The sequence below is a fragment of the Oncorhynchus nerka genome, linkage group LG4 (genome assembly GCF_034236695.1).
Source record: "Oncorhynchus nerka isolate Pitt River linkage group LG4, Oner_Uvic_2.0, whole genome shotgun sequence".
NCBI classification, from domain to species: domain Eukaryota; kingdom Metazoa; phylum Chordata; class Actinopteri; order Salmoniformes; family Salmonidae; genus Oncorhynchus; species Oncorhynchus nerka.
The window spans coordinates 76939853-77009647 of record NC_088399.1 but is presented as its reverse complement, the minus strand read 5'-3'; the positions used below and the strand labels follow the sequence as shown (position 1 = coordinate 77009647).

The following is a 69795-nucleotide window of genomic DNA, read 5'->3' as shown; positions in this document are numbered from 1 at the left end:
GCCCTGGGGAGTGGAGAGGATAGTGCAGGGTGGTGGTGTGCCCTGGGGAGTGGAGAGGATAGTGCAGGGTGGTGGTGTGCCCTGGGGAGTGGAGAGGATAGTGCAGGGTGGTGGTGTGCCCTGGGGAGTGGAGCGGGTAGTGCAGGGTGGTGGCGTGCCCTGGGGAGTGGAGAGGATAATGCAGGGTGGTGGTGTGCCCTGGGGAGTGGAGAGGATAGTGCAGGGTGGTGGTGTGCCCTGGGGAGTGGAGAGGATAGTGCAGGGTGGTGGCGTGCCCTGGGGAGTGGAGAGGATAGTGCAGGGTGGTGGCGTGCGCTGGGGAGTGGAGGGGTAGTGCAGGGTGGTAGTGGGAAGCTGGGAGTAGTGCAGGGTGGTGGGGGAAGCTGGGGGTAGTGCAGGGTGGTAGTGGGAAGCTGGGGTAGTGCAGGGTGGTGGGGGAAGCTGGGGGTAGTGCAGGGTGGTGGGGGAAGCTGGGGTAGTGCAGGGTGGTGGGGGAAGCTGGGGGTAGTGCAGGGTGTTGGCGTGCGCTGGGGGAAGCTTGGGGTATTGCAGGGCGCTGGGGGAAGCTGGGGGTTGTGTAGTGCACTGGGGGAAGCTGGGGGTAGTGCAGGGCGCTGGGTGTTGGCGTGCGCTGGGAGCGCAGTGCACTGGGGGAAGCTGGGGGTAGTGCAGGGCGCTGGGGGAAGCTGGGGGTAGTGCACGGCGCTGGGGGAAGCTGGGGTAGTGCAGGGTGTTGGCGTGCGCTGGGAGCGCAGTGCACTGGGGGAAGCTGGGGGTAGTGTAGTGCACTGGGGGAAGCACAGTGCACTGGGGGAAGCTGGGGGTAGTGTAGTGCACTGGGGGAAGCTGGGGGTAGTGCAGGGTGTTGGCGTGCGCTGGGGGAAGTGCAGTACACTGGGGGAAGCTGGGGGTAGTGCAGTGCGCTGGGGGAAGCTGGGGTAGTGCAGGGTGGTGGGGGAAGCTGGGGGTAGTGCAGTGTATTGAGGGTAGTGCAGTGTACTGGGGGTAGTGCAGGGTGGTGGGGGAAGCTGGGGGTAGTGCAGTGTATTGAGGGTAGTGCAGTGTATTGAGGGTAGTGCAGGGTGGTGGGGGAAGCTGGGGGTAGTGCAGTGTATTGAGGGTAGTGCAGTGTATTGAGGGTAGTGCAGTGTATTGAGGGTAGTGCAGGGTGGTGGGGGAAGCTGGGGGTAGTGCAGTGTATTGAGGGTAGTGCAGTGTATTGAGGGTAGTGCAGGGTGGTGGGGGAAAGCTGGGGGTAGTGCAGTGTATTGAGGGTAGTGCAGTGTACTGGGGGTGTGCAGGGTGGTGGGGGAATCTGGGGGTAGTGCAGTGTATTGAGGGTAGTGCAGTGTACTGGGGGTAGTGCAGGGTGGTGGGGGAAGCTGGGGGTAGTGCAGTGTATTGAGGGTAGTGCAGTGTACTGGGGGTAGTGCAGGGTGGTGGGGGAAGCTGGGGGTAGTGCAGTGTATTGAGGGTAGTGCAGGGTGGTGGGGGGAGGCTGGGGGTAGTGCAGTGTATTGAGGGTAGTGCAGGGTGGTGGGGGGAAACTGGGGGTAGTGAGGGAAAATATATGCCACTTAGCAGACACTTTCAGTTCATTGAATCCTAAAATATTTTAGTTTGTATGTGATGTGATCCCTGTGGGAGTTGAACCCACAACCTTGGTGTTGCAAGCGCCACGCACTTACCAACTGAGCTAAACAGAAACAGGATGAGATGGGGGGGAAGGAGAGAAGGAGGGAGGATGAGAAGAGTAGCTGTTGGATCAGCCTCCTCCATAAAGCAGGTCACATATGAAATATGAAATATTCAGACATGAATCATAACTGAACAATGGAAGGGTTTATCCCCAAGGCTCACTGTGGGCTGCTAGCTAGATAAGGCTGTGGCCTATTTATGTCACTCTCCTCTTTCATATACACACACAGCCACACAAATACACAGTACACAGCCACACACACAGCAAGTCAATGCATGTGGGTGTTTGTGAGCTGGTTCAGACCCTGCGTTGTGTCCCACCATATCTGAAAGCTCTCAATAATCCTGCCACACAGCTGAAGCTGTCATCTACACATGCTGTACCTCTACATTGACCAGGCTGATGGAGAAAGTGAAACCTAGGACACACACACTCTGTCCGCTTGTACCCCCCAGCCAAACTCTTTCCCGTCAAAGCACAGACAGGTCAGCTACATTTTCAGTTGGCAGACACACACACGCCAGTCATTTGTTGAATGACTGAAACGCTGCCCTCTCATATGCTGTGCCAGGGGTGAGGAACCGAGCCCCCTGGGGGGTCTGAATATCTGCCATGAGCCAATCAGAGTAGCTATAGGAGGTGGGCGCGACAGGAGGGGCAGAGGACCTGTCTCAAAATACCCACAATACCCCTGGCTGGCCTCCTCTCCTGGTCTCCACACATCCCCCCCCATCACCCTAACCCCCCCGCTCACTCACACACCCACACACCCATACACCCACAGACAGACCGACAGACCGACAGACCGACAGACAGACAGACAGACAGACAGACAGACAGACAGACAGACAGACAGACAGACAGACAGATTAGAGAGGATACATAAAGAAAGGATTAAACAGCTCCACCTGAGAGACTCATCTATCCCCCTACTAACCCGATGACAGTGTGTGTGTGTGTGTGTGTGTGTGTGTGTGTGTGTGTGTGTGTGTGTGTGTGTCTGAGTAGCAGTGTGTGATCAGTCTGAGTTAGAGAACGGGAGTGTGACAGAGTTATAAATAGACACAACGTGACTGCTAGTCTGGCTGTGAACTCCTTGAGTGTGTGTGTGTGTGTTCTCATTAAAACGTTCCTATCATGTACACTGTTGGACCCTTGCCTGTCTGGCTACCTGCCCATCTATCTGTCTGAGAATATGTACTTCAGAAGACCACCGGCTCTACTCAAGGTCTAATGTAATGTGTGTGTGTGTGTGTGTGTGTGTGTGTGTGTGTGTGTGTGTGTGTGTGTTAGTGTGTTTGTGTGTGTACCTGTCTAGCCACTCTCCTGGCCTCCCAGTAAGGTTTGGAGTCTTCTACAGCTCTGCCGATTCTCTTCACCTGCTCATCCAGCTTCACTGTGGCTTCTACCAGCACCGCACGGAACCTCTGGCGACAGTCCTACACACACACACATACACACACACACACACACACACACATACAAACACACACAGCAGTTAGTAAAGTACCAATAAATCTTCATATTCAAAGACCTTCCCTCAGGGATCTATACTGAATGTATGACATCTTGTCCTGTTCTATTCTATTGTCACTACTGCATGTTAGCTCCACAGACCGGGGGTGCTCATTTGTACACAGAGAGTGTATATATAACACTGTATCAGTGTCTCTGTGTTGTGTTGTTATGGAAAGTGTTTTCGTTCCCCTCCTCTCCTCCTCACTTCTCCTCCTTTCCTCCTCTTCTCCATCCCAAATCAGAGAACTGAGATAGTCAGGCTTTGTGCTTTCCTCAAAAGAGCTGTGTCAACTAACTCAATACAACACTAACCCACTTAACCTAGCACACACAAACCACCAGCCTGCAGACAGGAACATTACCACTATGCTGTTATATATTGTCTAAAATGGTCTAATGTCTAAAATTAGGGGTTGAGAAATGCGTCTATCTCCCTGTCAAAGAGACGTGTGTGTGTGTGTGTGTGTGTGTGTGTGTGTGTGTGTGTGTGTGTGTGTGTGTGTGTGTGTGTGTGTGTGTTTGGCACCAGCTTTGTGAATCAGATTTAGGTGCTGTAACACTTGCATCCTGTCGTCATATGAGGAAGGTAGGAGGTTACAAAGAGAGGGGTAGAGATGGATGGGGAAGAAGAGAGTGGGGAGGAGGGGGACTAGAGGGGAAACTAGCTTCCTGTGACCTCGTCACACTTCCGTGATTGTTTCTGTGGTGATGGAGGTATGATGCAAAGGTTTCTGGGACATCGACTGAGAGATGTTTAAAATAAACATGTTATTACTTGTGGCTCTGGAAAAGAACATGAACTAAAACAATGGTCCATAAAGTTTCAAGCCTCCTGATACTGTGACGCAACACACCTAACAGCATTACAAATGTATTTCTAATAGCTGATGGCCAGAGAGAGAGAGAGAGAGAGTAGTCCCAGGGTTTAATGGTCAGCGAGAGAGGTCACTCAGGCTTGTCTACCCTACAGGGTCTTTAGACGGGGTCAAGCCAGTCAACCCTACAGGTTCTCTAGAGGGGGTCACCTTTGTTTATAACGTAAACAACTTGACATACCTAGCATACCTCGCCTTCAGACATTCTCTTTCGATGGACTAGATTCCTAGAGATATACAATACACTGTGTGTATAACACATGCCTTACATGCGGATGTGTATAATATATGTGTACTCTTCCTGAAACACAAGGAATATAGTGACATTTCCACTAAGTACTCAACGTTTTTAGTAAACTCGCTCTCTTCTTCTCCCTCTCTCACTCACTCTCTCTCCCATTCTCACTCCTGTTCTCTCTCTCCCTCTCCCTCTTCCCCCCTCCCCTCTCTCTCTCTTTCTCTCTCTGTCTCTCCCCCTATCTCTCTCTCTGCCTCTCTTTCTCTCTGTGTCTGTTGTTGTTTTAACCTCTCTGGGCTCAAAGGGAAGAGTTTGGAAGAGAGCTTATTTCTAATGAAAACCAGAAAAGAAAAGGAGGTTTAGGACGAAATGAAGAAGTCAGTCTTGGAACATACTGCTAAAGGCTCAAAAACAGGACAGAGTTGTGTCCCTCCAAACCAGGAACAAGCTCCTCTTCTATCCAAAAACAACCTCGATTTAGCATTATAGAAACTTTAAATAGTGTGTTTATATCCGGAGTAGGGGGTAGGGCATAGGGAGTAGAGAATAGGGATGAATAGGGAGTAGGGAGGGGCAGTAGGAAATGTGCTGTGTGAGATTTTTTCTGACCAGAAATTCCATCCAGGAAAACTGTGACACGCATCACACAGGGACCGTGTCCCCTACAGATGTAGGATCTTAATCTGAGCCAGTTTGCTACAACAGGAAAATAATCCTGCAGCAATAGGAAATGTGAATGATTATCTGGATTATAATTGATGGACATTTTTGTAGGGGTTGATTCAGTTTTCGTAAGGGGAAAATCAAGTCTGAAATTTCAAAGTGGAAATTACAAACTTCAGAAGCCTTTTAAAATCCCAAATACACTACAAGTTTACAATTTCCTGCATTCCTGGCCTACCTCCAGCTCTGTCTCCCAGCAGTTGATGTCATCTGTAGACTGGTTCAACTTCTCCAACTCCCCCTGTTTACACACAACACACAGGAGACAGGGAGGAGGGAAGGAGGAGAGAGGAGGATATAGGGTGGAAAGAGAATGCAGAGATTGGTAAGAGAAAGGATGGAGTGTGTAAATAGAGAGAAGAAGGAGAATGGAATGAGGAGAATAGAATTGGAGGGAAAGCGAAAAAGATGGAGGTATGAAAAGAAAAGCAGGGGAGTGTTGATTCAAATATGTCATGATCTCAGCCAGGCCCTAACACATCTGGAGATGGTTAAACGTTGAACGTGTGTGTGTGTGTGTATGTGTGTGCTTGCGTGTCAAAACCACTGGAATTTACAAAAAAAAAGCAGTTAAACCTCCCCTCTGTTCTTGATCAGCATCCCTCTTCCCAAAGAACCAATGAGGAACACATTGTTTTGTGTGAGTATGACTGTCAGTGCTATTCATTAACACAGCTTCCACTATATTGGGTCACAGACCGAGTCAACTCGCTATGGACCTGTGGTGTTAATAAATTGTGTGTGTGTGTGTTGCCTCTAGATAACCTTCACTTCTCTTTACCACCTCATGTCCCATTGTCATTCCGACATGCATAATAACGTAATAACATCATCATATCTATCTTGCTACAATAATAACAGCTAGGCTAATCACTGTACCTGGATCCTGGGGTCCAACTCTTCCTCCTCGTGAGATTCACACTTTTCCTCTGATCTGTTTCCATTTTCCAACTTCTCCATATTTCTTTGTTTTTTGGGGGGTTCTTTGAACCAGGGTGCTATACAAAATGCGACCCCCGCCGAGATGAGACTTCAGCGGCTAGTTTAGTTCAGGCGGTCCGTTGCCTCTGACTACACCCGTAGAAGACTCAACAGTATGATAGAATCCACAGCAAGCTTGCAAATACACGAATATACTGCAGTTAGATAGAGAATGGGAGATGCAGGAAAGCGTGTCTGTCTGTAGCTCATCATTGAATGAAATGAATCCCACAGACACAACAGTCGGTTCTGCTGAAAGCGACTCTCCCCGACAGATACTGGCCGTGTGAGTGAGTTAGAGGGATTCCACTAGTTACCAAAGCCAAAAAGTCATAATTGGCTATATCGTAAAAATTCGTGAAACAAAAATGTGATTTTTGGTCTTAATTTAAGGTTAGTGTTGGGCATAACGTTAGCAGTGTGGTTAAGGTTAGGGTTAGATTTAAAATCACATTTTAAGAAGATACATTTCAGAAATAGGCGGGGTTTATGACTTTGTGGTTGTGGTAACTAGTGACGACCGCGTTAGAGAGAGGCACGAGGGAGAGACAGAGAGATGAAGAATGCAAAAGAAAGAAAGAAAGAAATCGAGAGACAGAGAGACCCAGAAAACCTGAGCCTACGCCTTCCATATGTTGAATCACTAAAACAATACAGAAATACAGAAAAAGAAGGAGCAGCACGTCAGAAAACAGCTCAATGTAATTGAAGAACCCATAGACTCTCACCACTTCTGAGAAAATTGGAACACGCTAAACAAACAACAACAAGAATAGTTATCTATCCAAAATGGAGATGTATGGGTAAACCACTTCTCCGATCTTTTTGGCTCTATAACAAAGAACAAACAGCAAAAAAATATACATGATCAAATACAAATCATAGAATCAACTATTAAAGACTACCAGAACCCACTGGATTCTCCAATTACTTTGAATGAACTACAGATACAAACCCTCCAACCCATAAAGGCCTGTGGTGTTGATGGTTTCCTCAATGACATTATAAAATATACAGGCCACAAATTCAAATTGGCTATACTTAAACTCTTTAACATCATCCTTAGCTCTGGCATCTTCCCAAATATTTGGAACCAAGGACTGATAACCCAATCCACAAAAGTGGAGACAAATTTGACCAATAACTACCGTAGGATATGCGTCAACAGCAACCTTGGGAAAATCCTCTGCATTATCATTAACAGCAGACTAGTTTATTTCCTCAGTGAAAACAATGTACTGAGCAAAAGTTAAATTGTCTTTTTACCAAATTACCATACGACAGACCACGTATTCATCCTGTACTTTACAAACAAAACAAAGGCAAAGTCTTCTCATGCATTGTTGAATTCAAAAAAGCTTTTGACTAAATTTGGCATGAGGGTCTGCTATACAAATTGATGAAAAATGGTGTTGAGGGAAAAACATACAACATTATTAAAATCCATGTACACAAACAACAAGAGTGGCAAAAAACACACATTTCTTTCCACAGGGCCATGGGGTGAGACAAGGATGCAGCTTAAGCCCCACCCTCTTCAACATATATATCAATGAATTTGCTAGGGCAATAGAACTGTCTGCAGCACCCGACCTCACCCTACTAGAAAACTGAAGTCAACTGTCTACTGTTTGCAGATGATCTGGTGCTTCTGTCCCCAACCAAGGAGGGCCTACAGCTGCACCTAGACTTTCTGCACAGATTCTGTCTGACTTGGGCCCTGATAGTGAATCTCAGTAAGACAAAAATAATAGTGTTCCAAAAAAAGTCCATTCGCTAGGACCACAAATACAAATTCCATCTAGACACCGTTGCCTTAGAGCACACAAAAAACTATACATACCTCGGCCTAAACCTCAGCGCCACAGGTCACTTCCACAAAGCTGTGAATGAGCTGAGAGACAAGGCAAGAAGGATCTTCCATGCCATCAAAAGGAACACAAAATTAGACATACCAATTAGGATCTGGCTAAAAATACTTGCATCAGTTATAGAACCCATTGCACTTTATGATTGTGAGTTCTGGGGTCCGCTTACCAACCAAGAATTCACAAAATGGGACAAACACCAAATTGAGACTGTGCATGCAGAATTCTGCAAAAATATCCCCCGTGTACAATGTAAAACACCAAATATTGCATGCAGAACAGAATTAGGCCGATACTCACTAATGATCAAAATCCAGAAAATATATGTTAAATTCTACAACCACCTAAAAGGAAGCGATTCCCAAACTTCCCATAACAAAGCCATCACCTACATAACCTGGAGAAGAGTCCCCTAAGAAAGCTGGTCCTGGGACTCTGTTCACAAACAGAAACAGACCCCAAAGAGCCCCAGGACAGCAACACAATTAGACCCAACCAAATCATGAGAAAACAAAAAGATAATTATTTGGCACATTGGAAAGAATTAACAAAAACACAGAGCAAACTAGAATGCAATTTGGCCCTAAACAGAGAGTACACAGTGGCAGAATACTTGACCACTGTGACTGAACCAAACTTAAGGAAAGCTTTGACTATGTACAGACTCAGTGAGCATAGCCTTGCAACTGAAAAAGTCTGCCATAGGCAGACCTGGCTCTCAAGAGAAGACAGGCTACATGCACACTGCCCACAAAATGAGGTGGAAACTAAGAATGTTAATAAACTCCCATATTTAATGGGTGAAATACCACAGTGTGACATCACAGCAGCAAGATTTGTGACATGTTGCCACAAGAAAAGGGCAACCAGTGAAGAACAAACACACCTGTAAATACAACCCAAATATATTTGTATTTATTTGCCCTTTTGTACTTTAACTATTTTCACATCGTTACAACACTGTATATAGACAAAGTATGACATTTAAAATGTCTTTATTCTTTTGGAACTTCTGTGAGTGTGATGTTTACTGTTAATTTTTATTGTTTATTTCAATTTTCTTTATTATCTACTTCACTTGCTTTGGCAATGTTAACATATGTTTCCCATGCCAATAAAGCCCTTAAATTGAAATTGATATTGAGAGAGAGGGAGCTGTGGCGAGAGATTAGATCAAATGGGAATTGGGGATAGTGTGCCCGTTTCTGACCATTACGTTGAATGTAGAAGCAGGTGCGAGAGGATAAAAGAGAGCACAGAGAAGGTGAAAGGACTGCATTCACTGTATTGTCATAGTCATACTGACGTGGTGTGTTATCATGTAGAAGTCGTAGAATAACCTCATACTGAATAAGAAAGGTATGTTCAGTACAAGTTCAGGGTGCACTAGTTTTGTGATCAGGTTTATAAGCAGCTGTGAGAGAGAGAAGGTGAGAGAGAAGAGAGAGAGAGGGAGAGAACTTTGTATAAAGCTCCTGCCCTCCAAACACACTCACTGGAATGGCACAGTGTGGTCAAGGGGTGGGAAGGACCGCCTCGCTCAAGTAGTACTTTACTGGGTGACTTTCACTTCTACTGGAGTCATTTTATATTAAGGTATCTTTACTTTTACTCAAGTATGACAATTGGGTACATTTTCCACCACTGAAAAATGTACCACACACACACACAAACATGAGGGATCACAATGTTCTCTCAATGTTCTGTCTACGGTGTGTATAGCATATATAGAGTATAGGTTTCAGGCTGCCATGTATATGTGATCATTGTATGAAAGGGGTCCAGTGGTTCATTTCACCAGAGGGACAATCTAGATAGGGTGCTGCTACCACCTAGCGGGACCTCTGGACCTCCGTCAGCTAGCCTACACACGGTATAGTTTGTATTTATTGTAGCCTAGACAGTACACGCCCACATGATCTTTACTTAAGGTGTGTGAACTGAAAAGCCTGCCTCATTCATTCATGTTGGAATGAAGACAGTTGTAGAAATAAACTTCAGTATAAATCATTGGTAAATGGAGTTAGCCTAGTGTCATTGCAATAAGTAGGCTAGGCCTAGGCTGCAGCTTTAAGCCCACGTGTGATTACGCTTACTATTATATAACATTTCTAGACAGTGCCTATATAATAAGATTAGGCATATAGGCCTACTGCTCTATGTAGAATAACATTAATTTAAATAGGGAATACATGTGAAATGACACCCTATTCCCATTTATAGTCTTGAACGTTAGTCTCTGGCTGCTTGTTGAGAACGAAACAATAATTTCGTATGGAGGCACGGAATTTATCGATGACAGCAGTGTGCCGCGTCTCAGCCTGTCGTCATCGCGTTGAATCGTTAATGGGCGTAACGTTCCACAACGCGTGCGTAACGTATGTATGCGACCCCAGAACGGACTGCTCCCTGCTGATCTCATCGGTTAATGGACTAATGAAAGGATGAGGGTTTGAGAAAACACCTTATTGTTACCGAATACCGTGAAGCCAGTGTAATGCGATAGTGAAAAGATATTGTCTCTCTCACCACGCGCATGGCGCGTTAGGGGAAACTGCAGGCTACAGCTGTCTGTCCGGTCAGCTGTTTTTATTTACCGAGAGACAGCAGCATCAATAGGAGGGCACGAGACCACAGACTAGTCTATACCGGCGCCCCGGACCCCCACAGACCAGACCACCAGGACTAAGAGAGAGAGAGAGAGAGAGAGGATGGAGTTTAAGCAGCTGGTGGAGGTGGCGGAGAAATGGTGTTCGTCTGTTCCGTTCGATCTGATCTTTGCGGAGGAGGATGATGAGAGGAGACTGGACTTCTACGCAGAACCGGGAATCTCCTTCTATGTCCTTTGTCCCGATAACATGACGGGAGGGACCGAGAATTTCGTAAGTGTGTGTGTGTTCGTGTATGCGTTTGTGTGGTTGCAGTGTTTTGGGGTTTGCTTCTCGGGTCCCCCGGCGCAGTGTGTGTGTGCGCAACGGGAATGATGTCACTGCAGTTTGATTTGGTGCACCGGACTATAGCACGCCTGGCGCGCATGTTGTTTTGGCCGCATAATATGCCGCGACCTCTTTTATCTGCAAACAGTTGGGATAAACCGCATTGAGCTGCTATGGGCATGCCGCTTGTCCTGCGCATATAGACACAGGCCTGCAATAACAGTGCTGTTGTTGTTTTGTCCGCTGAGTGACTCTGTATGTGCATTACATATTTACATAGCAAATGTATACAACATGAGGTATTACTGCAAGTTGCCTATGGAGGGATGCACGGCCCTGAGTCCCTATTGGCCTCACAATCGCTGCGACTGCTGACATAATCTATTTACTGCCGGGCGCCGCGCCAGGAGAACTGTGGTGTCCGCGCCCTCTGGCCAGCTGATGTAGAGTGGGGACTAGAGAGCTCCTGTATGATGCAGATGTGTTTTCTCATGTAGGCCTGTTTGGTCTCTAGTCTGTTTACTGCACTAGGTCCTATCCCCACCATCTCTGCCACTTTCTCTCCCTCCTGTCTCTGCCTCTCTGATTCACTCTCTCACACACACACAAACTGTTTTGTTCCTCTATCCTCCTGGGGACCTAAAATGTATTTCCATTCCAAATCCTATTTTCCCTATCCATAAACCTAAATGTAACCCCTTACCCTAACCCTAATTCTAACATTAACCCTAATTGTAACTCTAAACCTAACCCCTAAATTTAAAATATCCTACTTTGGGAAATGTCCCCACAAAGGCGAATTTACCTTGTTTTCCTGTCCTTGTGGGAACATTTGGGGATTTTAGGTCCCCACAAGGATAGAAGAACCAACCCACACACAGGCACAGTGCTGGGTAGTCCCAAGGGCAGACACTGGCAGTACCAGTCTGCAGTGAAATACGGTACCTCTCTCTCTCTCTCTGGCTGGCAGATTAGATCCTGTTACCATGCCAATCAATACTGCTATCAGCAGGGGGAGACACACACACATAGTGAATGCACCGCTCCCTCTCGGTCACAGGGGGACACTGTTTAGGGTTGGCCAATCCCTGGAGAGCTCATGGGAGTGCCAAGGCATTAAGTTCAGGAGGCTAACACAGTCTTGTGGCACACAGATTCAAACCCCAGTCAGTTATACCTGTGTGATTCACTCACGTCCATGTCCAGTATCTTAAGGTTCTGTGTGTGTGTGTGTGTGTGCGTGCGTGTGTGTGTGTGTGTGCTTAACTACAGCAGTAGTTGTTCTAGAAACACTCCTACATGATCTCCTGTCCTTGAATGTCTGTGTTATCTCACTCTCTAATCTCTAGGTTCTACTTCTACTAGCTGTACTCTGACCTCAAATAAAACTCAGTGTATCTACCCAACATCTACCATGTGTACAGTGGGGCAAAAAAGTATTTAGTCAGCCACCAATTGTGCAAGTTCTCCCACTTAAAAAGATGAGAGAGGCCTGTAATTTTCATCATAGGTACACTTCAACTATGACAGACAAAATTAGAAAAATGTAGGATTTTTAATGCATTTATTTGTAGGATTTTTAATTCATTAATTTGCAAATTATGGTGGAAAATAAGTATTTGGTCACCTACAAACAAGCAACATTTCTGGCTGTCACAGACCTGTAACTTCTTTAAGAGGCTCCTCTGTTCTCTACTCGTTACCTGTATTAATGGCACCTGTTTGAACTTGTTATCAGTATAAAAGACACCTGTCCACAACCTCAAACAGTCACACTCCAAACTCCACTATGGCCAAGACCAAAGAGCTGTCAAAGGACACTAGAAACAAAATTGTATACCTGCACCAGGCTGGGAAGACTGAATCTGCAATAGGTAAGCAGCTTGGTTTGAAGAAATCAACTGTGGGAGCAATTATTAGGAAATGGAAGACATACAAGACCACTGATAATCTCCCTCGATCTGGGGATCCACGCAAGATCTCACCCCGTGGGGTCAAAATGATCACAAGAACGGTGAGCAAAAATCCCAGAACCACACGGGGGGACCTAGTGAATGACCTGCAGAGAGCTGGGACCAAAGTAACAAAGCCTACCATCAGTAACACACTACGCAGCCAGGCACTCAAATCCTGCAGTGCCAGACGTGTCCCCCTGCTTCAGCCAGTACATGTCCAGGCCCATCTGAAGTTTGCTAGAGAGCATTTGGATGATTCAGAAGAAGATTGGGAGAATGTCATATAGTCAGATGAAACCAAAATATAACTTTTTGGTAAAAACTCAACTCGTCGTGTTTGGAGGACAAAGAATGCTGAGTTGCATCCAAAGAACACCATACCTACTGTGAAGCATGGGGGGGGGAACATCATGCTTTGGGGCTGTTTTCCTGCAAAGGGACCAGGACAACTGATCCGTGTAAAGGAAAAAATGAATGGGGCCATGTATCGTGAGATTTTGAGTGAAAACCTCCTGCCATCAGCAAGGGCGTTGAAGATGAAATGTGGCTGGGTCTTTCAGCATGACAATGATCCCGAACACACCGCCCGGGCAACGAAGGAGTGGCTTCGTAAGAAGCATTTCAAGGTCCTGGAGTGGCCTAGCCAGTCTCCAGATCTCAACCCCATAGAAAATCTTTGGAGGGAGTTGAAAGTCCGTGTTGCCCAGCAACAGCCCCAAAACATCACTACTCAAGAGGAGATCTGCATGGAGGAATGGGCCAAAATACCAGCAACAGTGTGTGAAAACCTTGTGAAGACTTACAGAAAACGTTTGACCTCTGTCATTGCCAACAAAGGGTATATAACAAAGTATTGAGATAAACTTTTGTTATTGGCCAAATACTTATTTTCCACCATAATTTGCAAATAAATTCATTAAAAATCCTACAATGTGATTTTCTGGATTTTTTCTTCTCATTTTGTCTGTCATAGTTGAAGTGTACCTATGATGAAAATTACAGGCCTCTCTCATCTTTTTAAGTGGAAGAACTTGCATAATTGGTGGCTGACTAAATACTTTTTTGCCCCACTGTGTATATATACACTGCTCAAAAAAATAAAGGGAACACTAAAATAACACATCCTAGATCTGAATGAATGAAATATTCTTATTAAATACTTTTTTCTTTACATAGTTGAATGTGCTGACAACAAAATCACACAAAAATTATCAATGGAAATCAAATGTATCAACCCATGGGGGTCTGGATTTGGAGTCACACTCAAAATTAAAGTTGAAAACCACACTACAGGCTGATCCAACTTTGATGTAATGTCCTTAAAACAAGTCAAAATGAGGCTCAGTAGTGTGTGTGGCCTCCACATGCCTGTATGACCTCCCTACAACGCCTGGGCATGCTCCTGATGAGGTGGCGGATGGTCTCCTGAGGGATCTCCTCCCAGACCTGGACTAAAGCATCCACCAACTCCTGGACAGTCTGTGGTGCAACGGTGGCGTTGGTGGATGGAGCGAGACAAGATGTCCCAGATGTGCTCAATTGGATTCAGGTCTGGGGAACGGGCGGGCCAGTCCATAGCATCAATGCCTTCCTCTTGCAGGAACTGCTGACACACCCCAGCCACATGAGGTCTAGCATTGTCTTGCATTAGGAGGAACCCAGGGCCAACCGCACCAGCATATGGTCTCACAAGGGGTCTGAGGATCTCATCTCGGTACCTAATGGCAGTCAGGCTACCTCTGGCGAGCACATGGAGGGCTGTGCGGCCCCCCAAAGAAATGCCACCCCACACCATGACTGACTCACCGCCAAACCGGTCATGCTGGAGGATGTTGCAGGCAGCAGAACGTCCTCCACGGCATCTCCAGACTGTCACGTCTGTCACATGTGCTCAGTGTGAACCTGCTTTCATCTGTGAAGAGCACAGGGCGCCAGTGGCGAATTTGCCAATCTTGGTGTTCTCTGGCAAATGCCAAACGTCCTGCACGGTGTTGGGCTGCAAGCACAACCCCCACCTGTGGACGTCGGGCCCTCATACCACTCTCATGGAGTCTGTTTCTGACCGTTTGAGCAGACACATGCACATTTGTGGCCTGCTGGAGGTCATTTTGCAGGGCTCTGGCAGTGCTCCTCCTGCTCCTCCTTGCACAAAGGCGGAGGTAGCGGTCCTGCTGCTGGGTTGTTGCCCTCCTACGGCCTCCTCCACGTCTCCTGATGTACTGGCCTGTCTCCAGGTAGCGCCTCCATTCTCTGGACACTACGCTGACAGACACAGCAAACCTTCTTGCCACAGCTCGCATTGATGTGCCATCCTGGATGAGCTGCACTACCTGAGCCACTTGTGTGGGTTGTAGACTCCGCCTCATGCTACCACTAGAGTGAAAGCACCGCCAGCATTCAAAAGTGACCAAAACATCAGCCAGGAAGCATAGGAACTGTGAAGTGGTCTGTGGTCCCCACCTGCAGAATCACTCCTTTATTGGGGGTGTCTTGCTAATTGCCTATAATTTCCACCTGTTGTCTATTCCATTTGCACAACAGCATGTGAAATGTATTGTCAATCAGTGTTGCTTCCTAAGTGGACAGTTTGATTTCACAGAAGTGTGATTGACTTGGATTTACATTGTGTTGTTTAAGTGTTCCCTTTTATTTTTTTGAGCAGTGTATATACACCTTTGACATTAGCACAGTATTACAGTGATAATGTGCAATGTGGCTACATGGGTTAGGTTAATAACGTGTGTGTGTGTGTGTACGTGTACAGCATGTATGGAGTGAGAGTGAGGACTGCCTGCCGTTCCTACAGCTAGCCCAGGACTACATCTCCTCCTGCGGGAAGAAAACACTGCTAGAGGTCCTGGACAAAGTCTTCACTTCCTTTAGACCTGTAAGTAGCCTAACGCTATTTAATAAAACAACTAGACTACGCCTAAAGAAAAGAACATAACAACTGTTAAATGTCATCCTCTCCCTCATCTCGGTCTACTTCTCCTCTCTCTCTCCCCTTTTCTCCCCCTCTCTCTTTCTTTCTCACTCTCCCTCTCTCTCTAGTTGCTGGGTCTACCAGACATAGATGATGAGACGTTTGAGCAGTACCATGCAGGCGTGGAGGAGGAACCAGAGCCAGACCACCAGCAGATGGGAGTCAGCCAGCAGTGATGCCTACGGAAGAGGTGTCCGACCGGGCCACAATAATTACCCACACCTCTGGTTTCATCCCCTGCATCAATACACAGGCCCAACGACCCTGTAGCGACTATACAAAGTCGGATTCATAATGTACACATACACACACACACACACACACAGAGGACAGCCGGACAGCCAGCCTGCTGAAATGTACCATTGCGTTCTTTAACTTATCAAAAGCTTTTCTCTCCAGATATTGCACTCCTTCTCGTGTCACACGCACACACACACACACACATACACACACAGCTGTGTCATACAACATTATTATTAATGTCATTCATACAGCAGGCTACAACATTACTATAGTTTATATTACTAACCACTACCATGCTGGTTCTAGCATGATAAGCATGACGCTCTCCAACCTTGCTCAGCATATCCACCTAAAGACAAACAATCAACTAGTCTAGCAGCAACAACATACTCCCTCCCCAGCCTGGCCACCCAGACATAGCAGAGCACTGTCACTGTCAACCATGTAACACCTGACTGGAACCATCCACTGTACCACACAATGCTAGCCAAACCAGCACATTGTTGTGACCTTGTAAAAATGTTAGCGGTGAAAATAGAGGGAGGAATAGAGCAGAAATGTAATCCTATGTTAGAAACTGTCCCTTATGTACTGCTGTGAAGTTGGCCAAGAGCTGCTGTATCTGTGTGTTTATTTCATTGTGTGTGTGTGTGTGTGTGTGTGTGTGTGTCACCACCATCAGTGCACTGCTACGCTTTTACTATCCCCACGGACCTGAAGGAGTAGGATGAAGTTGTGTTTAGACACTGATCCGAGGTCATTTTCCCCCGTTATTGGGATTGGGGAAAGGAAACTGTTCCTAGATCTGTGTCTACAGGCAACGTCTACCTGCAAGCAGCCTTCTTCCACCTTACTAAACTAGGCCTACACTTGTTACTCTCTCTGAACATGGCAACTACGATAGATGTAAGTCTCTCTCCGAATGCTTTTAAGTCTTTACTTATGAACATCATTTTTAGTTACATTATTTAGCTGAATGTTTGTCATGCTAATGTGAGTTTTTATGTTCTGTCTTCCAGTGTGTGTGAATGTATTCAATAAAACAAATGTGTGGAGGAGCAGTGAGTCTGACTGGCTTTTTATAAACATCTGCTATGTCTATAGCCTCATCTGTGTCCATGCAACTTTTGCTGTTGTTCCTGGGCTTGATGTCACTTGACCACACACACACACAGAGAAGGAGGAAGGCATTAGGGCAAACCTTTTGCATGGCCCGGTGTCCTGGTTGGGCGGAGTTTGTACATGTTAGACCATTCAATTGGTCTTTAAGCTAAATCTCCACTCATCTAGGAGACCGGGCCATTCAAAACGAAGTCGACCATTGTTTAGCTCCTGTCGACAATCGCAGTCAGCAGACGAAACTACAGCATTTACATTTACATTTAAGTCATTTAGCAGACGCTCTTATCCAGAGCGACTTACAAATTGGTGCGTTCACCTTAAGACATCCAGTGGAACAGCCACTTTACAATAGTGCATCTAAATCTTTTAAGGGGGGGGTGAGAAGGATTACTTTATCCTATCCTAGGTATTCCTGAAAGAGGTGGGGTTTCAGGTGTCTCCGGAAGGTGGTGATTGACTCCGCTGTCCTGGCGTCGTGAGGGAGTTTGTTCCACCATTGGGGGGCCAGAGCAGCGAACAGTTTTGACTGGGCTGCGCGGGAACTGTACTTCCTCAGTGGTAGGGAGGCGAGCAGGCCAGAGGTGGATGAACGCAGTGCCCTTGTTTGGGTGTAGGGCCTGATCAGAGCCTGGAGGTACTGAGGTGCCGTTCCCCTCACAGCTCCGTAGGCAAGCACCATGGTCTTGTAGCGGATGCGAGCTTCAACTGGAAGCCAGTGGAGAGAGCGGAGGAGCGGGGTGACGTGAGAGAACTTGGGAAGGTTGAACACCAGACGGGCTGCGGCGTTCTGGATGAGTTGTAGGGGTTTAATGGCACAGGCAGGGAGCCCAGCCAACTGCGAGTTGCAGTAATCCAGACGGGAGATGACAAGTGCCTGGATTAGGACCTGCGCCGCTTCCTGTGTGAGGCAGGGTCGTACTCTGCGGATGTTGTAGAGCATGAACCTACAGGAACGGGCCACCGCCTTGATGTTAGTTGAGAACGACAGGGTGTTGTCCAGGATCACGCCAAGGTTCTTAGCGCTCTGGGAGGAGGACACGATGGAGTTGTCAACCGTGATGGCGAGATCATGGAACGGGCAGTCCTTCCCCGGGAGGAAGAGCAGCTCCGTCTTGCCGAGGTTCAGCTTGAGGTGATGATTTTACTTTGGACTTTTCAAGCCACTTTTATTTCTTTGGCTGTTTTGGCACAACTACTGGACTGGACACTGTCATGCCTCTGTCTCTCTTGTGACATCGAGTTTCAGCGTTTTTTCTAGGCTATTTATGGTTTATTTGAATAGTGACATGATATAAACACTGATATATAGATGAAACATCAATCTGAAGCTTTGCACATTGTGTAGGACCATTTTCAACACCTGTCCCTGATGGGCTTCATGAGAGAAGAGAACTTTCTAGGACTGTTCTGTTGTATAGACCTTATAGGACTTGATATCTTGGGGAAGTTAGAATAGGACAGGAGCCACCATGGTTGTCAGGCAGAGTAGCCCCGTGGCTGAGAGTCGAACCCGGGTGTGTTCTAGCCCTGTTGAACCCTCTGGAAGCAGCACTACCCCAGGGTTCAGATACACAGCCAGTCCTGGCGGCCCCAGAATTCGCTACACCGGAGGGACCCAACCCAGCTCCTACCACCAGGTGTGTGTAATGAAAGTGGTTTGGAAACATACTTCCATGATGAGTAACTGCCTGAGACCTGAAGATTTGTGTTAGCTCCCCAACTAATGCCAAGGCTTCAGTTCAGGATGCTAACACAGTGTTGTGGCACACAGGTTCAAACCCCGGGCAGTTATACCTGTGTGGTTCACTCACGTCCATGTCCAGTATCATGACGTTGTGTCTGTCTACCAGACAGGGATGAGTATACCACATGGAGGCCGGGGCAGCAGTCTGGACCAGGAGGAGACAGATGGGGAGAGAGGAGGAGAACACCAGATGATGATTGGCTCTCTACCACTTCACCTGTCCCCTCACCTACTGGGAGGAAGGCTAAAGTGTGTACGTGTTTTTCAGGTCCTGACTGTCTACATCAAGGTTTCCCTCTGGGTGCACATTTATTTTTTTGCCCCAGCACTACAAAGCTGATTCAAATAATCAAAGCTTGATGATGAGTTGATTATTTGAATCAGCTGTGTAGTGCTGGGGCAAAAACCAACATGTGTACCCAGAGGGGTTCCCAGGACCACGTTTGGGAAACACTGGTCTACATGATATCTTATTCCACAACAAGAAAACTGTGTGTTGTTCTAAAGCCTCTCACTTGGCAGATAAGAAGAGGATATATAACAAATGTGCTTTCTCCCTGTGAAATACACATACCGGTACACCCTCTTCTGTTGTGGGGCGTGAGGAGCACATTAGGCCACAGATGAGCATGTACTTCCTCCATGGCACATGTCTCACACACCTACACACAAACTTACACACACACAAACACACAAATATAGGTTTTGTACTGGAGAGTGAGTGTCTCAGTCTGTAACTTATTAAACTTTTATTAAGGAACCATGAATGTCATCGTGATCATGAATTGACCTTTGGTCATTATGCAGACATGACCACATGGTTGACCTATTTTTACTCACTCACTCACTCACTCACACACTCACTTTGTGATGAGACCGAGAAAAAGGTCTGGTTGGATGGATTGTGTGCTGACATGTCCTGCTCCATTTTTCCTAGGCTTTCTCTGTCCTGTGTGCAGTAAGTTTGTGGCGTCAGATGTGATGGAGATCCATCTGATCATGTGTCTCACCAAATCACGACTCCGCTACAACGGTGAGTGTGTGATTGTTTATCTCTCTGTGTACGCCCAATAATCTTGTTAGTCTGCCTGTTTGGCCTGCTTGTTCAGGATGCCTTCTGATTGGCTAGCATGGTATGTCAGGATGATGATTGATTTGTGTGTGTTGTGTCCCAGAGGATGTTCTGGTGAAAGATAGTGGGGAGTGTGCCATCTGTCTAGACGAGATGGAGCAGGGACACACCATCTCTAGACTCCCCTGTCTCTGTACATACCACAAAGGGTAACTACACACAAACACACACCTACCTGACTACAGTAAGATGCTGTTACTTTACTCGTGTCCCCCTCGCGCTCTCTCTCTCGTTCTCTTTCTCTCAGGTGTATAGACGAGTGGTTTGAGGTGAATCGTTCGTGTCCAGAGCACCCCTTGGACTAAGGGCTCAGATTCCCACAGAATATCTGCTTCATCCCCATCGTCATGACATGCTGGCCTACGAATCTACTTCATCTAGATCTGTGTCTGACCTGCTGGTCTGTGAATCTACTTTACCTATCAACGTCTGACCAGTGACACGAGCCTGTGAAGTTTAGCAGAGCTAGGAATTGCCAGGAACCTCATGATACGATATTATCACGATACTTACGTTTCTTTTTTTATACTTTTAGTCATTTAGCACAGTGGTTCCCAGGGTGGGTGCGGGGGTCTCAGTCCAGCTTTAAACCTACTCTTGAAAGTTGTAATAGTAGAATGCACAAGGTGCAATTTAGAAATTGGGCAGTGCATCATCAGTCCTCTTGTCACGTTAGTCATTGCATACCTTAGAGAGCTATTTATAACTTGTCAGAAATGTCCAGAAGAACTAGCCCATGTCAGCTAACAATTGTATTTGCACCATGACAAAATGTGTAGAATTGCATGAAATAAGCTTTAAACCTGCAAAATTCTCTCCACCAACAAGAGGGGTGTGAATCACCAAAAGTGATTGTGCCCATAGAAATAGACGTAGCATATGTGCGCACAGGGGAGGCTTGGGATATTCCCCACTGCTGGAAGTGGGGCCCTGAGTGAAAAGGTTTGGGAACCCCTGATTTAGCAGACATTCTTATCCAGAGTGACTTACAGTTACTGCATTCATCTTAAAATAGCTAGGTGGGACAATCACATATCACAGGCATAGTGGGTACACGTGGAGGTTGGTGGGAGGAGCTATAGGAGGAGGATGGGCTCATTGTAATGGCTGAAATGGAACAGTATCAAACACGTCAAAAATATGGAAACCATGTGTTTGACTCATTTCCATGAATTCCATTCCAGCCATTACAATGAGCCCATCCACCTATAGCTCCTCCCACCAGCCTCCACCGATAAGTACATTTTTCCCAAAGTCAAAGCTAGATGGGGGTGGGGGAGGGAGTCGAGTGCAAGTGTTGGTTCATAAACTACGTAGGTGCCAATACGATATGTATTGCGATTCTATATGTATTGTGATTTTAATTGCGATTTGATGTTCCAAACATATTGCTCACCATATGTCTGCTGCAGAGAGACGAGAGAGAGCATGAAAACGAGTTTTGATGTTCCAAACATATTCCTCACCATATGTCTGCTGCAGAGAGACGAGAGAGAGCATGACAACGAGTTTTGATGTTCCAAACATATTGCTCACCATATGTCTGCTGCAGAGAGACAAGAGAGAGCATGAAAATGAGTTTTGATGTTCCAAACATATTGCTCACCATATGTCTGCTGCAGAGAGACGAGAGAGAGCATGAAAACGAGTTTTGATCATTCGGTGAAATAAGAGCTGAAAACATGTTGGCTCAGTATTTAAAAAGAAGACCGAGAACAAGCTATAGGATGAAAAATGTGAGTTCTGGTGCAGGTACAGCTGACTAGTACTAGCAATTAGTATTATTATTTGTAAATCTTTTATTTTTTACAAATCAAAGCTTGGAGTCAAATATTGATAATATCGTCCAAAATATCACAATGTGTAACTGTATACATTTTCCCCACACCACTACTGGTTTGCCTCACTCACTTGCTAAAAGACTAAACGGGATAACCTGAATATACACTTAAACGCACATTTAGAGACCATTATGGGTTATGGGTCTTCTGAGAGTGTTGGTGGACTGCTAAAAGAGCAGAGTTCTGGTGCCCGACTGCAGTCGATGACGTGGCACGCAACCATTGGTTGAAGAATGCAATGTCTGAGCAGGGTAGCACGACCATCACCTCCAGTGATCTAATCCTCTCAGATTTCAGTGAGTAGGGTGGAATTTGGGATGGGGGGGGGCATACATTCATTGATTCATATTACTGTATGACAATGTAATGAGTTTGTTGATCATCAGCTGTACTGCTGCGGAGTGAGGGAATTTAGACAATTGTAAGCGCTGTGACTGAAACATGCTGCTAATTTTGAGTCTCAATTACACACATTTATGTCAATTATGAAATCACATCTTCTGTTGGTTCATTGCTTTATTTCTGTCGTTGTGTAAAATCTAGGTAGCATATAGCAAATCCAGCAGAAATGTTAACATTTGATTTAAAACACACCTTTAATTTACTCAAGCATCTTTGTTTTATATATATATATTTATATATATCACACTATGGTGATAATTCTGTATATACATAGTTGTATGTGTTAATGACTACAAAATTATGTTTTGTGGAAAAGACAATTGGACCAGATACAGTTTGGGGAGCAGAGATCCTTCAGACGTTTCTTAAGAAACAAAGAATAACAATTGACATTAAATCAATTGATTTCTGAAGTAACTGATTTCGTTCAGTATACATCTATTAAATACATTACAACATCTCCCATTTCTCTCAAAGGCCCCATTCCATTTCAATTGAACCATTCGTCATCAAATCTCTCCAAAGCCACATCACATGCATTAGTCTTTATGGTGCCTGTCTGTGTGTTTGTCCAAATTGGCACCCTATATAGTGCACTACTTTTGACCAGAGCTCAATTGGTTGTCATTTCAGATAGATTCTGGTTACGTTTACACAGGCAGCCCAATTCTGATATTTTTTCCACTAATCATATCAGATCTTTTCAGAGCTGATCCGATTGGTCAAAACACCAAATCAAAAGACCAATTAGTGGAAAAAAATATCAGAATTACTTAATGACCTGTGAGATCTTGTCCAGGATAGAAGGGCCGCTGTAGTTGTTGGTCTGAACCTCCTCTAGTCTCCTCATGTACTGCACTGGTAGACCGTTCTGCTGGGCTCCTAAACACACCACCTACACACACCCACACACATTATTTCCTTTCACTTGCTTGTACTGCGGGGAGGGGGGCAGGCTTGTGTGTATGTGTGTGTACCTGTTTGCATTGTGGTGAGGGAAAACAGGCGTGTGTGCGTCCAATGTGTGTTTACCTGTTTGTATTGTGGCGAGGGGGGACAGGCGTGGAAGCGGTTCATCTGGTACGTTCTACAGAGCAGCGCCCCGTTGTCTGTCTCCACTGTCACCTCTAAGGGGAAGTACATACCCATGTCCACCCCCTCCTGCCTACACACACACACACACACAACATGGAGGGATGAGGTGAAGTACAGGATGAAGACCATTGAATGTATGTTGCCATCAGATGAGACTCACTGGTGTGTGTGTGTGTGAGAGAGTGACTCACTGGTCCAGGCTGGCTAGGTGGTCGTTGCTCATCCTCCAGACCACCCCCCACACCTCTCCCCCCTCTTTCTGCTCGATGGTTGCTACTCCTCCATGCCAACGGTTATCAATGTGCTCCCCCCACAGACCAAAGTTCAATGTGTAGTTCTGCTGGGGAGGTTTAGGGTAGGAGGGGGAGATGAGAAAGAGAGACCCTGTTAGAATACTATGACAATGCATTTTTGGATGTGTCACATAGCCTACTCTCTAACACCTTTTCACTGTGTGAGTGAAGACAATAGTATTCATTTTCTATTCGAGGTCATTCTATTCTTTATATAGACTGGGGGGAATTAATTTACTCCATGTAATTGAACTACTCGGGACGAGAACCCTAGGGCGTAGAATTATAGCGTCATCTTCCGGCCGGTTGGGCTATTGAACGCCATGAAAGAACGCCATGTTGCTTGTTGGTTAATCTCCTACTAGCTACACCAGAAGTCCGAAATATCCAAACTAAAAGTTTGCGCTGCGGACCTGATTACCTTCAGTCGGCCGGTGCAATGAAATATAGCTGAGGGGTTCGCCAGCTGAAGTCTCTCCTTCAACAAGTTGCTTCCAAAAGCAAAATACATGAAGTGATCTGCTGTTGCTGCCATGTTTCCTAAGCAAAACCTTGCGATATGAGCCAAGTTACCAATCATACGAGAATGTCAGCCTTTGAATTATATAAAAATATCACCGGTTAAAATAAAAGTGAAATAAATAGCGATCTACTTAATCATTTACATATCAGCTACAGCCCATTATTACTCATGCAATCGGTTTTTTTCCGGGTAGTGTGTCCGGCTCATCTCATTGGCTGGAAGGGGCTCAACCTGTTAAAGACACCGTGCATGATTTTTGAATGTTCAAGACATTCTTAAATATAGCGTGCTTAAATAGCTGAGTCTAAATCGGTTGGTTTTGAGCAGTGCAGAAAAAGAACGTCAAACGGAACAAACCAGTTTAAATGCATATTTTTTTAATTATCACTTCGCTAGTCATATCATATGACATCCCTTTCTAGTCTCAATACACCATTCATATTACACCCATTTTACACCAAATATACCTGTGATTTTTCCCGAACAGTACGGTTCCACATACAGTCGATCATCATGTGATAAAGATAATCATGTCATCACTGTTGTGTCATTCCCGAAAACTCAGCCTGTGTTGAATTCAATCCCAAAGTGATCCTTTAACATTTTACAGCTTTTTTGTTTAAAATCATTTTCACATTTTACAATCATATTAGGCTAGTTCATATAAATACAATTCAGCTTTCACTTCAATACATGGGTTCATTTTTATATAACATGGTTTACAGATTTAAGTTTCCATGGAAGTTTTTGTAGGCCTGTTTTTTTAAGAGTCCAGTTTTTATAGTTCAATGTTTAATTAAACATTGTGTTTGTGGGTACAAAAAGTTGTTTTATAGTCCTAATACATCTTGTCTTACAAATCGCATTGTTCATTATGCATATTATTGTCCATAATTCTTTAACTGATTTGACATTTTACCATGCTGGGGAATTATTCACCTGTGGTACTACTGCTGGGTTACCATTGGTGGTTATTTTGTAAATGTGTTGAACAACCAACCAACTGTACATGTAATGTAGCTAAAACATTTATTTATAGGGTAAAGAAATCATCAGAAAACCAATAAATCAAGACAAAGGAGATGATTGTGGACTACAGGAAAAGGAGGACCGAGCACGCCCCCCGTTCTCATCGACAGGGCTGTAGTGGAGCAGGTTGAGAGCGTCAAGTTCCTTGGCATCCACATCACCAACAAACTAACATGGTCCAAGCACACAAAGACAGTCGTGAAGAGGGCACGACCACACGTTTCCCCCTCAGGAGACTGAGAAGACTTAGCATGGGTCCCCAGATCCTCAAAGTTATACACCTGCACCAGAGAGCATCCTGACCGGTTTCATCACTACCTGGTATGGCAACTGCTCAGCCTCTGACCACAAGGTACTATAGAGTGTAGTGCGTACAGCCCAGTACATCACTGGGGCCAAGCCTCCTGCCATCCAGGACCTCTATACCAGGCAGTGTCAGAGGAAGGCCCTAAAAATTTTCAGACTCCAGCCATCCTAGTCATAGACTCTTCTCTCTGCTACCGCACGGCAAGCAGTACCGGAGCACCAAGTCTAGGTCCAAGAGGCTTCTAAACAGCTTCTACCCCCAAGCCATGACACCTGAACATCTAATCAAATGACTACCGACTATTTGCATTACCCCCCTACAATGTTATCTATGCATAGTCACTTTAATAATAATTAATAATAATGTACATATTACCTCGACACCGGTACTCCGTATAGAGCCACGCTATTGTTATTTTAATGCTGCGTTTTGTCATTTCTTTCTTTTTATTTTGGGGGGTATTTTCTTCAAACTGCATGGTTGGTTCAGGGCTTGTAATGAAGCATTTCACTGTAAGGTCTACACGCGTTGTATTTGGCACATGTGACAAATACAATTTGTTCAGTTAACTAGCGATGAGCATTCAGAGTTCAGTGAGCTGGATCATGTGGCTCCAGTCAGAAAAAAGTAACTGTTAATTTTGTTCTGAACCAGCTCTTCATTCAGTAGTGCCTCAAGTTGTCTGCCAGATCGTAATAGGCGTTCAAACACTAACAGACTTGCCACCAATGCTCCTTATAGGACACATCACAGCACTCTATACTAACTAAAAAATATATATAAACATCCCCACTGCAAAAATGAATGCGGACCAGAATTAGGCTCTCTCCTCACCGCCGACTGTTCCTGCAGTGAGGAATTACCATCTTCAGAGAATGGTTAGTACTTATCTACAGATAAATCGTTATCTGGAGATCCAAAAGCAGTAGTAACAGTACACAAATCAGGGAGTCAAATGAATGGCTCTTTCATATGTTCAAAAAGACATCCGTTAAAAAAGAAAGCAGTTAGTTTGCAAACGACCCATCACTGCTAACAACTGGACCAACTACACAACAGCCAAAACAAGTATGATAATAAAGTACTCAAAACACTTCTGTTCATGTGGAACATCTTTAATATACAAAATAAGAAACAAGTCGGGCTCGGGATTCACAAGTTTCCTCAGAAAAATGACAAAACAAAAATGTTGTTGTACAAACAATAGGATATGACTGATAGCCGCGTAGTCATGGCGATCATCTCCTGGGCCCTCCCCTGCCTCGGCCTCTCCCCCTGCCACGCCCTCTTCCTCTGCCCCTTCCACGCCCAGCCACTGGAGAGAGAAATGGAGGGAGATTAAGGAAGAGGAGATGATTAGAGATAAGTTATGCACCACAAATACTTGGACTCCCCCATCCTCGTCCTCAGGACTTGTTGTCAAGCTCATTGTTGGGAGCCGTTTCTTACGGAACAGCGTTTGCCTAATATTAATGTGGCTGATTTGCTAGTTTTAATTTGGGTCTGATGAAGCACATGTTCAAAGGTGAGACCACAGTCATCAGAAGCTAGGCATTATAAATGCTATGCAACTCACCCAACCCTAACTCAGACAGAACCACTGTGGATTTATGAAACCTCTAACCAGTGTGGCTACGAAACAGTTCAACCTCCAACTTTCAATATGGCGGCTGTGGCAGGCTCAAAACACCCAAATACCCAGTAGCACTCCAGAAGGAAGGTCGGCCACATTACGTCACCCCACATTCTAGTACACAATTACTCTCAACCTAGTTACAACTTTACAAAACGAATAGTTCAACAGACTGCTGGTCTTTGCTCATGGTCCTGAACAGCTGTAGTGTGTTTAAGTTCCAGCTAAGCAATAGAACACCTCACTGAATTAATCAAAAAGGCGTTGGCAAGCTAACTCTACTGTGTCGTTTCTGGGCTGGCTCGAAAGCCTACAGACCCTGTAGTTCTCCAGGATCAGGAGTGAACACTGATCTAGGCAGACTTAGGTTGAATGTGGAAAGTATTGCTGGCATCCTCTCCCATTGCCTCCTCAAAACGTCAAAGGGAAGAGGATTGGAGAAGAACCTCTGATATTCTACCGATATGCCGACAAGCACCACCGCCTCCTATCTTCCTAGTGTACTCACCAGCCACTCTATTCTTGGACTTGACCTTGGGTTTTATGTCCAGCTCCCTCCCCACCATCTCTCTACGTCCATCCCTGTGTACTCACCAGCCTCTCTCTTCTTGCTCTTGACCTTGGGTTCTATGTCGACCAGCAGAGTGTCCAGCGGCAGGCTGTCCGGCAGGATGAAGTATCTGATGTTGTTCCCACGGATACTGAGGCTCTCCAGCTGGGTGGGCTCACGGTTCTTCAGAGTCATCTTTACCGCCTTCAGATGAGTGTTCATACTCACATCCACACCTGGGACACACAGTTAATGACCATTGTTAATCATCAATGCAACATTGACATTATCCCACCCCTGGTTAGCCACTATTGGCTTAAAAAGCCAAACCGAACAATATCTGCCAATTAATTTCCAGCAATATTGCCCGTCTGTGTGGTATGATACCAGTCTTGTGGGTTGACAGAAATAGTCTCCCCAAAACCTTCTCAATTAAATGTTAACTGCAAAGTAGGCTTACCTGGCAGAAGTATATCATTATTTGCAAACTTTGCCATGAAATGAGCAGCAGCAGAAACATCACTAGATGGCACATTCCTCACTTGCTAGATGTGCAATAAAATAAAATAAATAAATGAGCCAGATGCACAATTAAAGGGGAATTACACAAAATTTAAACGTCTTAGTTTTCTTCAAAACCAAAAATAATAAAGGTGATTTAAGTATTGGCATAACTCAAAACATCCAATTGAATTGTTTCTCTTCAAACAATTGTAATTATGAGTGGAAACCAGGAAAAATAAAACATAGAACATAATTTTTGGGGGAATCAGATTTTATAGGGCCCCCTTAGTTGTTTATTAACCATTATTTTACCAGGTATATTGGCAGAAAACAGTACACTACTTCCTCTTTCACACTGGGGATCCTGAGTGGCGCAGCGGTCTAAGGCAAAGCATCACCACAAACCCAGGTTCGAGCACAGGCTGTATCACAACTGGCCATGATCGGTCCCATAGGGCGGCTCACAATTGGCCCAGCGTTGTTCGGGTTAGGGGAGGGTTTGGCCAGGGTAGGCAATCATTGTACAGAAGAATGTGTTCTTAACCAACTTGCCCAGTTAAATTAAAAAACACATTTAAAAAAGGACCTGGAGAAGAATGTGCCAATTTAATGGCTAGGGGAAAAATGAGTAGCTCTTAACATGCTAGAAAAGGTTGAAGATCACAGGTTTAGACTGTACCTGATACAACACCCTATACTTTGTTTATATTCAGAGGCATCTCAATAATCCTACTCAGACAGACAGAGGGGGCAGGGTCTATACCTGTGATTGTTCCATGGACCTGGGTGCCATTCTTCAGCTCAATGGTCACAGTCTCGTGGCTGAGTTTCATCAAAAAGCTACAGGAGGAGAAAAGTCATGGATATTAGAGGCAATGTTATAATGAATGCAGTTTATCAAGTCTGTGAATACATACTAGCTTGCTAGTCATCAAAGCCCTATAAACAATATCGACACAGACAACTTCAATAGACAATGGGGCGGTACCTAGTAAGAACTACCTAGTTTGCAATGACTACAATGTCCAACACAAACGAAAATGACAAACACAAACCGGATGACTTGTCATGGAAACTGAATTTAAACAAGAACACATTGTTTTTGAACCATTGGTTGTTGTGGGTAATCTGTCAGGGCCCTGCCTACACACTGCAGTGGTTAATTAACTAAAAGCAAGTTAGCATATCGGTGGCTAGCAAACAACAGTTGTGCATACAAAGTAACTAGTTAGTTCTCAGCGGCAGATACGTCAATAATCGATGTTTATGGCGTATTCCGCGGCTAGAGGTCCATTCGTTAACGTTATAGAAAGTTGGCTATCTAGTCACTTCTGCACGTCGCTCATTCATTCATTCAATTCAGTTAGCTGCTTCCCGCCTCAGAATTTAGCGAACAGCTCGCACTCCAAATCTAAATCCATCCAGCGACACAAAACCCGTACTTTTCACCTTTCATCTAAGCATAAGACTAAAGATAATTTTGTTGAATATTCTTACCGTACGAGTTTCATGTTGGTGATGATTTGCAGAGACAAAATCTCCACCAAAGACAAAAAAATTACAGCGTAGAACTGAACGCACAGGCCGCTGTGTATAAAATACGTTTCGTCGCAGGAACGTCGGCGTCATAAAAACGCTCCAGAACCAGGAAATGCATAAAGAAAACAGATTCTTCTTTAATGCGGTTTAACAGCTGTTGGCATCCAATAAATGTTGCATTACCGCCACGTACTAGACTGGAGTATGACTCCCTTATACGTTGCTTGAATTGTTTTGTTGTCAAATACCCTACCATCTAACACTAAACTCACAAATAATAAATCATAATAATAATAACTAAATACCATACTCCACTATTTAAATCAATGTAGTCCTACTTTAGGCCAACAGCCTGAAAGGATGGGACACCAGCACTTAACACACCCTGTAACTATTCAACTATCAATTCTTGCACAACCAAATACCACTCTGCAGCTGCCACCACAACCTCTATTTTCTGTGACTTTACATTCCATCAGTGCAGTACAGTTGAGAACCATTGCTATAAATCCCCCTCCCCTTAACCCATATTCCTCTACTTTCTTCAATGCCTCAGCATATGACAACTTCTGCATTACTCTAACCCTGGAAACCTCAACCTGCCTCTCTCGCACGAGACATTTCTGATTCCCAGCCCCATGGGTACCCTTACAATTAACACATACCATTACTTTCCCCAATACTACACACTCCTTTGTCTCATTCCCTTCTGCACACCTAGGAACCTCCCTCCTACACACTGATGCCACATGCCCATAAGCTTGACACCTGTAACAACATAATGTATTTGGCACAAAAGTTCATACAGGATAACTTATATTTCCTATCACTTTTTCTGGCAAGACTCGACATCAAAACTCAAAAGAACAGACAATGACTCTTCTGTTTCACCACTTTCACCCTGTCTGCATCGCACCAAACAATGAGCAGCACAAACACTGGGAATCTCCCACTGTATATATATATTAACCTTTATTTAACTAGGCAAGTCAGTTAAGAACAAATTATTATTTACAATGATGGCCTACCAAAAGGCAAAATGCCTTCTGCGGGATAGGGGCTGGAATTAAAAATAAAAATATAAGACAAAACACACATTACGACAAGAGAGACACCACAACAAAACATAAAGAGAGACCTAAGTCAACAACATAGCATGGCAGCAACATATGACAACACACCATGGCAGCAGCACAACATGCTAGCAGCAAAAAACAAGGTACAAATCAAATCAAATCAAATCAAATTTATTTATATAGCCCTTCGTACATCAGCTGATATCTCAAAGTGCTGTACAGAAACCCAGCCTAAAACCCCAAACAGCAAACAATGCAGGTGTAAAAGCACGGTGGCTAGGAAAAACTCCCTAGAAAGGCCAAAACCTAGGAAGAAACCTAGAGAGGAACCAGGCTATGTGGGGTGGCCAGTCCTCTTCTGGCTGTGCCGGGTAGAGATTATAACAGAACATGTTCAAATGTTCATAAATGACCAGCATGGTCGAATAATAATAAGGCAGAACAGTTGAAACTGGAGCAGCAGCACAGCCAGGTGGACTGGGGACAGCAAGGAGTCATCATGTCAGGTAGTCCTGGGGCACGGTCCTAGGGCTCAGGTCCTCCGAGAGAGAGAAAGAAAGAGAGAATTAGAGAGAGCATATGTGGGGTGGCCAGTCCTCTTCTGGCTGTGCCGGGTGGAGATTATAACAGAACGTGGCCAAAGATGTTCAAATGTTCATAAATGACCAGCATGGTTGAATAATAGTAAGGCAGAACAGTTGAAACTGGAGCAGCAGCATGGCCAGGTGGACTGGGGACAGCAAGGAGTCATCATGTCAGGTAGTCCTGGGACATGGTCCTAGGGCCCAGGCCAGTTGAAACTGGAGCAGCAGCATGGCCAGGTGGACTGGGGACAGCAAGGAGTCATCATGTCAGGTAGTCCTGGGGCATGGTCCTAGGGCTCAGGTCCTCCGAGAGAGAGAAAGAAAGAGAGAAGGAGAGAATTAGAGAACGCACACTTAGATACAAACATTATTGGGCACAGACAACAACACAAAGGGCAAGAAGGTAAAGACAACAATACATCACACAAAGCAGCTGTCAGTAAGTGTCCATGATTGAGTCTTTGAATTAATAGATAAAACAGTTTGAGTGTTTTTTTGCAGCTTGTTCCAGTTGCTAGCTGCAGCGAACTGAAAAGAGGAGCGACCCAGGGATGTGTGTGCTTTGGGGACCTTTAACAGAATGTGACTGCCATAGCAGGTGTTGAATGTGGATGACGAGGGCTACAGTAGATATCTCAGATAGGGGGGAGTGAGGCCTAAGAGCGTTTTATAAATAAGTATCAACCAGTGTGTTTTGCGATGGGTATACAGAGATGACCAGTTTACAGAGGAGTATAGAGTGCTGTGATGTGTCCTATAAGGAGCATTGGTGGCAAGTCTGATGGCCGAATGGTAAAGAACATCTAGCCGCTCGAGAGCACCCTTACCTGCTGATCTATAAATTACATCTCCATAAATCTAGCATGGGTAGGATGGTCATCTGAATCAGGGTTAGTTTGGCAGCTGGTGTGAAAGACGAGCGATTATGATAGAGGAAACTAAGTCTAGATTTAACTTTAGCCTGCAGATTTGATATGTGCTAAGAGAAGGACAGTGCACCGTCTAGCCATACTCCCAAGTACTTTTATGAGGTGACTACCTCAAGATCTAAACCCTCAAAGGCAGTAATCACACCTGTGGGGAGAGGGACATTCTTCTTACCAAACCACATGACCTTTGTTTTGGAGGTGTTCAGAACAAGATTAAGGGGAGAGAAAGCTTGCTGGACAGTAAGAAAGCTTTGTTGTAGAGCGTTTAACACAAAATCCCGGGAGGGGCCAGCTGAGTGTAAGACTGTATCATCTGCATATAAATGGATGAGAGAGCTTCCTACTGCCTGTGCTATGTTGTTGTAAATTGAGAAGAGCGTGGGGCCTAGGATCTAGCCTTGGGGTACTCCCTTGGTGACAGGCAGTGTCTGAAGCAGCAGATATTCTGACTTTATACACTGCACTCGTTGAGAGAGGTAGTTAGCAAACCAGGCCAAAGACCCTTCAGAGACACAAATACTCCTTAGCCGGCCCACAAGAATGGAATGATCTACCATATAAAGATCTTTGGCCAAGTCAATAGAAATAGCAGCACAACATTGCTTAGAATCAAGGGAAATGGTGACATAATTTAGGACAGTTAGGGTTGCAGTGACAAATTCATAACCTGAGCGGAAACCAGATTGCACACCAGAGAGAATACTATAGACGTCAAGAAAGCCAGTCAGTTAATTCTTGACAAGTTTTTCCAACACTTTTGATAAACAAGGCAAAATAGAAATTGGCCTATAACAGTTAGGATCAGCTTGATCTCCCCTTTAAATAAAGTACGCCCAATGGATGCCTTCCAAGTATTGGGAACCTCCCCAGAAAGGAGAGACATGTTAAAAAGGTCAGAGATAGGCTTGGTGATGATAGGGGCTGCAACCTTAAAGAAGAATTAACCTTCTGACCCAGAAGGTTATTTGGGGTCAAGTTTAAGGAGCTCCTTTAGCACCTTGGACTCAGTGACTGCCTGCAGGGAAAAACTTTGTAGCGGGGCAGAGGAAAAAGAGGGAGGAGCATCGGGGCAAGGAGGCATGGCTGAGTCAAATAGGAATCCTGACTTAATGAAGTGGTGATTAAAGAGCCCAGCCATGTGCTCCTTGTTAGTAACAACCACATCATCAACATTAAGGGACATGGGCAGCTGTGAGGAGGAGGGTTTATTCTCCAGGTGTTTTCCAGAACTCCTTGGGGTTAAACCCACAGAGAACAGCTCTTTAAAGTAACTAACCTTGCTTGGCCTTATGGATAGCCTGAGTGCACTTATTTCCCTTCAGTTGGTCAACTTTCTAATTTACCACTACCCCAGGAATCACTCCATTCAATGGCACCCTTTTCTTGAGAGCAAAACAATTCACATCTCTTGCCCCCATTCGTTTAACACGGAGCGCCTGCTGTCTCTGACCAGCAGAAACACAAACAGTTATCACAAAACCACTTCTGGTTACCCTCACCGATTCCACAACACCCAACTGTGTTTTCACCCACCCTGAAACCAGAAATGGATCAGCCAAAAGGCAAGGGTCCACTTTTTCCACTCCTACTATCACTGACTCATCTTTATCCGGACCCTCGGTGCAAGCTCCTGGCTTCGAGAACTTCACCTTTGACCTCCGATACGTCGCCATCATTCACATCAATTTCTCCTCCTGTCTTCAACTAACTTCAATTTACAGCTTACACTTTCTACCATTCTTCTTTATCAAACATCTCCCCTTTTCCCGCCATTTTTAACCAACTCAAACTCACCCTCTTCCACCCTCTCTCTTAGTCCTCCGCTGCCTCTTTTTCCCTCCATTCTTCCTCCGTGTTCCAAGTATACGTCTCCTTATGATAATACTACACTTCTCCTGACATACATCTTGTTCTTGCCTTCTCAAGGGACCCCATTTAACCGGCTGTCACAATCTCCGTACAATCAGCACGAACCCCTCGGTATGTAGCGCTCAACAGTGCATCCCACTTATAAAGCAGCTGCTTCGTCTTGATGTTCTTCTTTATAAAAAGCTACCGCAACACTTTTCCATTTCAAACAAGCACAATCTCTTTCTCCCGGATTCCTCGATTCATTCCTCAAACAACCACAGATAAAACAAGTTATACAAATCTTTGGAACATCTAGTGTTTGATAGAAAATCACAGAAATGCGTGACAGGAAAGATTCAGTCGATGTATGTTGAAACCCTTTGACAGAAGTACTAGCATTCCATTGTTAATGAGCAATTGTGTTGGTGCACCTTCCTTCATCGATAATGTTGTTTAATGAGGTTGTCCAACTCCCTTGTTGAAAGCCTTTTTACTGTATCATGACGCAAGAATTCTATAGTGACAAAATATGTAGTTAATATCATTGAAAGAAAAGTAAATTGAAAGAAATGTGTTTTTTTTTTTATCTTTTTTTTTATTGAGAGTAAACGTTTTACTAATACTTTCACTCCTTGGCCACACATCGAACGTCACTGTCTTTCATATGGACTGGGAATGTATCAAGTATCACCTATGAAAGTGCAAATAACAACAAGGTTTATGGTTGCCAGGGTACAGTAATATAAAAATCAGATGCCTGGGTTACAAACTATGACACACAGCCACTGGCCTTGAAACTTTCAATTAAGTACCAAGAAAATACAAAACAAAGAAAACAAAAAGAAATCTAATAAAAACCTTAGTGTGAATAAAATTGGACTAAATAAACAATTATCTTAACTTAAAACAGTGGTGTTGTACAAAAAAATACACTCCAAATCCAGACTTCAGTGTTCCATTTCATGTTTTGTATGATCAGCGCACGTCACATCGCACCCTACTATAAACTAGTGCACTACTCCAGATGGTTGCACACTACACCCAACAGTTAAGTTAAACCATGGTTGCATTTCTAAATGTTATTCTATATCCAATGACTACTTTGTTTAAGCAGCTTATTACAATTAAATAAGATAAATATGATTTTAGAAATTATATTATAAACTCTTGTAGACTGCAGATTCATCTCTATAAAGTTGACTATATTATAATCATCCTACCAGTGCTAACCATCTCTATAACACCAACACAAGAAAAATAACAGCTTCCTGTCCTGTACCTAGTCAAAGACCTGGGAGAGTAGAAGTGCTGATCTAGGATCAATTGAGCCTTTTTAGATCATAATGAATAAGATTAAATAGACAGGGAGGACCTGGTCCTAGATCAGCTACTCTGAGAGGCTTGATACATATGACCACAGACCACAGCTGCTTCCAAAAACACATCTTATATCAAGAGGAAAGGAAACCTTGTCAAAAACAAAACAACCCTATAGTAGTAATAATAGTCATACTATTCTTTGCATGTTGCTTGAGGTTCCATATGAAAAAAAGGAGATTCTCAATAAAAATGAGGCACACTGATCAACTCAGGCGTGGACTGTTTCTAAAGAGTAGCCATGTCACGGTCCCTCTCTCTCTCTCTCTGTCATGGAGTTTTGATCTGGATAAATAAAGGTTGAATAAACAGTAAAACAACTCGCCCTGGTCTTAGGCTGAGGAGACCACATAGTCAGTCCATCAGTAGTGGAATGGATATGGACGATAAAATCACTAAAGTCACTCATATTTGATTGTATTTAAACACATCTCATCTGCTCTGATCAACTCTGGTCACTGCATGACCTGGTCAGATCTGGGTCACATGACCTGACCAGATCTGGGTCACATGACCTGACCAGAACTTGGTCAAATATACTAATTAGCTTTCGGTGCCCAGCAAGCTAAATCGGGTGGACACCCCATGTTTAATGTCAGACTTTTATCCTGTTCTTTCCTCTAAGTGCTTTTCATCCCCAAATCTTTCCTAAGCTCTTTCTCTGATAATGCTATTAATCACACTCTCTTCCTCTCTTTTCTCTCTCAGCTTTTCTCTCCCTCCTCTCTGTCACTGCTGCTTATCGTTACCTCGCTCCCACTCTCCTCCTCTCTTCCTCCTGCTCTCTGTCATCTGTCTGTCTGTTGTCACACCAGGTGAACTTGCTCTTCCCACTCCGCGCGTGATTGGTCCTCCACTACCCAGGCGGTGGGGCTTGAGTCTGTCTTGGTAGGAGTGAGGTTGTCATCTCCACAGTGTGTGTGTGAGTGTATGTGTGTGTCCATTGCGTCCTGCGACAGTTCCGACACAAACCCTGTGACTACACACTCCACACACTCCTCACAACACTCCAGATCCAGAGTGCTGGGTCTTTTAACCTCCAGGCTGTCTCCAGGGCCGGGGGAGCCAGCCTGTCCCCTACCCGCCTCTCCCTCCTGGGCCTGCCGTAGCTCGGCTAGGGCCTCCCCGCTGAAACTGGCCTGGGCGTCAGGAGGGGAATCACTCTTTGGGTCCCCACCATCTTGGGGTGAAACAGTGGGTGAGTCTGTCTCTGTGTCCGGAGGTGAGTATTTCTCCGTGGGTGAGCCAGTCTCGGAGCTAGCTGAGGGGATGAGGTCGATGTTCTGGGGGCTGTCCTGGGGGTGTGTGTGTTGGATCCAGGCCATGATGTTGTCCAGGAGCAGGGCTTCAGCTGAGGGGTCCAGGCGCTCCAGGCAGCCCGGGTCACTGGGGGTGAAGGGACCACCTGGAGGGACCACTGGGGAGAGGAGTTCTGGGTCTGGGGAGGGGAGCAGGCCGTGGGGGTCTGAGGAAGTGCGGCATGAGTCAGGATTCGAGGTGTAGTCTGGGTTAGGGGCGTAAGGGTCCAGGTTAGGGTTGTAAGGGTCTGGGTTAGGGTTGTAATGGTCTGGGTTAGGGTTGTAAGGGTCTGGGTTAGGGGTGTAATGGTCTAGGTTAGGGGTGTAAGGGTCTGGATTAGGGGTGTAATGGTCTGGGTTAGGGGTGTAAGGGTCTGGGTTAGGGGTGTAAGGGTCTGGGTTAGGGGTGTAAGGGTCTGGATTAGGGGTGTAATGGTCTGTGTTAGGGGTGTAAGGGTCTGGGTTAGGGGTGTAAGGGTCTGGGTTAGGGGTGTAAGGGTCTGTGTTAGGGGTGTAAGGGTCTGGGTTAGGGGTGTAAGGGTCTGGGTTAGGGGTGTAAGGGTCTGTGTTAGGGGTGTAGTGGCTGGAGTGGCAGCAATGGTGGTGGTTCTGGTCAGGATGTGTGTCCTGGGTGCAAGAGATGGTTTGGTCTGGTTCAGGGTTATGGGGAAGGCTGAACATAGCATATGGCTCTGGGTCTGAGGGGTAAAGGCTTGTGTGTTTAGGGCTAGAAGATGCTGTAAGGTCTGTGTGAGAAGGAGATGTTTCAGTGTAGAGGCTGGGTTGGCAGTGAACAGAACTGTAGAAGGCATTGATAGTGGGATGGCCACGGTTTTGGTTTTGACCACAATTATGGTCGTGTTCTGGAGTGAAGGGAATGTTGATAGTGGTGTGGTCCTGGTTATGATCACAGGTGTGACCGTAGCCGTGTGTATAAGGTGTGCTGAGGTCAGGTTCCAGAACAGCATAGCTGTGGTCAGTTGTATAAGATGTGTAGCTAAGGTCCTGACTCTGACTGTACCTGGGGGAAGGGTTGTAGTGGTCGTAGGTGTGATCTAAGCTATATGGCGTAGGGATATTAGTGTTGTCTAGGGTATATGGAGTAGTTATTTGTCCCAGTCTCATCAGACTTTCTCCTAGCTCTAACAGCTCAGCATTTAGCGACTGGTTAGGGTCTGGTCTAGGGAGGTTAGAGGAGCCACTGGCCCCCAAAGAACCACCCACGCTGGAGGGGTCCTGAGTCTCACTGAGGCTCCCCACCACTGGACCCATTACTGGCCCTATATCCAGACCCTGTCCAGACCCAAGCCCTGGGCCCTCAATCACACCAGAGCCTCTTTCCAATCCTCCTCCCATCCCTCTCTCCATTTCTCTCTCCCTCCGTGAGTCCTGTAGTGACAGTTGGATGGCCAGTAGAATGTTGGGGTCATCTTCATCCAGTGACCTCAGAGGCTGTCTCCGCCCCTCAACTCTCTCCTGGAGGACCTCTGTCACACGTAACAATAACAACACAAGAAAACGTCAAAGAAACACAGGCCCTACTGATAAATGACTGTGTGTGTGTGTGTGTACCTGTATTCTCAGGGTTCTGGTTGGGCTCAGGAGTACTGCTGTTGCTCCTCAGACTGTGTAAACTCGGCATGTCTCCTCTACGACGCGGCCGGTGTCTCCGCCGGTACTGGAAATCAGCATACTCCTACAGGTAGTACATTATACAGGTAGTACATTATACAGGTAGTATATTATACAGGTAGTATATTATACAGGTAGTACATTATACAGGTAGTACATTATACAGGTAGTATATTATACAGGTAGTATATTATACAGGTAGTATATTATACAGGTAGTACATTATACAGGTAGTACATTATACAGGTAGTACATTATACAGGTAGTACATTATACAGGTAGTATATTATACAGGTAGTATATTATACAGGTAGTACATTATACAGGTAGTACATTATACAGGTAGTATATTATACAGGTAGTACATTATACAGGTAGTACATTATACAGGTAGTACATTATACAGGTAGTATATTATACAGGTAGTATATTATACAGGTAGTACATTATACAGGTTAGTTATTTTTTATTTTACCTTTATTTAACTAGGCCAGTCAGTTAAGAACAAATTCTTATTTTCAATGACGGCTTAGGAACAGTGGGTTAACTGCCTTGTTCAGGGGCAGAATGACAGCTAGGGATTCAATCTTGCAACCTTCTGGTTACTAGTCCAACACTATAACCATTAGGCTACCTGCCGTGTGGTAACATGGATGTTTGTGCTAAGATGGAGGATGTGGCTACAAATATGGACCTGTTGCTCAAATTCTCATAGAGAAACAGTATAAAAGCTTGACCATAGTGTTATGTGTAGTTACCTCAGGAGAGGTGAATCCCAGGTACTCCCAGTCCCATGATCCAGCAGGGAAACTGAAACACATTCAATATAGAGCTTTGTAAAGAAAGGCCAACCCTGTTCTGTCTACTGCCTGTTGGGAAAAAGATCTCTTTCTCTCTCTCTCTTTCTGTCGGTCTCCCTCTCTCCCTCACCTCCTCCTAGGTACTTCAGGTGAGTCGTTAGGGGCCACCCCTCTAGCCACCGAGGCCAGGAACTCCTCTCTCTTCTGCTGTACCAGACAGGCAGCGCTGACTATCTTATGACACGGCGTACGCAGGTAGGGACGGTTCACCTTCTGAGCCAAGTCCTCCACCGCCATCTCCAGATCAGTCTGGGGAACAGAAAGATGAGTAGAAGGGTAGAGAAATAGGGAGAGAGTGGAGGGTGAGGAATTCATCTTTCTCTCACACACACACGCACACGCACGCACGCACGCACACACACACACACACACACACACACACACACACACACACACACACACACACCTGCATGAGTTCAAATATCTCCTTCTGTGTGCTGTGCGGCTGGAGGAAGAATCCGTAGGGGTAGGAACACTTCAACACACGACGTGTCTTCAACAACTCACACACACCGTCCTCTATAAATCTGGTGTCTGGGGGGGAGCCCTCACCTAGAGGAGAGACACACACTGCTGTTAGAAACACACACCGTCCTCTATAAATCTGGTGTCTGGGGGGGAGCCCTCACCTAGAGGAGAGACACACACTGCTGTTAGAAACACACACCGTCCTCTATAAATCTGGTGTCTGGGGGGGAGCCCTCACCTAGAGGAGAGACACACACTGCTGTTAGAAACACACACCGTCCTCTATAAACCTGGTGTCTGGGGGGGAGCCCTCACCTAGAGGAGAGACACACACTGCTGTTAGAAACACACACCGTCCTCTATAAACCTGGTGTCTGGGGGGGAGCCCTCACCTAGAGGAGAGACACACACTGCTGTTAGAAACACACAAACACTGCTGTTAGAGACACACAAATACACACACACTGCTGTTAGACACAGAAACACACAAATACACACACACTGCTGTTAGACACACACGCACACACACTGCTGTTAGAAACAGAAACACACAAATACACACACACTTCTGTTAGAAACACACAAATACACACACACTCACACACACCATCCTCTCCCTCCATCATTATACAAGAGGAGAGGCAGGGACAGCCTCTGAGGTAGAAAGTAGAGTCAGGTAGGTCAGAGACTCACATCCAATGAAGGCTCTACTCAGCTGTTCCATCTTCTCTTTGGCTGTTTTCAATAGTCTCTGTTCTAACTAGAAAGAGAAAGAGAGAAGATACAGGGGGGTAGAGAAAGAGAGAGAGCGAGAGGGATAGGGAGAGACATCACATTTTAGAAAACAACATTGGTAGATATCATAAATACAATATCATGCTGTGTGTGTGTTACCTTATAGCTGTGTTCATGGTTCTTATAGCGGCTGTAATAGTGCATGAAGCGGTCCAACTCCTGAAAACTCTTGTGCTTCTTTTCCGCCTGAAAAACACACACTCCTGTCAAATACTTAACGTAAAATGTCAGAGTGTGTGCAGTTCTAGTGTGTGTGGTATGTTGTTCTTCTATCCTTGTGGGGACCTGAAATCCACAAATATCCCCATTTTAAGCTTAGGGTTAGGTTTAGGGTTAGAATTAGGGTTAGGCGTTAGGGAAAATAGGATTTTTAATGTAAATCTATTTTAGGTCACAACGGGGATAGAAAAACAAGTATGTGTGTGTGTGTGTGTGTACCTCTCCAGTCATCTCTTTGGACTGCTCCTCTAGCTGTGTGATGACCTCATAGCGTGTACAGCGGTAGTATCCTCCAGTTGAAGAGCTGTGTTTCTTCCACTCCTCCAGACAGATCCAGCAGAAATCATATTTACACTGCAGACAGAGAAAGAGGTGTTGTAAATACATGGTAATAACCCTGTCTTATTGCTTTAATATGGTGTCCCACAAGGCTCTATGTTGGGACTGCTTCAATATCTTCCTCAACGCCATTAAAATGTAGCAAAGCTGGTGTGTGTGTGTGTGTGAGGTGTGTGTATGTACCTTGGCACACTGCATGTGGTTGCAGCCCTCATTCTTCTGTATGGGAGACTTGCAGTTGGCACAGGGTTTAGAGTTGGTTAACAACCACAGACAGTTAGCTGCATCCTCATACGACTCCGATACACCTGCCACTGGATACACACACACACATACAAACACATTCGCACATGTACACAAACATCACCAACATGCACGCACACACATACCAAGATCAAATGCACACACACATACCAAGATCAGCATATACAATCATGCGTTTATTATAACATACTGTATATCTGTGTGTGTGTGTGTGTGTGTGTGTGTGTCTGTGCTCACACTCTTCTGGCTTCATCTCTGAGACTTTCTGCAGCCACATCCTCCATGTCTGACAGTCGCATGGCTCATGGGCCTCACCTAGACACTCCCTGGAGAGAGAGACAGATAGAGGAGAGGAGAGAGAGAGAGAGAGAGAGAGGAGAGAGAGGGGAGGGACAGAGGAGAGACAGAGGGAGAGAGAGAGAAGAAGAGGGGGAGAGAGAGAGGGGAGAGACAGAGGAAGAGAGAGAGAAGAAGAGGGGGAGAGAGAGATAGAGAGTAGAGAGACAGATGGAGGAAGAGAGAGAGGAATAGAGGGAGAGAGAGACAGATGGAAGACAGAGGGGAGAGAGAGGAGGGAGACAGATGGAGGAAGAGAGTAAGAGAGGGGGACGAATATAAATATACAGTGCATTCGGAAAGTATTCAGACCCCTTCACTTTTTCCACATTTTGTTATGTTACAGCCTTATTCTAAAATTGATTACATTTTTTTATCCTCATCAATCTGCACAAAGCAAAAACAGATTTCTAGAAATGTTTCCAAATTATTTATTTTTAAACCCAGAAACATCACATTTACATAAGTATTCAGACCCTTTACTCAGAACTTTGTTAAAGCACCTTTGGCAGTGAGCCTTGAGTCTTCTTGGCACACCTGTGTTTGGGGAGTTTCTCCCATTCTTCTCTGCAGATCCTCTTAAGCTCTGTCAGGTTGGATGGGGAGCGTCACTGCACAGCTATTTTCAGGTTTCTCCAGAGATGTTTGATCGGGTTCAAGTCCGGGCTCTGGCTGGGCCACGCAAGGACATTCAGAGACTTGTCCCAAAGCCACTCCTGCGTTGTCTTGGCAGTGTAATTAGGGTTGTTGTCCTGTTGGAAGGTGAACCTTCGCCCCAGTCTGAGGTCCTGAGCGCTCTGGAGCAGGTTTTCATCAACGATCTCTCTGTACTTTGCTCCATTCCTCTTTCCCTCGATCCTGACTAGTCTCCCAGTCCCTGCTGCTGAAAACCATCCCCACAGCATGATGCTGTCACCACCATGCTTCACCGTAGGGATGGTGCCAGGTTTCCTCCAGACGTGATGCTTGGCATTCAGGCCAAGAGTTCAATCTTGGATTGATCATGGTCTGAGTCCTTTAGGTGCCTTTTGGAAAACTCCAAGTGGGCTGTCATGTGCCTTTTACAGAGGAGTGGCTTCTGTCTGGCCACTCTACCATAAAGGCCTGATTCGTGGAGTGATGATTGTCCTTCTGGAAGGTTCTCCCATCTCCACAGAGGAATTCTGGAACTATGTCAGAGTAACCATCGGGTTCTTGGTCACCTCCTTGACCTTAATATAGACAGGTGTGTGCCTTTCCAAATCTTGTCCAGTCAATTGAATTTACTACAGGTGGACTCCAATCAAGTTGTAGAAACATCTCAAGGATGATCAATGGAAACAGGATTCACCTGAGCTCAATATCCAGTCTCACAGCAAAGGGTCTGAATACTTATGTAAATGTCATATTTCTGTTTTTTACTTCTAAAAACCTGTTTTTGCTTAGTCATTATGGGGTGTTGTGTGTAGATTGATGAGGAAAAACATTAATTTAATCCATTTTAGAATAAGGTTGTAACGTTACAAAATGTGGAAAAAGTGAACGGGTCTGAATACTTTCTGAATGCACTGTATCATTCTCTACGTTTGAGACTTTTCCCCATGAGACGGTCTGATGTGTGTGTACCAGCAGAAGAGGTGACCCTTGCCACAGTCGACTGCAGGGGAGGGCAGCAGGGGGAACCCCAGGTGGTTGACCCCCGGACCAGGTCTGGTCAGCCTGACCGCTCTCTCACACCGCACTGCCGGGCACCACCGGATAGATGGGTTGTTCTCCACGAACGCCTAGAGAAGATACACGCACACACACACACACACACATACACACACATGCAGACAGGGAGGAGAGATAAGATGCTTTGAGAGCGACATAGTGTGTGTGAGTGTGCATGTGTGTGCGTGCGTGCGCGTGTGTGTATGTGTATGTGTGTGTGCGTGCCTTGATGTCGAACTGCAGGTATCGTTTGTCCATCTCTCTGGAGACAACACTCTCTATAACCTGAACAGGCACCAGCTGGTAACAGTCACAGGCAGGACAGAAGATGTTATGAGCCTCACCCTCCTGGATCTTCACATTCAGAAACCTGAAACAAATCACATCCAATTCAATCATTATTGGATGTACAGTCAATATTTAAATTGATATGGCTTGCTCTTGCCATTTATACTGTGCATTACTTCCTTCCAGATTGTGTGTATTTTTCTATTCAGTTTATACGTCTGTATTGTAATATGTGTCGTATAGGCCTGTGACAATTGAATTTCCCATGAGGATCCATCGTGTTTAATTCAATTCAAACAGTGTAAGTGACGTACCCTTCCCAGCAGCCTCGGCAGAACTCATGACCACAGGACATGTCTATTGGGTCTTCAAACACTGAGATGGAACACAGGCAGATCCCACACTGGAGGGAAAGAGACACCCCACACAGTCAGAGGTATACACTACATCACACAAAACACGCACATGTATTACGGATGTCACGTTGCTTAGCAAGTACCACTCTCAAGCTCATTTCGGTTCATACCTGGCTGGAACTCGAGACCTCTACTTTGCTAACACACGTGACCGCCCTCCTTAACAATGTTCCAATGGTTGGAGACACCCAAAAGCTACTAATTGGATGGCTCCATTCTCAACATTTCAAGCTAGCTGTGGAGTGAGCTTACGGTACGTTCTTAACTCTGTTACACACTCACACAGGCAGCCAGGGCTTGATGATTGGTTGGTTAGTAGGATCAGGTGTGCTCGTGCTGGGGTAGAACAAAAATGTGCAACCTGTCCTGGACCAAAATGTCATGTGACTCACCGTAGTCCCTCCCTCCTCCCCTGGGGTGAGGCAGCTGTCAGTGAGGGAGGTGAGGGTTAGGGTGAGGGGGGAGCGAGGGGTGCGCGGGGAAGGCAGGGTGTCCCAGGCATTGCACCCGCTGGGCGGGGGTGTGGGCATCAAGACCCCAGACCGCTGGCAGCACTCCTCAGAATCACTCATCCAAGCTTCCAAAAGCTTCTCCCTGTCCCAGTCTGTTACACACAGAGACAGAGAGGTTAGAGCGACACACACACACACCTTCATCAGCTCCTACGTGTCCCAATTAGATACACAGAGACAGAGAGGTTAGAGCGACACACACACCTTCATCAGCTCCTACGTGTCCCAATTAGATACACAGAGACAGAGAGGTTAGAGCGACACACACACCTTCAACAGCTCCTACGTGTCCCAATTAGATACACAGAGACAGAGAGGTTAGAGCGACACACACACCTTCATCAGCTCCTACGTGTCCCAATTAGATACACAGAGACAGAGAGGTTAGAGCGACACACACACCTTCAACAGCTCCTACGTGTCCCAATTAGATACACAGAGACAGAGAGGTTAGAGCGACACACACACCTTCAACAGCTCCTACGTGTCCCAATTAGATACACAGAGACAGAGAGGTTAGAGCGACACACACACCTTCAACAGCTCCTACGTGTCCCAATTAGATACACAGAGACAGAGAGGTTAGAGCGACACACACACCTTCAACAGCTCCTACGTGTCCCAATTAGATACACAGAGACAGAGAGGTTAGAGCGACACACACACCTTCAACAGCTCCTACGTGTCCCAATTAGATACACAGAGACAGAGAGGTTCGAGCGACACACACACCTTCAACAGCTCCTATGTGTCCCAATTAGATACACACACACACACAAACACACACACACCTTCAACAGCTCCTACGTGTCCCAATTAGATACAGAGACAGTTTACACACACACACACACATGAAACACACACACATGAAACACACACACCGTGTGCTCTGAGCAGTGCCTCAGCGGTGAAGAGAGGAGCCTGCAGCATGTCAGCTGTCTCCACTATCAACATGTCCTTCAGTCTCCTCAAGTCCTGTAGCTTCAAACCCTCATAGGGCTGGGGATGAGAGGGGAGGGAGAGAGGGAGAGAGAGATTAAGAATTGAAAAAGCTAGGAAAACATTTTTTATCTAAAACCATAATAGTATGCTTGTCCCTCTGTGGCTACTTTTCACAGCAAATGCATCTCTGATTTAAAGTGTGTTTGTGTGACTTGATTTATTTCATTATTATAGTGTCTTGCATCTTCAAGATGACCAGCCCATGTTGGCTTACAAGACACTGTATCTGCAGTAGCAAAGACTTTTTCCACATTTTATTGTGTTAATAAAAAATGGATGAAATTGAGATTTTGTGTCACTGCCCTCCACACAATATCCCATAATGTCAAAGATGATGCAATCTCAATCGCACTCCACACTGCCCTTTCCCACCTGGACAAAAGGAACACCTATGTGAGAATGCTGTTCATTGACTTCAGCTCAGCATTTAACACCATACTGCCCACGAAGCTCATCAATAAGCTAAGGACCCTGGGACTAAACACCTCCCTCTGCAACTGGATCCTGGACATCCTGACGGGCCGCCCCCAGGTGGTAAGGGTAGACAACAACACGTCTGCCACGCTGATCCTCAACACTGGGGCCCCTCAGGGGTGTGTACTTAGTCCCCTCCTGTACTCCCTATTCACTCATGACTGCATGGCCAGGCACGACTCCAACACCATCATTAAGTTTGCTGACGACACAATAGTGGTAGGCCTGATCACCGACAATGATGAGAAAGCCTATAGGAAGGAGGTCAGAGAACTGGCAGTGTGGTGCCAGGACAACAACCTCTCCCTCAATGTGAGCAAGATGAAGGAGCTGATCGTGGACTACAGGAAAAGAAAGGCTGAACAGGCCCCCATTAACACAGACAGGGCTGTAGTGGAGCAGGTTGAGAGTTTCAAGATCCTTGGTGTCCACAACACCAACAAACTATCATGGTCCAAACACACCAAGACAGTCGTGAAGAGGGCACGACAACACGTTTTCCCCTTCAGGAGACTGAAAAGATTTTGCATGCGTCCCCAGATCCTGAAAAAGTTATACAGCTGCATCATCGAGAGCATCCTGACCGGTTGCATCACCGCCTGGTATGGAAACTGCTCGACATCTGACCGTAAGGCACTACAGAGGGTAGTTTGTACAGCCCAGTACATCACTGGGGCCAAGCTTCCTGTCATCCAGGACCTCTATACTAGGCGGTGTCAAAGGAAGGCACAAAAAGTTGTCAAAGACTCCAGTCACCCAAGTCATAAACTGTTTTCTCTGCTACCGCACGGCAAGCGGTACCAGAGCGCCAAGTCTCGGATCAAAAGGCTCCTTAACAGCTTCTACCCCCAAGCCATAATACAGCTGAACAATTAATCAAACGGCCCCCAGACTATTTACATTGACCCCCCCACCTCTCTATTTGTTTTGTACACTGCTGCTACTCGCTGTTTACTATCTGTGCAGTCACTTCACCCCTACCTACATGTACAAATGACCTCAACTAACCTGTACCCCCTCACACTGACTCGGTACCGGTACACCCGGTACACCCTGTATATAGTCTCGTTATTGATATTTTATTGTGTTACTTTATATTATTTTTTACTTTAGTTTATTTGATAAATATTTTCTTAACTCTTTCTTGTTGGTTAAGGGCTTGTAAGTAAGCATTTCACTATAAGGTCTACACATGTTGTATTCGGCGCAGATGACAAACAAAGTCACCTGCACCAAATATGATATGAAATATGTTTTTAGAAATCTTTACAAATTAATTAAAAATGAAAAGTTGAAATGTCTTGAGTCAAAAACTACTCAACCCCTTTACTATGGCAAGCCTAAATAGGTTAATGAGTAAAAATGTGCTTAACAAGTCACATAAGAAGTTGCATGGACTCACTCTGTGTGTAATAATAGTGTTTAACATGATTTCTGAATGACTACCTCATCTCTGTACCCCACACATACAATTATCTGTAGGTCCCTCAGTGCATTTCAACCACAAAGACCAGGGAGGTTTTCCTATGCCTTCCAAAGAAGGGCACCTATTGGTAGACATTGAATATCTCTTTGAGCATGGTGAAATTATGAATTACACTTTGGAAGGAAACCGCTCAAGGATTTCACCATATGAATACTTTCTGAAGGCACTGTATATACTGTATGTTGATTGTGTAAATTCTGTATCTATATATATTGTATATATATATATATACTGGTTCTGTATATGATTTATTTTGGCAGCACCATTTCACAGAGTCAATACCTGTTAATGACAAAGCGAAAACAGGTTTTTAGACATTTTTGCAAATGTACAGAAACAGCAAATTTACATAAATATTCAGACCCTTTGCTCTGAGACTTGAAATTGAGCTCGGGTGCATCCTGTTTCCATTGATCATCCTTGAGCTGTTTCTACAACTTTAGAGGACTTTGGAGTCCACCTGGGGTAAATTCAATTGATTGGACATGATTTGGAAAGGAACACACTTGTCTATATTAAGGTCCCACAGTTGACATTGCATGTCGGAGCAAAAACTGAGGTGGAAGGAATTTTCCATAGAGCTCCGAGACAGGATTGTGTTTGAGGCACAGATCTGGGGAAGGGTACCAAAAAAGTTCTGCAGCATTGAAGGTTCCCAAGAACACAGTGGCCTCCATCATTCTTAAATGGAAGAAGTTTGGAATCACCAAGAATCTTCCTAGAGCTGGGCGCCCAGCCAAACTGAGCCATCGGGAGAGAAGGGCCTTGTTCAGGGAGGTGACCAAGAACCCGATGGTCACTCTGACAGAGCTCCAGAGTCACTCTGTGGAGATTGGAGAACCTTCCAGAAGGCCAACCATCTCTGCAGCACTCCACCAATCAGGCCTTTATGGTAAAGTGGCCAGACGGAGAGTGGCCCAGCCAGAACCCGGACTTGAACCTGATCAAACATCTTTTGAGAGACTTGAAAATAGCTGTACAGCGACACTTCCCATCCAACCTGACAGAGCTTTTTAGGATCTGCAGAGAAGAATGAGAAAAACTCCCCAAATACAGGTGTGCCAAGCTTGTAGCGTCATACCCACGAAGACTCGAGGCTGTAATCTCTGCCAAAGGTGCTTCAACAAAGTACTGAGTAAAGGATCTGAATACTACTGAAAAAAAAACTATTAATACATTTTAGAATAAGGCTGTAACGTAACAACAATTGGAAAAGGTCAAGGGGTCTGAATACTTTCCGAATGCACTGTAGGTTCATACGAAAAAAATCTAAAATTGATAAACAAAACAAAAACCTACTTTAATGATAAAGCTTATCTTGACGTATAGTCCATGCTTTGCAAAATAAAATTTCACCCTGAAACACTTATTTTCTAAATAACCATTCCAGCTTCTCTTAGTCTCTAACCCAAAATAGTTCTGGTTTCAGTTGTTGCATTTTATCAAACAAGCTTACCGTCAAATCATCATATAAAGTACAGTACAATAAAAAGCGCAGTTCATTCTCAATCTCCCCTGAATCGCAAACAGTACATAGCTGCTCTTCTTCCATTATTGCATTAAACCTATCTTAATTGCCAGAGGAAGTATCCTGGTTCTCAACTGGGCACACAGTGACCTTTGGTTTCTTGTTAGGTGAGAGGTGACATAGGGTTCCAGATCATAGTTGTTTTTGATTTGGTTGTTCTGAGTTTTGGTTTAAGTCATATATCAGTTGGCCATTTTTCTTTGTAGCTTTCACTTGTGTTTGATCATATTGTCACACCCTGACCATAGTTTGCTTTGTATGTTTCTATGTTTTGGTTGGTCAGGGTGTGATCTGAGTGGGCATTCTATGTTGGATGTCTTGTTTGTCTATTTCTATGTCTGGCCTGATATGGTTCTCAATCAGAGGCAGGTGTTAGTCACTGTCTCTGATTGGGAACCATATTTAGGTAGCCTGGGTTTCACTGTGTGTTTGTGGGTGATTGTTCCTGTCTCTGTGTTTTGCACCAGATAGGTCTGTGTTTGGTTTTCCACGTTTATTGTTTTTGTTAGTTTATTCATGTCTAGTGTCTTTATTAAAAAACATGAATAACCACCACGCTGCGATTTGGTCCGCCTCTACTTCACCTAAGGAAAACCCTTACACATGTTGACATCGTAACTTCTTTCTAAATATGTGCTGTAGATTCGCTTCCTTAAAAACGGAATTGAGTTCTTTTGTCCATGGGTAATTAACTTATTTTGTCCATGGGTAATTAATTTCCTTTGTCCATGGGTAATTAACTTATTTTGTCCATGGGTAATTAATTTCCTTTGTCCATGGGTAATTAATTTCCTTTGTCCATGGGTAATTTAATTTCCTTTGTCCATGGGTAATTAATTTCCTTTGTCCATGGGTAATTAATTTCCTTTGTCCATGGGTAATTAATTTCCTTTGTCCATGGGTAATTAATTTCCTTTGTCCATGGGTAATTAACTTATTTAGTCCATGGGTAATTAATTTCCTTTGTCCATGGGTAATTGAGTTCCTTTGTCCATGGGTAATTGTGTTCCTTTGTCCATGGGTAATTGTGTTCCTTTGTCCATGGGTAATTGTGTTCCTTTGTCCATGGGTAATTGTGTTCCTTTGTCCATGGGTAATTGAGTTCCTTTGTCCATGGGTAATTGAGTTCCTTTGTCCATGGGTAATTGAGTTCCTATGTCCATGGGTAATTGTGTTCCTTTGTCCATGGGTAATTGTGTTCCTTTGTCCATGGGTAATTGAGTTCCTTTGTCCATGGGTAATTGAGTTCCTTTGTCCATGGGTAATTGAGTTCCTTTGTCCATGGGTAATTGAGTTCCTTTGTCCATGGGTAATTGAGTTCCTTTGTCCATGGGTAATTGAGTTCCTTTGTCCATGGGTAATTGTGTTCCTTTGTCCATGGGTAATTGAGTTCCTTTGTCTATGGGTATTGAGTTCCTTTGAAGACCTTTTTTCTTATCCTGTCCTCTGGCATGTCGATAAGGCACCCAGCCCATGTCCTATTTCACAGTGCACCCAGCCCATGTCCTATTTCACAGGGCACCTAACACATGTCCTATTTCACAGGGCACCCAGCCCATGTCCTATTTCACAGGGCACCTAACCCATGTCCTATTTCACAGGGCACCTAACACATGTCCTATTTCACAGGGCACCCAGCCCATGTCCTATTTCACAGGGCACCCAGCCCATGTCCTATTTCACAGGGCACCTAACACATGTCCTATTTCACAGGGCACCCAGCCCATGTCCTATTTCACAGGGCACCCAGCCCATGTCCTATTTCACAGGGCACCTAACACATGTCCTATTTCACAGGGCACCCAGCCCATGTCCTATTTCACAGGGCACCCAGCCCATGTCCTAGTTCACAGGGCACCTAACCCATGTCCTATTTCACAGGGCACCCAGCCCATGTCCAATTTCACAGGGCACCCAGCCCATGTCTCCTTGAATAGCCAGGCTTGGAACAAACTTATGCACTCCAAGGAAATGTTGTATGGCTCTATTTTGAATAAAGTTGTTTAGGATTATTTTGTGTGTGTGGTGCAGCATTCTGCATTCAGTGACGAAGTGCAGTTTCGCGGCAGCGGCTGCTCTGTGTCGGTGGTGTGTAACTCACCTCTTTATGGCGCAGCGTGCTGCTGGGTGTCTGTGTCTCGGTGTGTGTGTGTTGTGAGAACACCATCATGGCTTCGAGGCGCAGGGCCAGGTGTGTGTGCTGCTGTCTCTCTGCGTGGTCACACGGGGTTAACTTCTCCTCGTCCTCCACAAACAGGTCTGACCCAGCCTGGACCAGGAGCTAACACACACACACACACACACACACACACACACACACACACACACACACACACACACACACACACACACACACACACACACACACACACACACACACACACACACAGGAGAAGTGGGAGGCAAAAGGGAAAGAGAGAGGAATAGTTAAAAGATGAGAGAAGACAGTCTCTCTCTCTCTCTCTTACCTCTACACAGTCTCTCTCTTTTTCTTACCTATACAGTCTCTCTCTCCTTCTCTTACCTCTACACATTCTCTCTCTGTCTCTTACCTCTACACAGTCTCTCTCTCTCTCTCTCTTTCTCTTACCTCTACAGTCTCTCTCTCTTTCTCTTACCTCTACAGTCTCTCTCTCTCTCTTACCTCTACACAGTCTCTCTCTCTCTCTCACCTCTACAGTCTCTCTCTTTCTCTTACCTCTAAAGTCTCTCTCTCTCTCTTACCTCTACACAGTCTCTCTCTCTCTCTCACCTCTACAGTCTCTCTCTCTCTCTCACCTCTACACAGTCTCTCTCTTTCTCTTACCTCTACACAGTCTCTCTCTCACCTCTACAGTCTCTCTCTCTCTCTCTCACCTCTACACAGTCTCTCTCTTTCTCTTACCTCTACACAGTCTCTCTCTTTCTCTTACCTCTACACAGTCTCTCTCTTTCTCTTACCTCTACACAGTCTCTCCCTCTTTCTCTTACCTCTACACATTCTCTCTTTCTCTTACCTCTACACTCTCTCTCTCTCTCTCTCTCTTACCTCTACACAGTCTCTCTCTCTCTCTTACCTCTACACAGTCTCTCTCTTTCTCTTACCTCTACACAGTCTCTCTCGCTCTCTCAACTCTACAGTCTCTCTCTCTCGCTTACCTCTACAGAGTCTCTCTATTTCTCTTACCTCTACACAGTCTCTCTCTCTCTCTCTTACCTCTACACAGTCTCTCTCTCTCTCTTACCTCTACACAGTCTCTCTCTTTCTCTTACCTCTACACAGTCTCTCTCTCTCTCTCACCTCTACAGTCTCTCTCTCTCGCTTACCTCTACAGAGTCTCTCTATTTCTCTTACCTCTACACAGTCTCTCTCTCTCTCTCTCTCTCTTACCTCTACACAGTCTCTCTCTCTCTCTTACCTCTACACAGTCTCTCTCTTTCTCTTACCTCTACACAGTCTCTCTCTCTCTCTCACCTCTACAGTCTCTCTCTCTCGCTTACCTCTACAGAGTCTCTCTATTTCTCTTACCTCTACACAGTCTCTCTCTCTCTTACCTCTACACAGTCTCTCTCTCTCTCTTACCTCTACAGTCTCTCTCTTTCTCTTACCTCTACACAGTCTCTCTCTCACCTCTACAGTCTCTCTCTCTCGCTTACCTCTACAGAGTCTCTCTATTTCTCTTACCTCTACACACTCTCTCTCTCTCTCTCTCTCTCTCTCTTACCTCTACACATTATCTCTCTCTCTCTCTTACCTCTACAGAGTCTCTCTGTCTCTTACCTCTACACAGTCTCTCTCTCTCTTTCTTTACCTCTACAGTCTCTCTCTGTCTCTTACCTCTACACAGTATCTCTCTCTCTCTATTTATCTTACCTCTACAGTCTCTCTCTCTCTCTCTCTTACCTCTACACAGTCTCTCTCCTCTCTTACCTCTACAGTCTCTCTCTCTCTCTCTCTCTCTCTTACCTCTACACAGTCTCTCTCTCTCTCTACCTCTACAGTCTCTCTCTCTTACCTCTACAGTCTCTCTCTCTCTTACCTCTAGACAGTCTCTCTCTCTTTCTCTTACCCCTACACAGTCTCTCTCTCTCTCTCTCTTACCTCTACAGTCTCTCTCTCTCTCTCTCTCTCTTACCTCTACACAGTCTCTCTCTCTCTCTCTCTCTTACCTCTAGACAGTCCCTCTCTCTCTCTCTCTCTCTTACCTCTAGACAGTCCCTCTCTCTCCTACCTCTACAGTCTCTCTCTCTCTTACCTCTGCACAGTCTCTCTCTCTCTCTCCTACCTCTACACAGTCTCTCTCTCTCTCTCACCTCTACAGTCTCTCTCTTTCTCTTACCTCTAAAGTCTCTCTCTCTCTCTTACCTCTACACAGTCTCTCTCTCTCTCTCACCTCTACAGTCTCTCTCTCTCTCACCCTCTACACAGTCTCTCTCTTCTCTTACCTCTACACAGTCTCTCTCTCACCTCTACAGTCTCTCTCTCTCTCTCTCTCACCTCTACACAGTCTCTCTCTTTCTCTTACCTCTACACAGTCTCTCTCTTTCTCTTACCTCTACACAGTCTCTCTCTTTCTCTTACCTCTACACAGTCTCTCCCTCTTTCTCTTACCTCTACACATTCTCTCTTTCTCTTACCTCTACACTCTCTCTCTCTCTCTCTACCTCTACACAGTCTCTCTCTCTCTTACCTCTACACAGTCTCTCTCTTTCTCTTACCTCTACACATTCTCTCTTTCTCTTACCTCTACACTGTCTCTCTCTCTCTCTCTCTTACCTCTACACAGTCTCTCTCTCTCTCTTACCTCTACACAGTCTCTCTCTTTCTCTTACCTCTACACATTCTCTCTTTCTCTTACCTCTACACTGTCTCTCTCTCTCTCTCTTACCTCTACACAGTCTCTCTCTCTCTCTTACCTCTACACAGTCTCTCTCTTTCTCTTACCTCTACACAGTCTCTCTCGCTCTCTCAACTCTACAGTCTCTCTCTCTCGCTTACCTCTACAGAGTCTCGCTATTTCTCTTACCTCTACACAGTCTCTCTCTCTCTCTCTTACCTCTACACAGTCTCTCTCTCTCTCTTACCTCTACACAGTCTCTCTCTTTCTCTTACCTCTACACAGTCTCTCTCTCTCTCTCACCTCTACAGTCTCTCTCTCTCGCTTACCTCTACAGAGTCTCTCTATTTCTCTTACCTCTACACAGTCTCTCTCTCTCTCTTACCTCTACACAGTCTCTCTCTCTCTTACCTCTACACAGTCTCTCTCTCTCTCTTACCTCTACACAGTCTCTCTCTCTCTCTTACCTCTACAGTCTCTCTCTTTCTCTTACCTCTACACAGTCTCTCTCTCACCTCTACAGTCTCTCTCTCTCGCTTACCTCTACAGAGTCTCTCTATTTCTCTTACCTCTACACACTCTCTCTCTCTCTCTCTCTCTCTCTTACCTCTACACATTATCTCTCTCTCTCTTACCTCTACAGAGTCTCTCTCTGTCTCTTACCTCTACACAGTCTCTCTCTCTCTTTCTCTTACCTCTACAGTCTCTCTCTGTCTCTTACCTCTACACAGTATCTCTCTCTCTCTATTTATCTTACCTCTACAGTCTCTCTCTCTCTCTCTCTCTCTTACCTCTACACAGTCTCTCTCTCTCTCTTACCTCTACAGTCTCTCTCTCTCTCTCTCTCTCTCTCTTACCTCTACACAGTCTCTCTCTCTCTCTTACCTCTACAGCACATATGTCAGAGTCAAGGCCCGCGGGCCACATCCGGCCCGCAAGAAGGTTTTTTACGGCCCCTGGGATGATCTTGATTTATTATTAGAACCGGCCCGCAGCAAGCCGGCAGCCCGCAGATCTTTTACACGCACCAATACTACATTTCCCACAATGCAAAGGTGACGCACCGAGCAGTAGGCTGCTTCATTTCAATATTTATTGGCACAGCAGTCGTCAGCATCACAGTAAAATTAACTTTCAGATACCCATCAAAAATGGCAAAACGGAAGGTGGATACTGAGAACCGGGGTTTCAAACAAGGTGGGAGTCGGAGTATATGTTCACGAAGGTAGCTGGAAAACCTGTGTGTCTTCTGTGTGGAGAAAGTGTGGCGGTACTGAAAGAGTATAATCTGAGACGACATTATGAAACGAAACACGCGGACAAAAACAAGAATATGGACATGGAACAAAGGCTACAAAAGGCAGAGGAATTAAAACGAGGCCTCAAATCTCGACAGGCTCTGTTCAAAAAGCCAAATCACAAGGCCAGGCTGCTGTCAAGGCCAGTTTTATTTTGGCAGAAGAGATCGCTAAATCAGCCCGGCCATTTACGGAGGGGGATTTCATCAAAAACTGCATGATTAAAGTTTGTGACGAAGTTTGCCCAGAAAAAGGCAACTCTTTTTAAATGTGAGTCTGAGCAGAAACACCATTGCCGAGAGAGTAGACCAGTTGTCCATCAATCTAAAAGAGCAGCTTGTGAAAAAGGGAAAAGATTTTATTGCATATTCCTTGGCTGTGGATGAGAGCACCGACATTTCTGACATTGCCCAGTTGTCAATTTTCATCCGCGGAGTGGACTCCAACCTAAGCGTGACAGAGGAGTTTTTGGCTTTACGTCCTATGCATGGCACAACTACGGGGCATGATTTGTATGAAGAGGTGTCAAGATGTGTAAATGAGATGGAGCTGCCTTGGGAAAAACTCGTGGGTTTGACAACCGACGGAGCACCTGCGATGTGTGGACACAGGAGCGGACTGGTGGCGAAGATACGGGAAAAGATGCAAGAGGAAAACGCGACAGGTGAGCTGACAGCTTATCATTGTATCATACACCAGGAAGCGTTGTGCGGTAAAGCCTTGAAAATGGAGCATGTAATGAGCATCATCACGCGCACAGTTAACTTTATCAGAGCCAAAGGTTTGAATCACCGCCAGTTCAAGGCATTTCTGACGGAGTTAGAAACGGAGCATGGTGATTTGCCTTATCACACAGAGGTGCGATGGCTAAGCCAGGGAAAGGTGCTTCAAAGATGTTTCGAGCTTCGTGAGGAGATTTGTCTGTTCTTGGACAGCAAAGGGAAAGACACAACACAACTCCGAGACGAAATGTTTCTGTGTGAAATGGCTTTTCTGTGTGACATTACGAGTCATCTGAATGCAATAAACTTGCAGCTGCAGGGTCGGGATCGTGTCATCTCTGATATGTACAGTACAGTGAAGGCATTTAAAACCAAACTGACTCTGTGGGAGACGCAGATGCGGAAAGAAAATTTGAGCCACTTTCCCAGCTGCCAGACCATGAAAGAGAAGCTCTCTACCAGTGCGTTCCCGAGCACACAGTTGGCTGATAAAATAGGTATGCTTGCCGCTGACTTTCGACGCCGATTTGCTGACTTTGAAGCACAAAAAGCAGGTTGGAACTGCTCGGTAACCCATTTGCTGTTGACGTGGAAAGCTCACCACCAAACCTCCAAATGGAGTTGATTGACCTCCAATGCAATGATGCACTGAGGGCAAAATATGCGGCAGTGGGTGCTGCGGAGTTCGCCCGTTTCCTCCCGGCACAATGCCCCAGCTGCGCATCCAGGCTGCTCAAACGTTGTCTATGTTTGGCAGCACATACCTGTGTGAACAACTGTTTTCTTTGATGAACCTGAACAAAACATCACACAGAAGTCGACTTACTGCTGAACACCTCCACTCAATTCTGAGGATTTCTTCAGCTCAGAGCCTTACCCCGAACATTGATGAACTTGTGGAAAAGATGGGACACCACCAAGTATCACCCTCAACCTCAAACAAGTGAACATTACTGTGCAATCACATATTTAGAGTTTTTACTCAGTTCAAGTTTAAAAGTTAAAATGTAATATTTGTTTTCACTGCATGTTACTTCTCCTTAAACAAAGTGTTGTTTTTGATTAATAGATTTTTGCACTTTATTTTTTTGTATTTCAATCCAATTATATTTTAAAAATATTTCAGTTGAGTGGATGATAGAAAATTGCTATTATTGTTTTTTCTTTGAAGTAAATTTAGCCCACTTTTGCTAAAATAGAAAATATAGTCTACTGATGGTGCCTTGAATACCGGTTTCTTTCATTTAATGTTCATGTTATGGGGATATTTATATAAAGGAAATTTGTCTTTTGTGTCTGTTGAAAATTAAAGATTACTGACAGAGCCATAAGAAAATATTGCTTTATTTATCTGATCATATTGTAATATATTTGTTAGGTTTTCAGTAGGTTCAATTAGGTTCACTAGACTATATGCGTCATTTAAAAATTTTTCAATGAACATTCGAACAGTCCGGCCCTCGTCTTGTAGCTGATTTTTTTATTTGGCCCTCCGTCCATTTGACTTTGACACCCCTGCTCTACAGTCTCTCTCTCTCTCTCTTACCTCTACAGTCTCTCTCTCTCTCTTACCTCTAGACAGTCTCTCTCTCTTTCTCTTACCCCTACACAGTCTCTCTCTCTCTCTCTCTTACCTCTACAGTCTCTCTCTCTCTCTCTCTCTCTCTTACCTCTACACAGTCTCTCTCTCTCTCTCTCTCTTACCTCTAGACAGTCCCTCTCTCTCTCTCTCTCTCTCTCTTACCTCTAGACAGTCCCTCTCTCTCTCCTACCTCTACAGTCTCTCTCTCTCTTACCTCTGCACAGTCTCTCTCTCTCTCTCCTACCTCTACACAGTCTCTCTCTCTCTCACCTCTACAGTCTCTCTCTTTCTCTTACCTCTAAAGTCTCTCTCTCTCTCTTACCTCTACACAGTCTCTCTCTCTCTCTCACCTCTACAGTCTCTCTCTCTCTCTCACCTCTACACAGTCTCTCTCTTTCTCTTACCTCTACACAGTCTCTCTCTCACCTCTACAGTCTCTCTCTCTCTCTCTCTCACCTCTACACAGTCTCTCTCTTTCTCTTACCTCTACACAGTCTCTCTCTTTCTCTTACCTCTACACAGTCTCTCTCTTTCTCTTACCTCTACACAGTCTCTCCCTCTTTCTCTTACCTCTACACATTCTCTCTTTCTCTTACCTCTACACTGTCTCTCTCTCTCTCTCTCTTACCTCTACACAGTCTCTCTCTCTCTCTTACCTCTACAGTCTCTCTCTTTCTCTTACCTCTACACAGTCTCTCTCGCTCTCTCAACTCTACAGTCTCTCTCTCTCGCTTACCTCTACAGAGTCTCGCTATTTCTCTTACCTCTACACAGTCTCTCTCTCTCTCTCTTACCTCTACACAGTCTCTCTCTCTCTCTTACCTCTACACAGTCTCTCTCTTTCTCTTACCTCTACACAGTCTCTCTCTCTCTCTCACCTCTACAGTCTCTCTCTCTCGCTTACCTCTACAGAGTCTCTCTATTTCTCTTACCTCTACACAGTCTCTCTCTCTCTCTCTTACCTCTACACAGTCTCTCTCTCTCTCTTACCTCTACACAGTCTCTCTCTTTCTCTTACCTCTACACAGTCTCTCTCTCTCTCACCTCTACAGTCTCTCTCTCTCGCTTACCTCTACAGAGTCTCTCTATTTCTCTTACCTCTACACAGTCTCTCTCTCTCTTACCTCTACACAGTCTCTCTCTCTCTCTTACCTCTACAGTCTCTCTCTTTCTCTTACCTCTACACAGTCTCTCTCTCACCTCTACAGTCTCTCTCTCTCGCTTACCTCTACAGAGTCTCTCTATTTCTCTTACCTCTACACACTCTCTCTCTCTCTCTCTCTCTCTTACCTCTACACATTATCTCTCTCTCTCTTACCTCTACAGAGTCTCTCTCTGTCTCTTACCTCTACACAGTCTCTCTCTCTCTTTCTCTTACCTCTACAGTCTCTCTCTGTCTCTTACCTCTACACAGTATCTATCTCTCTCTATTTATCTTACCTCTACAGTCTCTCTCTCTCTCTCTCTCTTACCTCTACACAGTCTCTCTCTCTCTCTTACCTCTACAGTCTCTCTCTCTCTCTCTCTCTCTTACCTCTACACAGTCTCTCTCTCTCTCTTACCTCTACAGTCTCTCTCTCTCTCTCTTACCTCTACAGTCTCTCTCTCTCTCTCTCTCTCTCTCTTACCTCTACAGTCTCTCTCTCTCTCTCTCTCTCTCTCTTACCTCTACACAGTCTCTCTCTCTCTCTCTCTCTTACCTCTAGACAGTCCCTCTCTCTCTCTCTCTCTCTCTCTTACCTCTAGACAGTCCCTCTCTCTCTCCTACCTCTACAGTCTCTCTCTCTCTTACCTCTGCACAGTCTCTCTCTCTCTCTCTCTCCTACCTCTACACAGTCTCTCTCTCTCTTACCTCTACAGTCTCTCTCTCTCTCCTACCTCTACACAGTCTCTCTCTCTCTTACCTCTACAGTCTCTCTCTCTCTCTCCTACCTCTACACAGTCTCTCTCTCTCTTACCTTTACAGTTTCTCTCTCTCTCGCTCTTACCTCTACACAGTCTCTCTCTCTCTCTCTCCTACCTCTACACAGTCTCTCTCTCACCTCTACACAGTCTCTCTCTCTCTCTTACCTCTAAAAAGTATATCTCTCTCTCTCTCTCTTACCTCTACTCTTTCTCTCCCTCTTACCTCTACACAGTCTCTCTCTCTCTCTCTCTCTCTCTCTCTCTCTCTTACCTCAACACAGCTCTTCATGCCAGCAGCAGCAGCGTAGTGTAGACAGGTGCTGTTCCTGTTGTCTGTAGCATTAATGTTAACCCTTTCATACTGTCCTCTGTCCAGCCTAGCCCCGGTCCAGCTCAGGATCATCTGGACACACACACAATATTGTTAACACTCTAATGTATTTGTGTGTGTGTTCTTTGTGTGTATGTATTATTTGAGTGTGTCTGTGTATCTATACCTGTAGGCAGTCTGCCCTGCGTTGTTCGTCTCTCTGTGGTCTGGCCAGTCTGGGAGACAGTGCCCCCTCTGGCAGAAGCAGGATGTGCGCTCCCTGACACAACGCATGCAGACATGTCTCATTCTGCACGTTCCGCTTGTTAGGGTTCCCTTCTTTACTGAAAAGGAACGACCTGGAGGGGGTGGGTGAGTGGGGGAGAGAGAGAGAGAGAGAGAGAGAGAGAGAGAGAGAGAGAGAGAGAGAGAGATTTACCTTCCTTTCATAGCATATTTTCAAAGCAGAGTGGACAGATGACAGACATTCCAGTTCCAAGTCAACATTATGCTGGGGCTGCAGTCCTCAGGTAGTTTATATTCAACATCTCTGTCTGTCTACAGATCCATTTACTGATTACCTCCCCTTCATCATCTACTCCCTCTCTCCTCTCCTCTCCCCATCCCACTCTCTTCCTCCACCTCACGGCTCTCTACTCTCCCTCCCCTCTGCTGAATCTGTGAGAAACAGAATTTATCACACAGCAATAACCACTGTAGCAATAATCACATAATCTGACACACAGGCAGAAAGACAGACTGAAATACATTCTGCTAAGTACACATCAGATAAGCGCACACTTCGGTCAAGTGCACTCAAACAGATGGCTGAATGGAAGAGTAATTTGATAGGCAGGAAGGTACCGAAATAGACCTGCAGTTAGCGAACTGGCCTTTAACACACACACACACACAATTAGCTGGCCTTTTCAACCCGCTTCCTCTGACCCCTGTAATCACCCAGAGAGAGAAAAGAAGGAGGGGAGGATCAGTGAAAGGAAGATAAAAAAATAGGCTCATTGACAGCCTGTCATCTCCTCCCAGGGGTCAGACTGCTAACACACTGGAACTCTCTCTTCTTCTCTCTCCATCGCTCCCTGTATCCCTGAAACATATCTAAGGGGTGTTACCTGAGCAGGCGTGTCATGGCGTGCCTGCAGGTGTAGTGGAGGGGTGTGTTGTGGTGGTAGGTCTCTCCGTAGGACGCGTTGGGGTCCAGCCCCTCTCTGAACTGGCTGTTGCCCTCGTACAGTTGCCATGCCAACGCCTCGTCCCCGCTGACTAGAGCCTTCCGGAACTTAGTGGCTGTGTTCCCCATCACTGCCCTACAGGGGGCGTCGCACTGGAATCATTCAGCACAATTAATCACCTTTATCATTCAGAATTTATATATATATATATATGTGTGTGTGTTAATAACATACAGTACCAGTCAAACGTTTGGACACACCTACTCATTCAAGGGTTTTTCTTTATTTTTACTATTTTCTACATTGTAGAATAATAGTGAAGACATCAAAACTATGAAATAAATCATATGGAATCATGTAGTAACCAAAAAGGTGTGCGCCACAATTGATATGCCTGAGTTAAGAGGACCTGGTGAAACTCTACTTTAGAATTGGCTTTAGTAACAAGGAAATCCTTGTTCTTTTAGCACATAATAACCAGATTATAAATTGTCCCTGTCATGGTGCCTTTCGATTTCCTACAATTTTATAGTCATTATTATTCCTTGTTTGTTATTATAGCTAAGATTCAATGGAGGTTATTGGTCAGCGTAGAGATGAGATTGGGAATGGGTGGCTGGGAGGGCATCAGACACTTCTCTGAGGTGTGTGTAGGGATTCCACTCATCTCACTTCAGTCTCTCGTGGATCCACTTTGCCCAAGTAGACCACCACCAGCCACTATATTTTAATTTAATTAAATTAAACAAGGTAATACAAACTGATCACAATACTTAAGTGACAGCCTGTCTCCAATGTATGTACAATGACATAATTCACAGACTTTTGGTACATTAGTTGCAGCTTAAAAGCCCTAAAAACCATAGCACCTCAAAGTAAAAGAAGTACTTTGCTTTACGTTTTTTGTGTTTTCTGTTAAAACCTGTTGAGTGTAGGGGGCAGTATTTTGATGTTTGGATGAAAAACGTACCCAAATGAAACTGCCTATTTCTCAGGCCCAGAATCTAGAATATGCATATAATTGTCAGATTAGGATAGAAAACATTCTAAAATTTCCAAAACTGTCAAAATATTGTCTGTGAGTATAACAGAACTGATATTGCCTGCCTTCGCTCCATTTAAAGGGATATCAACCAGATTCCTTTTCATATGGTTTCCCCATGGTCTTTAGACATAGTTTCAGGCTTTTATTTTGAAAAATGAGCGAGAAAGATCACATCGCGTCATTGGACGGCTGGGTGCCAGCAGCGTTTTGCATGCGCAAAAGCTTGGAGCAGACATTTTCTCTCTCTCTCCTATTGATGAAGCTACAGTCCCGGTTGAAATATTATCGATTATATATTGTAAAAACAACCTGAGGATTGATTATAAAAAAACTTTTCACATGTTTCTACGAACTTTACGGATACTATTTGGAATTTTCGTCTGCCCGGTCGTGACCGCTCGAGCCTGTGGATTTCTGAACATAACGCGCCAAACAAATGGAGGTATTTTGGATATAAAAATCATCTTTATGGAACAAAAGGAACATTTATTGTGTAACTGGGAATCTCGTGAGTGCAAACATCCGAAGATCATCAAAGGTAAGCGATTCATTTTATTGCTTTTCTGACTTTCGTGACCAATCTACTTGGCTGTTTGTAATGTTTTGTCTGCTGAGAGAGATGTCCTTACATAAACGCTTGGTATGCTTTCGCCGAAAAGCTTTTTTGAAATCTGACACGCCAGGTGGATTAACAACAAGCTAAGTTGTGTTTTGCTATATTGCACTTGTGATTTCATGAAAATTAAATATTTTTAGTAATTTAATTTGAATTTGGCGCTCTGCAATTCAGCGGATGTTGACAAAAATGATCCCGGTATGGAATGGGTGCATCAAGAAGTTGAATGTCTGCTCAGGCCACATGCTCACAAGCTCTATATGTTTTGTACACTCAGGATACAGTGCATTTTGAAAGTATTCAGGCCAGGTCATCTGAGGCAGCACTCCTTCACTCTCCTTCTTGGTCAAATAGCCCTTACACAGCCTAGAGGTGTGTTGGGTCACTGTCCTGTTAAAAAACAAATGATAGTCCCACTAAGCGCAAACCAGATGGAATGGTGTATTGCTGCAGAATGCTGTGGTAGCCATGCTGGTTAAGTGTGCCTTGAATTCTAAATAAATCACAGACAGTATCACCAGCAAAGCACCCCCACACCATCATACCTCCTCTTCCATGCTTCACGGTGGAAACCACACATGCGGAGATCATCCGTTTACCTACTATGCGTCTTACAAAGACATGGCGGTTGGAACCAAAAATCTCAAATTTGGACTCATCAGACCAAAGGACAGATTTCCACTGGTCTAATGTCCATTGCTCGTGTTTCTTGACCCAAGCAAGTCTTGTTGGTGTCCTTTAGTAGTGGTGTCTGCAGCAATTTGACCATGAAGGCCTGATTCATGCAGTCTCCTCTGAACAGTTGATGTTGAAATGTGTCTGTTACTTGAACTCTGTGAAGCATTTATTTGGGCTGCAATTTCTGAGGCTGGTAACTCTAATGAACTTATCCTCTGAAAGTTTTCCTTTCCTGTGGTGGTCCTAATGAGAGCCAGTTTCATCATAGCGCTTGATGGTTTTTGCGACTGCACTTGAAGAAACTTTCAAAGTTATTGAAATGTTACGGATTGACTGACCTTCATGTCTTAAAGTAATGAAGGACTGTCGTTTCTCTTTGCTTATTTGAGCTATCCATGCCATAATATGGACTTGCTATTTTACCAAATAGGGCTATCTTCTGTATACCATCCCTACCTTGTCACAACACAACTGATTGGCTCAAACGCATTAAGGAAAACAATTCCACAAATTAACTTTTAACAAGGCACATCTGTTAATTGAAATGCATTCCAGGTGACTAACTCATGAAGCTGGTTGAGAGAATGCCAAGAGTGTGCAAAGCTGTCATCGAGGCAAAAGGTGGCTACTTTGAAGAATCTCAAATATAAAATATATTTTGATTTGTTTAACAGCTTTTTGGTTACTACATGATTCCATATGTGTTATTTCATATTTTTGATGTTGTCACTATTATTCTACAAGAAAATAGTAAAAATAAAGAAAAACCCTGGAATGAGTTGTACTGTATATGGAATAATACAATACATTCATGTAATAATTCATCACTGATTTGAATCTTTGATAATAATAAACACTTACCTCCGCTATTCAGTCCTCACCTCCTCTTCCTCTCCTACACCTCCTCTTCCTCTCCTCCACTACTCACAGCTCAGACATGGCCCACACCCTCACCCTGCAGAGAGAGAGAAAGAGAGAGAGAGAGAGACAGTGGGGGGGTCAATTAATCAATCAACTAATCTATCCATTTATGAAACATCCAACATGACTAAGTTACTGATTAACTGAATAGGGTTAATATTAATTGCCATGTCTACTATATAAGCTACAGTATCTGGATCCACAGACCCCATCATTTATAAACAGTCTCTGTGTTCCACCATTTTCTGCTCCAGTAAGTCTGCTGTAGACAGGGAGGGTGTGTGTGTGTGTGTGTGTGTGTAGGTGGGGGGCTACTGATAGTTTATAGGTCACGCTGTCTGTTCTACTCTCAACTCCACACAGCTTCAGCTGCTTCCAGCACACTTCGCCTCCCTCTCTCCCCTCACATTATTGCAGCATCCTCAAACCAATAATCAGTTTTCCATTGACAAAAAATATAATTAACAAACACTGGCTTTTGGTGGCATGTTGTGTTTATAACAGACAGCTTGTGTTTATATAGCTTCATAATACAAAATGTATCACACACAAAGTGTTAATAAGCGTATTATAATGAAGTTGGCTAAACACAATAAGTTGCCAGCCAGCTACTTACATTTTCACACCAGGGATAAGTACCAAGAACAATACACAGTGTAAAAGTGTCAGACTCTAGACAAAGAGAAGTTAGCTGGCTAGTGCACATAGTCTGTCAGCCTGACTTCTCTAGCGTACTGTAGCTAGCTATATCGTCGTCTGTCCATGCGGCCACCTGACATGTAGCCTACGGCTATACCATTAACTTTGGCTTGTGGCTTTATTTGGTGCTGTCTGGCTCTTTCACCCGGTCAGTATGGACAGACTTGCTCACTTGTTCGCTATCTACGACCTAGCCATTTATGACTAGCTAACAATAATAGCTAGTCATAGCTACATGGCTAGCTGCCACCGTTCTGCTAGCTAGCTACATCTGGCTGACGTGAATGTCTGTAGTGTAGTTAAACGCGATGCCAAGTTATGCTGGTTCAAGCTGATGCTAGGGCTGTGGTTTATTTTAACAGCTAGTGTCTGTCTTGGTGGGCCTCAATTCAGCCTTGTCAAATCATTATAATTCTAGCTATTTAGCTACAACTGGCTAACAGCTAGCTAGCTAATGACAGCAGTGGCAGCATCTAGCTGATAGCTAACACCCATCATTAGCTACTTAGCTATCAAGCTACTTACAAACATCGATTCACTTGAACATCAGTTGGACATACAAACATTCATAATACCGTTATTTCATAATTTTCCTTCTCGACTCCCCACCATCATCTCCTTCTTTCTTTCTCTCTCCAATCTCAGTTCTTCTCAGTGATGATGCGAGATGCTGCTGTTTCTGTTGTTGCTGGCAGGAAAAGGCATCATACGCATGAGCAGCACAAGTGTCGCTGGCCATTTACACCTGATTGTTCAATACATGTCTCTGTATCCTTGTCTTCCTTTATCAGAGATGGGTAGAAAAGTTTATTTAAAAAATTCCTCAAACTTGTCCAAATTTGCAAACTGTAGAAGTAAAAAAAAAACACTCAAAGCACATGAAAGTCTTCCGATTTTGTTTATTACACATAATACATGTTTATTACACAACTCTAAAGTCCATAGCACAACATTATAGATAGGGCTGTTTTGAATATTTTTACAACGAATTCTAGACAACATTAGGCTATGTGCCCCCCCCCCCCCCCCTCTCTCTCCTCTACTGTTCTTGACAGCAGATTCCCAGTCTGCAGGCCTCACACAGGGCTTTCTCATGGGGCCTCTTCCACACCCTCTCTGATCCTTCTGACCCTTCCTCCTCCTCCTCCTTTTCCTCCTCCTCTCCGTAGCAGTTCTTCCTAATCTTTACAAACAGCCGAAGCAGTGCCTCTTCCACCTCATTCTTTGAAAAGCCTGGAAGTTCAAACTCTTCCCGGCAGCGTCTGCATGCCTGGCCGAAAGGCCGCATCAGGACGGTCCCCCGGCCTGTCTCATCCCACAGCCGATAACGGAACACTACCACCACCCGTGCCGACGGCCATGTCTTAGAACACTCACCACACTGGAACCTGAGGGAGAGAGTTAGAGGGGGGAGAGAGAGAAGGAGGGAGCATTACAATGAGAGCATATCTATTGGCATGGAGTTCCATCATGTCCAAGTCAACAGAAGGAGTTGAAGACAAGTGGTTTGTTTCCACATTGTGGTGCTGCAGTGCCAATCTTCTAAATCTGTGAGCCGCTGAGCTCTTTGTGGAGCCAAGTCGGGGCAAATCCATAGAGATTGATAGAGGGCTCATCTTTGTAACTGTGTTAGAGTTGTCAGATTGTCTGTTAGTCAATTCTGAACTTTTTGCTCTCAGAGCGTTCAGAGCACACACTGGACGCTCTGGATGAGGAGTAGGGTTCATTCGAGCGTTCTGACCTCACAACCGCAGTCAAACCCCCAAGCTAACTAGCAAAATGTGTCTACCTTGCTAGCTACTTCCAGACACAAATGAGAGAACACTCACACTGGCCATTTTACTCGCGTAGCAGAGCTGGTTAAGCTTTCATGTTATCTAGAGCATTAGTGACTGTAACTGCGCTGCTGGCAACAATTTAATGATGTTTTTTTGCCAATGTTTAATGACACCAGTCATATTCAGGTGTTGCGCTTCCTAAATTCATCAATTATTCTGCGCTCTGGTACATTCAGACCAGAGTGCTCTGAAATCGGAGTAGATAGCCAGTGTGAATTTACAAACGCACCAGAGCACCATGAGCAGAGTGCATGCAGAGCGACCTGCCTGTGCGGAGGGAGCGAGTGACAGACATAGAGAAGCAGCTAATGGAATGACTAATGGTGGAAGTTATCTCTGTATTTCAGGTTTCGGGCAGGGCCGGGCTTTAAATTTGGCAAAAGCAATCGGGACTGCGTAGGGCAGGGCCTGAATGTCACAGGCATGGGTAGGAATCGGGCTTAAAATTCATGCACGTGCAGGGCTCTACAACAGGGTCACCAGGAGGGATCAGCCAATGATGTTGGAAGCCCCACCCAGTTGACTAGATTAAAATTAGGGAAGCCCTCAATGGCGCTGCCCATGCTAATAGGGCATTTTGGCAACTAGAGGCTTCTGTCATTCTCTATGGGCAAATCACAGGCCTATTATAATTATAATAAGGGAAAAACGTACTGTCCGTTGGCACAGTGGCTGTACACCCGCCATCTTCTCCTCCTCTCCTCCTTGGTGAGTGTTTCTGTCAGGCCGTAGTTGAAGTGGAAAGCCCACTGGTCACTGCTGCCCAGCTCCACATCCAACATCTCCTCAAAACACTCTGACCACAGGGTGGGCATCCAGTCTGCGCAACACAAACACGCACACACACACACACAGATCAGGACTGGTCAGAAAGTGCAGATGGGGCTTATTAAATAACTTTCCAGATGAATGCACATACATATGCCTAGGCCTACTGCCATTATGTAAATAAACAAAACAAAAACTATACAGGATAAAATAAACAAAATTAATTAAAAGTATTGCCTACAGTACCTGTATTCATGGTCCTCAATGTTGGAGAACAAATGCTAAAGAATGTTGAAGAACAAAATAACAAATTAGCTGTTGGTGTTGTTATATTGGTCGGTATGAGCTGGGAATATTTATATGTTCCCGGGTGCTATGGCCTTGACGTTGGGATTTGGAAACTGAAATTGAACGACTACTTTCGCTGAGGATGTGTAAGCGGTCCAGGGTACTATTGCCCTGACGTTGCGATTTAGAAACCGAAACTCACCGTCTACTTTCACATTTTGCTGGCCAAGTTCTTGGCATGCTGCCCACTGTACCCTGTCTCCGATTGTCACTGAGCGCAACTGAAGACCAGCACTCGAGAGACAATATTTTTTACAAACCCCAGAAACGGAACTGTTACTTAAATAGAGCCATGACTATATGGAACTCTATTCCACATCAAGTAACTGATGCAAGCAGTAAATTTAGATTTAAAAATCAGATTTAAAAAAAACACCTTATGGAACAGCAGGAAGTGTGAAGCAACACAAACATAGGTGTAGACACATGCATACACACACAATAACATACGCACTATACACACACATACACATGGATTTAGTACTGTAGATATGTGGTAGTGGTGGAGTAGGGGCCTGAGGGCACACGGTGTGTTGTGAAATCTGTGAATGTATTGTAGTGTTTTTAAAATGGTATAAACTGCCTTAATTTTGCTGGACCCCAGGAAGAGTAGCTGCCTTGGCGAATGTGGATCCATAATAAATACAAATACATGCAAAGGCTCTGCCCCATTCTGTCATGTTCACTGACAGTTAGGCCATAAAGACAAGCATGATCCTGACCACTGCCATTTTTTATCAGTTGAACATTTGCTGGATACAGATAGGCCCAACATAAAATGATTATAATAAAATAAGGCTCCTAGATGATAAAGTAATCTCTAAGTAGACTTAACTGTTGGTTTAGTGTGTTACTCAAATAATTTATAGGTAACAATAAAGTTACTATAATGTTTCAGTTACAATGGTCAAGAAACAACTATAACTTTTCTGTGAACCATGGTGTGGTTCTGAACTAACAAATAAATGCAACATGCAACAATTTCAAAGACTTTACTGAGTTACAGTTCATATAAGGAAATCAGTCAATTAAATTAATTATGGCCTAATCGATGGATTTCACATGACTGGTAATATAGATATGCATTTGTTGGTCATAGATACCTTAAAAAAAGTGTGTGTGGATTCAAAATACCAATCAGTATCTGGTCTGATCACCAGACTTGGCGGGAACTGGAGCAAGCTGTCGTACACGTCGATCCAGAGCGTCCCAAACATGCTCAATGGGTGACATGTCTGGTGAGTTTGCAGGCCATAGAAGAACTGGAATTTTTTCAGCTTCCAAGAATTGTGTACAGATCCTTGCGACATGGGGCCGTGCATTATCATGCTGAAACATGAGGTGATGGTGGCGGATGAATGGCACAACAGTGGGCCAAAGGATCTCGTCAAAGTATCTCTGTGCATTCCAATTGCCATTGATAAAATACAATTGTGTTCGTTGTTCGTAGCTTATGCCTGACCATATCGTAACCCCACCGCCACCATGGGGAACTCTGTTCCCAATGTTCACATGAACAAACCGCTCACCCACACAACGCCATACATGTAGCAGTTGTGAGGCCGGTTGGGCGTACTGCCAAATTTTCTAAAACAGCTTTGGAGGTGGCTTATGATAGAGAAATGAACATGAAATTCTCTGGTAACAGCTCTGGTGGAAATTCCTGCAGTCAGCATGCCAATTGCATCTGTGGTATAGTGTTGTATGACAAAACTGCACATTTTACGGTGGCCTTTTATTGTCCCCAGCAAAATGTGCACCTGTGTTTAATCAGCTTCTTGATGTGCTAAACCTGTTAGGTGGATGGATTATCTTGGCAAAGAAGAAATGCTCACTAACAAAGCTGTAAATAGATTTGTGCACCAAATTTGAGAGAAATAAGCTTTTTGTGCGTTTGGA

The 69795-nt window shown here is 44.8% G+C and overlaps 7 protein-coding genes across 9 annotated transcripts in view; 2 read left to right on the top strand and 5 right to left on the bottom strand.

The window, feature by feature from the left end:
• The window catches only part of LOC115124996 (SH3 domain-binding protein 5-like), a 40134-nt gene extending 33482 nt beyond the window's left edge, over positions 1-6652 (bottom strand). Inside the window, exons 1-3 of one of the 2 annotated variants that reach the window (XM_065017888.1) lie at positions 5933-6652; positions 5232-5294; positions 3010-3138 (exon numbers count right to left, since the gene is read on the bottom strand). In XM_065017888.1, the coding sequence (XP_064873960.1) occupies positions 3010-3138; positions 5232-5294; positions 5933-6013 (273 nt within the window). In that variant the 5' untranslated portion in view covers positions 6014-6652. The remainder of the gene's footprint in view (positions 1-3009; positions 3139-5231; positions 5295-5932) is intronic. The other variant, XM_065017887.1, reaches the window with a different exon arrangement.
• Positions 6653-10334: 3682 nt separating this feature from the next.
• mturn (maturin, neural progenitor differentiation regulator homolog (Xenopus)) lies at positions 10335-16044 on the top strand. Its single transcript, XM_029658673.2, has 3 exons — positions 10335-10784; positions 15558-15680; positions 15845-16044. The coding sequence occupies exons 1-3, from the start codon at positions 10614-10616 to the stop codon at positions 15950-15952; spliced, it is 402 nt and encodes a 133-aa protein (XP_029514533.2). The 5' UTR covers positions 10335-10613; the 3' UTR covers positions 15953-16044.
• Positions 16045-18610: 2566 nt separating this feature from the next.
• Positions 18611-22352, top strand: LOC115129053 (E3 ubiquitin-protein ligase znrf2-like). Its single transcript, XM_029659201.2, has 5 exons — positions 18611-18778; positions 18992-19136; positions 19823-19918; positions 20061-20166; positions 20265-22352. Exons 1-5 carry the CDS (start codon positions 18611-18613, stop codon positions 20320-20322), a joined length of 573 nt encoding a protein of 190 aa, XP_029515061.2. The 3' UTR covers positions 20323-22352.
• A 4-nt stretch (positions 22353-22356) lies between these two features.
• On the bottom strand, positions 22357-24228 carry ggcta (gamma-glutamylcyclotransferase a). 2 transcript variants are annotated; one of them, XM_029658670.2, is made up of 4 exons: positions 24070-24228; positions 23547-23695; positions 23293-23425; positions 22357-23155 (listed from the first exon to the last, which is right to left on the bottom strand). In XM_029658670.2, the coding sequence occupies exons 1-4, from the start codon at positions 24226-24228 to the stop codon at positions 23030-23032; spliced, it is 567 nt and encodes a 188-aa protein (XP_029514530.1). In that variant the 3' UTR covers positions 22357-23029. The 2 variants fall into 2 exon arrangements, with proteins under 2 accessions (XP_029514530.1, XP_029514531.1); XM_029658671.2 differs by having other exon boundaries at positions 23547-23692.
• Positions 24229-26601: 2373 nt separating this feature from the next.
• Positions 26602-29803, bottom strand: LOC115128634 (small nuclear ribonucleoprotein Sm D1). The gene is made up of 4 exons (XM_029658669.2): positions 29692-29803; positions 28958-29034; positions 27735-27926; positions 26602-26822 (listed from the first exon to the last, which is right to left on the bottom strand). The coding sequence occupies exons 1-4, from the start codon at positions 29703-29705 to the stop codon at positions 26746-26748; spliced, it is 360 nt and encodes a 119-aa protein (XP_029514529.1). The 5' UTR covers positions 29706-29803; the 3' UTR covers positions 26602-26745.
• Positions 29804-34743: 4940 nt separating this feature from the next.
• On the bottom strand, positions 34744-65639 carry ankib1a (ankyrin repeat and IBR domain containing 1a). Its single transcript, XM_029658668.2, has 21 exons — positions 65518-65639; positions 64184-64277; positions 60924-61135; positions 59981-60152; positions 59755-59886; positions 51261-51440; positions 45551-45668; positions 44550-44761; positions 44056-44144; positions 43679-43823; positions 43367-43524; positions 41663-41751; positions 41345-41475; positions 41042-41176; positions 40703-40789; positions 40502-40568; positions 39747-39892; positions 39411-39589; positions 39239-39290; positions 38421-38544; positions 34744-38335 (listed from the first exon to the last, which is right to left on the bottom strand). The coding sequence occupies exons 3-21, from the start codon at positions 61109-61111 to the stop codon at positions 36357-36359; spliced, it is 4383 nt and encodes a 1460-aa protein (XP_029514528.1). The 5' UTR covers positions 61112-61135; positions 64184-64277; positions 65518-65639; the 3' UTR covers positions 34744-36356.
• Positions 65640-65823: 184 nt separating this feature from the next.
• LOC135571315 (receptor-transporting protein 3-like) lies at positions 65824-67977 on the bottom strand. Its single transcript, XM_065017090.1, has 3 exons — positions 67795-67977; positions 67435-67600; positions 65824-66330 (listed from the first exon to the last, which is right to left on the bottom strand). The coding sequence occupies exons 1-3, from the start codon at positions 67802-67804 to the stop codon at positions 65982-65984; spliced, it is 525 nt and encodes a 174-aa protein (XP_064873162.1). The 5' UTR covers positions 67805-67977; the 3' UTR covers positions 65824-65981.
• Between the last annotated feature and the right edge of the window lie 1818 nt (positions 67978-69795).

Coding starts and splice junctions, on each gene's coding strand:
- mturn (XM_029658673.2), top strand. CDS start 10,614: ATGGAGTTTAAGCAGCTGGTGGAGGTGGCGGAGAAATGGTGTTCGTCT. Junction 10,785..15,557: donor CGGGAGGGACCGAGAATTTC/GTAAGTGTGTGT, acceptor GTACGTGTACAG/CATGTATGGAGTGAGAGTGA. Junction 15,681..15,844: donor TCTTCACTTCCTTTAGACCT/GTAAGTAGCCTA, acceptor CTCTCTCTCTAG/TTGCTGGGTCTACCAGACAT.
- LOC115129053 (XM_029659201.2), top strand. CDS start 18,611: ATGGTTGTCAGGCAGAGTAGCCCCGTGGCTGAGAGTCGAACCCGGGTG. Junction 18,779..18,991: donor AACCCAGCTCCTACCACCAG/GTGTGTGTAATG, acceptor TCTGTCTACCAG/ACAGGGATGAGTATACCACA. Junction 20,167..20,264: donor CTCTGTACATACCACAAAGG/GTAACTACACAC, acceptor TCTTTCTCTCAG/GTGTATAGACGAGTGGTTTG.
- ggcta (XM_029658670.2), bottom strand. CDS start 24,228: ATGATTGGTAACTTGGCTCATATCGCAAGGTTTTGCTTAGGAAACATG. Junction 23,696..24,069: donor ATTGCACCGGCCGACTGAAG/GTAATCAGGTCC, acceptor AAACCTCCCCAG/CAGAACTACACATTGAACTT. Junction 23,156..23,292: donor CCTCGCCACAATACAAACAG/GTAAACACACAT, acceptor GGGTGTGTGTAG/GTGGTGTGTTTAGGAGCCCA.
- LOC115128634 (XM_029658669.2), bottom strand. Junction 27,927..28,957: donor GGTCCATGGAACAATCACAG/GTATAGACCCTG, acceptor TGTGTGTCCCAG/GTGTGGATGTGAGTATGAAC. Junction 26,823..27,734: donor GAGCAAGAAGAGAGAGGCTG/GTGAGTACACAG, acceptor TTCTCTCTCCAG/TGGCTGGGCGTGGAAGGGGC.
- ankib1a (XM_029658668.2), bottom strand. CDS start 61,111: ATGGGGAACACAGCCACTAAGTTCCGGAAGGCTCTAGTCAGCGGGGAC. Junction 44,762..45,550: donor GGCACTGCTCAGAGCACACG/GTGTGTGTGTTT, acceptor TGTGTGTAACAG/ACTGGGACAGGGAGAAGCTT. Junction 39,893..40,501: donor GAGTAGAGCCTTCATTGGAT/GTGAGTCTCTGA, acceptor TCTCTCCTCTAG/GTGAGGGCTCCCCCCCAGAC.
- LOC135571315 (XM_065017090.1), bottom strand. Junction 66,331..67,434: donor AGCCACTGTGCCAACGGACA/GTACGTTTTTCC, acceptor TCTCTCCCTCAG/GTTCCAGTGTGGTGAGTGTT.